Below are 72089 nucleotides of genomic sequence, written 5' to 3'. Positions count from 1 at the left end.
TTCAAGGGAGGGTACCAGCAGTTGGGATGATCATGAGAGGAATCATGCAGGAGGTAGCACTTGGACAATTTTGAAGGGAAAAAGGGAATTTCGAGAGGTAGAAGTGAGGAAGGCATGGGGGGAGCCAGTACAAAGGTATAGAGAGAGGAGATAGAGAACTGTGCGTGAAGAGTAACAAAAGGACCATTTCAGCTGGATAATAAAGCATAAGAAGAGGAATAATGTATAATGAGGTTGGAAAGGTAGGTTAGAGCCAAGTTGTGAATGGCATTAAATACCAAAGAGAGGAGTTTCTATGTGATCCTAGAGGCAATAGGATGGCGTTGAAGTGTACTGAGTAACGGAATGACATGGTCCAACACACTTCTATCAGAAAACCACTTTGGTATCTCTGTGGAAGATGGATTGCAAGAAAGAAACAGTTGAGGCAGGGAGACCCAATAAGAGGCTAGTTCCATAGCCTAGGTGAGAATGATGAAGACCTGAATAAGGATGGCAGCCATCAACAAGACGGATGCAGAAGATGTTGTGGAGGTAGCAATGACAAGATTAGACAGCTAATTAGATAAGTGGAGTAAGGAAGAGTGAGGAAGAAAGCTAAAGTTATGAGTCTGGGACACTTGGGAAAATAGTAGTGTCTTTTTTATTTAAAAGAAATAAGTAGGTTTAGAATAGGGGTGCATTTGGGGAATGGGAAAATAGATAAGACATGTTGAATTTAAGATGTCAGTAATGTAGAAATGAAGCTCAGGGGAGAGACTGGGTCTAGATAGAAAATGCTGTCAGTCATTAGCACAGAGATGATAATTAATCCTGTGTGGGAGCTGATGAGACCACCAAGTGAAAGAACATAGAGAAAAGAAGGCCCAAGTTAGAGCCTTAGGGAACGTGTGCAGTTGTTGGTCATAGGGTGATATGGATGATGAACCAGCAAAGGAGACTGGGAGGATGATGGTGTTCTTCCCAGTAATAGGGAACTTCAAAAGCAGAATGAGTTGGGCAAAACATAATGAGTGTCATTTTTAACATGTTTTGTTGGAAATGCTTGTGAGACATACTATTCAAAATGTCCAGTCCGTAGTGGATGATTCAGGACTAGAGCTCAGGAGAGAGACTAGGGCTGGATTTATATAAATCTGGGGGTCATCCACATAGAGATGATGACTAAACCCAAGGGAACCAAGGAGATCCCAGAGTGAAATAGTGTGGAGAAAGAAAAAGGAAGAGGGCCTAGGACAGAGACTTGGGGTCACCTACCTTTAGGGAAGTGAAGGAGACTGAGAAGGGGCAGACAAGAGGTAATCCAAGAGAAAGCAAAGTAAAAAAATAACCAGGAGAAGAGAGTTTTAGCACAAAAGTGATCCATAGTATCAGTTCTTGAGAGAAGCCAAGAAGTATAAGGCTTGAGAAAAGGCCATCAGATTTGTTTATTAAGTGGCCTTTGGTAACTGTGGAGAGAACAGTTTCAGTTGGGTACTGAAGTTGAAAGCCAGGTTTGCAAAGGGTTGAAAAGTTAGTAAGAGGAGGGGAAGTGAGGATGATGGGTTTAGATGAGTCTTTCTATGGGTTTGGCTGAAAAAAAAATTGTGCGTGTGTGCTATATGTATACATGAAAAATATAGAATAATTCGTGAGAATGGGAAGATCTACTGACAGTTTTCTCAGGTGAGGGGGACTTGAGTTTGTTTGTAAACAGCAACCGATCAGTAAACATTTAGTGAGTACCTACTATATGCCAGGCACTGTGATAAAAGGGAAAAAAAAAACACAGTCCTTGCCCTCAAAGAGTTTAAAATGAGGGAGACAACATGCAAACAAATATATGCAAAGTAAATGTATACGGGATAAATAGGAAATAATTAAAAGAGTGAAAGTTCTGGAATTAAGAGGGGTTCGGGAAGGCTTCCTATAGAAGGGAAGATTTTAGTTGGGACTTAAAGAAAGCCAGGGAGGTCAGGAGTCAGAGTGGAGGAAAGAAAGCATTCCATGTATGAAGGAAAACCAGAGGGAATGCAGGGAGCTAAGAGATGGAGCGTTTCATTTGTGGCACAGCCAGAAAGTCAGTGTCAATGGACAAAAGAATGTGTGTTGGGGAGTAAGGTATAAGAAGCTTGGCAAGGTAGGAGGGGGATAGGCTATGAAGGGCTTTGAATGCCAAATAGAGCATTCAGAACATTTTGCTTTTGCTTCTGGATGCAATAGGAAGCCTTTGGAGTTTATTGAATGGTCTGTGTGTGTGTGTGTGTGTGTGTGTGTGTGTGTGACAGACAGACAGACAGACAGACAGACAGACAGACAGACATGATTGGACCTTCATTTTAGGAAAATCACTTTAGGGACTGAATAGAGGCTGGATTGAAGTGGGGAGAGACTTAAGGCAGGCAGATTCACCAGCAGTGACTGCAATAATCAAGGTGGGAGGTGGGGCGGTCTTGGATTAGAGTGGTTCACAGTGTCAGAAGAGAGAAGGGGGTGTATTTGAGAGATGTAGCAAAGGTAAAGTCAACAAGCCTTGGCAATGGCTTCCCTATGGCGAAGTGAGAGATAGTGAGGAATCCAGGATGACTCCTAGATTGTGAACCTTGAGGGACCAGAGGATGGTGTTGTCTTCTACAGGAAAGAGGGACGGGGGATTTAGGGAGAAAGATAATGAGTTTTGTTTTAGTTATGTTGAGCTTAAGATGTTTACAGGGAAGTAGCCAGTAGAACGAAAAAGACTAAAGATTTTGGTAGGGGGTGAAAGGAGGCAACGATAGAATGAAGTGTCTGTTGAGGGGCTGAATGAGGATGGGAAGGAATGGGATCAAGTCTACAGGTAGAATAGCTTAGCCATGGAATCAAAGAATGAAGTGAAGGAAGAGGTAGTGGACTGTGTAAAGAGAGTAAAGGGAGAAGGAGCTTATAAAAATGATCTCTATTTTCTTCATCAGGTATGAGACAAGATCCTCAGCTAGGAGGGAAAGGGGAAGGGAAAGTGGGAAGCTTGAGGGTAGAGGAGCATAAGCCACAGATGTCACAAGAACCAAGCTGGATTGTTACCCCCTAGAGGTCCTTGTAATGAGTCATTTGGAACAATAGACAATGTAATTTTTAATCCTATAAAACATATTACAGTCATACCTTTTGCCCCTTTGTCCTCAGGGATGCTAATGGCCCTTGAAATGCTCACTTTACAGATATTTAAAAATAATGCTATTTCCTACAAAACAGAGCAAAGAGCTGACACAGCTTGGGCCTCAGGGACCATGGATTCCCATGTGTCCTGAAGGGCAGTCTGTGGGGAAGCTCAGTGCTTTAACTGAGTATAGAAGTGTTAATGGCTAAAATTCTAGCTAGTCTGTCTAAAATATCTAATGAGTGGTCGCCAATAAATTATAAGCTTTAGCAAGAGTTAGACTTTTAAGCATTTATTAAGGAGAATAAGAATTTGGTAAAGAGAGAGAGAAAGGCCTAGATTCCTATCTATTAAATGGAGAGCACATTTCTAGCTCCGCTCTCCGACAGAGTCCCAAGGAAAGAGAGTGAGACCAAGCGCCAGTCTCTTCCTTCCTCCTCCCACTAGCCCGCGTCACTTCCTGACGCCAAAGAAAAGACTCCTGGTCTTGCCCTCAAAGACCTTTGCTTCATGGGCGGAACTCTTCTACAGCAAGTCTCCAGCTGGTGGCGTCATTCCAATTGTTACAGAAGGGAAGTCCCCCTCTCCCTCTGAAACCCCTAAAAACACACATTCTCAGAGCCTGATTTGGGGAACTGTTCCTTCTGCCGATTACAGATCTTGGGAGAGCCAGTCATGCAGCCAAGGTCCCTGTCAATCAAGGGTTTTATGTTTATCATTTCAACACAGAGATGACCCTGCTGGCCCATCATCAGAAGTGGAGATGGCCGTGCTGACTCATTCGTGTTCTCTCATCTGACCGACTCCTCTTGTGATCCTTAGCCTGAATTTATTAGACATTTTAAAGAGAGAGAGGGCCATGGTCTGTGGCTGTAGGACAAATGTTTTATTCTCTGGGCAAAGCTAAGTAGGTCTTAGAGATTGAACTCAGCACCCATAAAGAAGCATAAGCTAATTGAGTTAACTAGCCAAGACCTGGTGTTTTGAATCTGGATCCAAGGAAGAAGCTCAGTTTTCCCTGGCCAATGTGGCTTGCATTTTCATGTTTTATCAACACCTTCTCACTAGTGGAGATTTCCCGAAGGTCTATATTATACAGCTCAGCTGTCTAAGCTGGAGAACCCCAAGCTATGACTTAATGACCTAAGCCTCCATTTGAGTAGAAAATTTGCTGCATCCACAGGGGTCTATATCTGTTACCCCATAAAAATTCCTCATTTGAACAATGTCCCTGGTAAAGTGTAAGGAACCTGATAGATTTTAAAACTGCACTGCCACTACTTTTTGTTTTTGTTTTTTAAATATAGGTATATATATATATATATATATATATATATATATATATATATCCTGTCCAGCCTGACCCATCTTGTGGACCAGGGTACCTGCATGGGGCAGTGGGATACTCTTGGATCAATACCGAGGATATGCTCTCAGTCTGGTGGGTAAAAGAGACTGGGGCTTGTCTGTCCAAAGCATTCAGCACAGAAGCAAAGGATAAGGATCTCTGTACATCCTAATTAAGCCATCACCATTAGGTTACAAACATAGCCCATTAAACAGGAAGCATGGAAGATCAAAGGAGAGAAAGATCTAAGGATGCAAAGAAACTTACTGGAATTATTATTTTGCCCTTAGAGTACTGGCAGGCTTTTATATGATCACAACTTTAGAGCTAAAAGAGACTGGCCTGGGAATCACAGAATTTGAGTATTCATAGCACTGACCTCAGGAGTAATCTCATCCAAAAGGATCCCTATTGAAATACCCCCTAACAAGTGGCCAACCTCTTCTTGCAGACCTCCAAGCTTGAGGAATTCATCATCTCTTGAGGCAACAGCCCATTCCTCCAGTTGTTAGGAAGTCTTTTTCAGACATTAAGCCTCAATTGGGAGCTTCACCCAATGATTCTGACTCTGCCTTCAGGGGACCAATAGGATAGTTCTACAGCCCTTAAAAAACTTGAAGATGGCTTTTATAATCCATGCATGCCAACCCCCCTCCCCTTAATTGCTCCAGGATTAACAACTATCCTTTATGTTATCAACTCAAGGTGCGCTCGCGCTCTCTCTCTCTCTCTCTCTCTCTCTCTCTCTCTCTCTCTCTCTCTCTCTCTCTCTCTCTCTGTGTCTCTCCATCTCTGTCTCTTCTGTCTCTCTCTATATACATGTACATTTATGTGTGTGCATATACACATATATGCACAGGCACATGCACACACACACACACACACACCCCATTGTGATTGTCCTCCTTGGGACGCAATATTCCAGATGAGCTCTGATGAAGCAGAGTACAGTGGTACCATCACCTCCCTATTCCTGGAAGCGTTTCCCTCTTCATGTAACTCAAAAATGCATTACCTTTTGGGGGCAGCCACAGCACTCTAATGACTCATATTGACCTTACTACAGCCCATCCAACCCCTCAGATCCTTTTCAGAAAAAAGTCCTGTTTCCATGCCTCTCCCATCCTTTGCTGATGAATTGTTTTAGACCTATGTGCAAGGCTTTACATTTATCCCTATTAAATTTCATCTTATTAGAATCAGCCAGGTTATTGGATTCCAATTCAGTCACCTATTTTGTTAGCCATTCCTCTCAACTTACTGCCACTGTAAATTTGATGAGAAAAATCATTTTTATCTTGGTCCAAGTCATTGTGAACATTTTAGACAACTCAGGGCTAAGTACAGATCCTTGGGAGCTTCACTGGAGACCTCTGGCCACATAGACATGGAACCATTAACATGTTTTCTTTGAGTCTAGTCATTCAAGCATTTTTAATCCATCTGATTCTATATAAACAATATTTCTCCATCTTCTCTGCAAGAATAGTTTGAAATACTTTATCGAACGCTGTCATAAAATCGAGAGAAATGATGTCCACAGTATCTCTGTCATCTACTATCCAAAAAGAAAATGTGGTGAGTCTGACATGGGCTCTTCTTGATGAAGGCACTCTGGTTCCTTGTAATCCCACAACGTCTTTAATGATTCTTCACCAGACTGCCAAAGGGGTCCACAGCACACAAAAAGCTTTAAGAACCTCCATTTTTAATTTGAGTCATGACCTCAGATGTTTAGTAGGTGTTTGACTGTAAGTCACTTAACTTTTCCAAACCTCATTTTCCTCTGCTGTACAATGAGAATGAGAATGATTACAGCACTTACTTCTATCTTGGTGGGAATCAAAAACGATTACATTTGGAAAGTGCTTTGCAGTTCTTAAATTGCAATATAAATCTTAATTGGTGTTTTTATTTTGGGTCATTTCCCTGAATGGGAGCCAGTTTGGGTTGGACTAGATGCCAGAAGAGAGGATAAAGTAAGAAGATATTACCCACTTGTAACACTGGTGGACATCTATGTGTATTGTGAAGTCAGCTTCCTAGTACTTGATACTTTCTGTTCCCACCTCCCTGCTGGATAAGGATAGAACTTTCTAGCTAGGTCTTACCCCCTCTGCCAGGGGGCTTGGTTTAGAGTATGATTATTTTTCTCCTTCTAACCCCTTTCTCTTAGTTAACCATACTTTCTTTCAACAATTAGTTTTTGAATACCCTAGGAATAAAACAATGGCCTGCAAGAAGTTCCTTTCTCTATTTTATAAATCTTTTGTAATCACCATATCTCAGAACCCTCATTTAGCAAAATTCCTAAAGTACAGGACACAACTAAAAGGACTTAGAGGAGTGGAAAAGGACTTTGTACTTGGAGGGAAGTGACATGGATTTAAATACAATCTCTGGTACTGATTATCTGTGCAGCTATAGGTAAGATATAGCCCATCACAGAAAGAACACTGTATTTGGAATCTGAGGATCTGGCTTTGAACCAGGACACTTGCCATACAACTAGAATGGTTTAGTGGTTAAGGTGCTGAATTTGGAGTCAGCAAGACCTGCATTCAGGTCCCATCTCAAATCCTTATTACCTGTTCGACCTTGGACAATTTAGTTAACCTCTCTGTTTCTCAGGATCCTCATCTACAAAATGAGATGATTGTTCTCCATGACTTCGAAGATCCCCTTTCACCCTAAATCTATGATACTCTTAATTTGTTTCCTCTCCTGTAAGATGAGGAGGGCGGGACCAAATCACCTCCAAAGGTCACTTTCAACTCTAAATCTATTAACCTTTGGCCTAGATTCACACCTCTATTGTGCTACCTTGTGCTCTCTGTGACCTTGGCCAAGGCACTGCATCTCATGGTGTACATATGACAGAAGGGTCTAATTGACAACACAGACTCTTGTCCTAAAGGGGAGGATACCTTGGCCTCTGCCAATACTTTGGTGTTCTCCCCCAGGTTCATTCCAAAGCAGCATCATAAGATGCACTGTGGTTGGGGGCATGGCAGACAGAAAATTGGCAATGGTGGCGATGCTGGCTGCACCACATTGGCAGAGCAAGGAGTATTTTACCTGTATCTCCTTTCAGTGTGAAGGCTTCTAGGGACAAATTGAAATGCAGCAAAATTTCAGACCAGTTGGGAAGCAGTATCAAAATGCAACTGAGTCACATCCTAGGGGTGGCTAGGTGGCGCAGTGAATAAAGCACTGGCCCTGGATTCAGGAGTACCTGATTTCAAATCCGGCCTCAGATGCTTGACACTTACTAGCTGTGTGACCCTGGGCAAGTCACTTAACCCCCATTGCCCTGCAAAAAAAATGCAACTGAGTCACATCCAGCTGAGTTGGTTGGAAGCCATGGCAGGATCCCTGTAGTCCTTCAAGCAATGAATGGAAAATCTAACTTTAGCTCCTTCAAACTCTAAATGGGGCCAAAAGGAAAAACAACGACAAGAACAAACTTTCTGTTTTCAGTTCCCAATGAAAGTTGATCTGTGCACTGAACTTCTCGATTTACTCTCATCCTCTGGCTTGGAGAGAATAATGAAGATGCACTGGAGAAAAGTTTCTACCTTTGGGAGAAACTGGGTCCCGGTATCAAATGTGAAGCCTATGTTTAGGTTATATGCTAAGTTATGCTTCTGATTTCATCACCTTTTATCTAATTCTATTAAATTCTTATTACAGTACTCTCTTGAAATAGAAGTAAATCAATGAGGTCTACATGATGAATGGGGGTGGCTATGAACTATTGATTTGATTGTATAATCTATAACAAGTTATTACTCTTGTTCTTATTTATTCACCTCTCCAAAAATAATCAGAAGATCCTTGCTAAATTGCATGCTCTCCCTTTGGCTCATTGGTCAATTCAGTGCATCTTACTAACTAATTGCATTTGGAAGCCAGGACCAAGACAATATCATTCATTTACTGACCTTCTGTCTGGCTACCATTGACTTCCATTCAGGAGGTACCATTAGCTGACATTCCCTTTCTCTATCTCCCTCCCCTGCTGCCAAATGGTTTGGTTCTTTGGGGTAGTAACTTCCTTCACTAAAAAAGAAAATTTTTCCCTAACTCAGATAAAAATGCCTTTTAGTCAAAAGGTATAGTTGTCAGAACATAGTTTAACAGGACTCTGAACTTTTGGTTCCAATGCTTAAGCCAGGGATCTGAGCTTGTCTGTTACCCGAGCTAAAGGATGATTGAAATCATACCCAATCACCTCATCACAGTTCAGCATCTCATATTTCAAGTAAACTAAAGACTGTCTCAAAGCACCGAGGAGGCAGTTAGCCCTTTTACGATTGTCTTCCTGACCTGCCATCTAGAAGAAGATAATATGGCATGACAACAGTTATTGAGCACTTGGGCTCTTTTTTTTCAAAGCTCATTTGGACTCCAGCACTGGGGGAATTTTAAGTCGAGATGTCCCTGTTTGGTTGGTGGGGATGTGAGGATGAAAATCTGAACACAAATAGTAGTGATTGACTCATCAAGTCTAAACATATCTCTCATTTGGAAACAGGGCTAAGGAGAAAAGCAAAGGTGTATAGTCACAACTGGGAAATTCCTGCTTGGAGAAGCCAGTAATAAGATATTTTTCTTGAGAGATTCTGTTTGAGGAGGAGAGGAGCAGTTGCAGAATGAGTAAGTTTTTGAACCCAAGAATGGTCATTCGATAAATGGAATCACACAAAGAGGGGTTTCTAACAGACAGCTGCTCAAGCCCCAATATCTTGGAGCAGCTCAAAAGCTTTGAATGGAGATGTTTGTAGTACTGGGCAGACCGCCTCAATGTGTTTGTATTTAGCTCAGAGGAATTAATCTCAGATGGCAGATGATGGGGCCATTCTTTAAACAAACTTCTTTCCATTTCAAAGCTGCTGTAAGGGAGGAAACAAGGCAGCTCATTCTTGACCTCCTTTGCCAGTCTACAGAATGTTGGTGGCTTAAAGAACCCAATGTGTCAGAACCCAGATGATCAGTGGTGCAATAACCCAAACCTGAAATTTAAAATCACTTGAGTGACAGATGCTTGATTCATTGTCTCCCTTAAACACATGCTGTCTGGCAGTGATGCCATTTTTCAGGATATGGGGAAGAAGCTGACTCGGGCAATGAATTTTGAGTGGGTCTTTCCATAAAATGTAACAAGGCTAAGCTTGGGGCTGAGATACATAAAGGTCTACTTCATTGGGGCAAGAACCAAATGTCATAACCGTTTAGCGTGTTATTCCTAGGATCTCAAAGAAATTCTTTAAACTGTAGAAGGGGGAGGGGATATGGAAGACAACTTTGACTTGCTCTACGGAAGGATTTGGGGGATTTCTTAGATACTGGAACTGGAAGAAGCTCTGTTGGGTTCTTTCCCTGGATATATTTAAATATAGGATTAGAGAATCTGGGATGATATAGGTATGTTGCCCCGGAGATCGCACAAACTGTAATTATTGTAATAGAAACTAGATAAATGCTTATTGAATTGGATATTTGAACATAAATATTCTATTTTTCATTGTGTGGAAATAAACTCGCAGACCCTATTATTCTAATAGGGTTAGGTAGCTAGGTAGCACAGTTGACCTAAAGTCAGGAAGACCTGAGTTCAAATCCAGCCTCAGACACTTATTAGCTATGTGACCCTGAGCAAGTCACTTAATCTCTTTCTTCCTCATTTTTCTCTTCTATAAAATGAGGATAATACAAGCACCTTCCTCTCAGAGTCGTCATGGGGATGAAATGAGATAATATTTATAAAACACTTTGCAAACCTTAAAGTGCTATATCAATGCTAGCTTATTATTATTATTATTACTAATATTATCTTCATCATATTGGAAGCTCATGATTTGTGAGGGACATCTCTGGATTTTTGAGATGATGTTACAGAGGGATGTGAGGGATAGTGAATGTAAAGGTACAGAAATGGGAAATACCAGAAAACTTGGAGATCTAGTGTTGTCCATCTGCTTAGGCCTTGGTCTGTACAAGCCCTAGCCCCATTTTTAAGTAGCTCTATGCTTTTGCTAACCACTTATGAGATGGAATGAAAAGGTCCTTTATCTGGACTATATGAGGCCACCAGAAAGGGGCAGTTGGTTGTAATTGTGTTTATGAGGCCAATTCCTGTTTCATGGCAAGAGGTGGTGGATGCGAGACCAACCTTGGAGTGAAGAGTGATGAACTAGTTGTATAAAACTTTGTAAAAGGATCTTAAATGAGGACTGACAGCTCCTGAGAGGCTGGGAGTGATGTCTACATCTTGCATTGGACCTTCTTTCCTTGTACCATGCCATATGGTAGTTTGCTTTCTACTGTTTATCTGGGTTGAGATTTGTGATTTGGTTGTTCACAACCAACATACAGTAGATGATGGTGTAGAGTAAGCAAGGATGAGAGCTCTAGGATTATGTTTTGCCTAGGATGGCATATCTGAATTTCAATCTAGCAAGCTATCTACTATGTTCTCCACACCATGCTAGGTGCTGGGATTGGGATCATAAAGACAATCTAGGTCAAGCCTCTGAGTTTACAAATGAGGAAACTGAGCCTCAGAAAAGTCATTTGCCCATGGTCACCCAGCCAATAAATGACAAAGACAAAATTTGAACTCAGGTTTCCCTACCTACAAAGCCAATACTTTGATCACTGCTTAGCCCATGCTGTTTCTGCTCTATTCCCTCCCTTCAAGAGCATATATTCCCCCTAGAGAGATGTAATGTTAGACGTAATCATATACACATGATAATTTTAGGAGATGGAAACAACTGTAATAAGTAGGGGAATTAAGAAAATCTTTGCATAAGAGGTGATGTCTGAAGCAAGCCTTGAAGGAAACTCGAGTTTCCAAAAGGTCAGGAAGAAATACATAAGGGACAATGTGTTCAGAAGCACAGAGGTAACACCATAACTAAGGTTGCCTCCCTTTCCTGTTCCCAAAAGAAAGTGCCTTGGAGGAAAGAGGAAGCCCAGAGTAGAGTCAGGCAACCTAACAGTACAGACCTGGCAAGATGAACAACCCAACAGGGGGAAAACCCACCTCATTCTTTTTTGTTGTTGTTGTTGTTCCCTCAGAGTAGCCAGGTGGTCTGTGAACTCTGTATTATTCAGGGAAATCCCATAGTTGTAAAACCTGTACCCATATGGTCAATTTCAATGAAACGAATTGCAGAAAGCATGCTTTTCCTGAAAATGGATATCTGCTGCCAATTTGTTTCACTATCAGGTAAATTGGGATGCACTTTTTTGCGTCCTAAATTTGGTCTAAATCAGTCACACCCTCAAAAGTCATTATTACACAGACCCACAATTGTGTGGAGATGTCATAGAGTCCTGGTGAAAGAGATCTCCTCATGGCTGCATTCAGTTGATAATGAAACTAATAGCTTTATTCAAATATTTTAACAAGGGGAGCTATTATTCCCTACAGCCTCCATTCAAGCTTTTTGGTCTGTTTCTCCCTCGATAGGGGCACATAATCCCATCGGTGCCAAAGGGAGTCATACACATGTATTAAGAGAAACAAAAGGCCCCAGACTGAGGGACTATTGTCCATAGCTATTGTCCCTGGCCACTGAGGGGGCAAACAGGATTTGCTATTTCCTTGCCACCATCTCTGTTGCTGTTTGGGAGTTCACACAGGGTAGCCTATGGTGGCTAATCACTGTTGTCTTAGATTTCCAGTGGCTATCAGGAAATGAGAGCCATCTCCCAGTCAGCATAAAGAATCATGGGGAAAAAGTCTCTTTCTTCCACTGTATAAATTCCTGTTTTATGCATACAAAAACGTAATATATGCTATACATACATGACAACACACACACGCATATATATATATATATAAATGACTCCCCTTGAGGGTCCCCCCCTACATATACCCACACATATATTACAACCAAATGCCCCCCTCCTCCCATGGCACCATATACATCTATTCTATGTGTAGAATATATGATTTTTGCAAATACAAACACATTTTAGCTGGCTTTTCATTGGTAGAGTAATTTATGAAGAAGCAAAAAGAGATAAATTGTGTTTGGAAATGAGGAAGGCCGGATAGAGGAGGAACCCATTGTGAGACTGCTGAGATCAAATTGAAATCCCTTCAACTTGTTTGGAATAAATCTGAAGACATTGTTTGGCGCGTTTTCTTTAGAGGAGCTAGAGGCAGGTAGAAGACATGATGGATAATGGACCAGGGAGCAGCCAGCACTGCCAAGCGGAAGCTGAAAAAGGCAAAGGGCATTCATTGCCACGATGCATATGTAGTGTGTTCTCAATACATATGATGTGAGTTCACAGCACAGCTGAGACACGTCATCTGTTTTCATGCCAGGATAAAGTGACAGGTCCAGGGTGATAGTAATAGCCAAGAGGCTCGGACTAGCATGGGACATGCCAGAAAGATGTGTCATTGGGATTTGTGGGGCTCATCGGAGTCATTTCCTCCAGGGTGTCATTTCATTTAGTTCCAATTGGATGCTGTTATAGATCTTTGCTAGGGGCCACCTGGTGTCTTCGTTTCACATGGTACTCAAAAGGAAGCTGCCATTTTCAAATTGAAATATGCTTTTATCTTACATGAGTAGGATACATAATTGACTCTAGTCGAATACATAATACATGGGGATACATAATTGACTTGGGGGTTTTTGTTTGTTTTCTTTTTGAATGAAAGAAATGGGCATATTTCTGATTTACTCAACTGAATGAGTTACTGGAATTCAGAGAATTTTAGAGTCAAAAGGGAGCTGTAAAGGGGAAGGGAAGGAAATAAACATTTATAGAGTGCCTATTATGGCCTACTAGCTGGTACAGTGTATTGAGCACTGGTTTTGGAATCAGAAAGGTGAGTCTTCCCGAGTTCAAATCTGGTCTCAGACACTTACTAGCTATCTGACCCTGAGCGAATCACTTAACCCTGCCTCAGTTTCTCATATGTAAAATGAGTTAGAGAAGGAAATGGCAAACCACTCCAGTATCTTTGCCAAGAAGATCCCAAAGTGGGGTCTCGAAGAATTGGACATGATTTAAATGACCCAACAACAGCAGTAAAAGTGTCTATTATGTTCTAGGTGCTGTGCTAAGCATTTCACAAATATTATCTCATGGGATCCTCACACCAACTCTGTGAGATAGGTACTGTTATTAATCCCATTTTACAATTGAGGAAACTGAGGAAAATAGAGGTTAAGTCACTTGCTCGAGGTCATAAAGCTAGTAAATGTCCAAGGCTGGATTTGAACTCAGGTCTTCCTGACTCCAGGAGAGACACCAACTCTAGAGTCAGCATACCTGCTTTCAGATCCCAACTCTGGCAGTTGCTAATGGTATGAGCAAATCATTTAACCTTCTCAGATTTCAGTTACCTTCGCTGTCAAATGAGGGAATTGAACTCGACGACCTCTGATGTCCCTTCATGCGCTAAGTATTGTACCTATAATATTACAGGACAAGCCCAGCTAGCCAGGACTAAAATGTCAGGAGGCAGCAGGAGCAAAGCTGCCTGTGTCAGTTCCTGATTTGAACTAGGCCACTGGTTCTCTGACAACATGATGCCAGTGTGGTACATGGCCATTGATCATCTTCTTTGCTCAAAGGATCTCTGAAAGCAACCTTTATGAAATTCCTTCCATAAAGAATTCTGGAGGCATGGTAAGAAACAGTTTCATAGAGGGGTAACATCATAATACTCAATGAGGTTGTCTTTTGGAATTTATATAGTTAACCATTGGAAATCTTTGAAAGTTGGACTGAAAGGAATTGGACACAGATTGAGTGAGTTTTGATGAAGTGAAGAGGATTAGGAGAGGCCCACAGTGTTGTATGCTTCTTTGGAAAGAAAGGGAAGACCCAAGTAGGAGGGTGCTGCAGAGGACTTATAATCAGTGGGCAGAGCTATATCTAGGAGTTCTGATACCAGGGAGGGGCTCTACAAACGAAACTGCAGAAAACATGCCCAAAAATTAACTTCTCAAACTGTGGGGCATTCTTTTATGAGTGGAGATCCTAGGATAGCACAAAACCACTGCAAATGGGAGGGAGTACCAAGGGAAGAGGAATTAGGTGGTGAGGAACACCTCTCCCTATCAGTGGGAAGAAGGGGGAGAAGAAGGCATTTAGTAGCTTCCTATTTTTATTAATTAGTCTTGCTAATTAGGTGCTAAGCTCTTTTGTTTCTACTCTACAGAAGGCCTGAAATTGCTTCCAGGGTCCTATATATCCAGTGCTTTGGGGCAGAGTCTCAATTTACCACTGTTACCCACCACCCAGCTTGGGATGAGAGTGGAGGGTCAGTGAAACGAATATGAAGAAGGACCAAAGATAAAGTTCACCCGTTTTACAATTTTGTTGTTATTCACATCAGCCCTACTGGGGACCAAGAAGCTCTAATATTGAGCCCCCAGGCTTTCAGCTTCCAGACTTGGACTATTAAGACACATGCTTCAGTCACAGTTGTGCATAAGGCAGAACAGCCTGAGTACTGTCCAATTCATTTAGCATTACATCTCCTCCTGGGTACAAGGTGCAGTTAGTTTTGCCTTAAAATGGCCCTTTTACTTCAAAAGATTTGTGATCTTATCAGTGTGACTTTCCCCTCTCCCTGACAGATTGTAACCCTTGTTGTTGTTTAGTCATTCACTGGTGTCTGACTCTTCATGACCCCATAGAAGATCATCGATGCCAGGCCATTCTATCCTCTACTATCCCCTGTAGTCTGTCCAAATTCGTGTTTGCGGCTTCCATGACACTATCCATCCATCTTATCCTCTTCCTCCTTGCCTTCAACCTTTCCCAGTATGAGTCCTGTCTTCTCATTATGTGGCCAAAGTATTTAAACTTCAGCTTCAGTGTTTGATCTTCTGGCCAATAACCTGAATTAAATTCTTTAAGTATTGACTGAGTTGATCTCCTTGCTGTCCAAGGGACTCTCAAAAGTCTTCTCCAGTGCCACTTCTTGAAAGCATTGATTTTGTGGCACTCAGCTTTCCTTATAGTCCAACTCTCAGAGCTACACATTTCTACCAGAAAAACCATACCTTTGATTACATGGACCTTTGTCAGCAACATGATGTCTCTGCCTTTTGGTATGTTGTCCAGATTGTCATAGCTTTCCTTCTAAGGAGCAATTGTCTTTTAATTTCATGGCAGCAATCACCATCTGCATTGATCTTTGAGCCCAAGAATAAAAAATCTGACACTGACTCCATTTCTTCTCCCTCTATTTGCCAGAAGTAACAGGACCAATTGCCAAGATCCTTAAGATTCAAGCCAGCTTTTACACTCTCCTTTTTCACCCTCATCAAGAAGCTTCTTAATACCTCTTCACTTTCTGCCATTAGAGTGGTGTTGTCTGCACATCTGAAATTGGTGTTTCTGTCAGCAACCTTAATTCCAGCTTTTAATTCATTCAGCCTGCCATTTTGCATGAGGTACTATGCATATAAGTTAAATAAGGTGACAATATACAGCCTTGTCATATTCCTTTTCCAATCTTAAACAATTCAGTCGTTCCCTCTTTGGTTCTAAGTGGTGTCCCTGGTTAGTTCTTGGCCTGCATACAGGTTCCTCAGGAGACAAATAAGATGATCTGGTACTCTCATCTGTTGGAGGATTTGCCACATTTTGTTGTGATCCATATAATCAAAGGCTTTATTGGGGTTTTTTTGTTTTATTTTGTTTTTGTGGAACTCCCTTGCTTTATCCATAATTCAGTGAATGTTGGCAATTTGGTTTCTAGTTCTTCTGCTTTTTTGAAAACCAACCGGCTCTTCTAGTAATTCTCAGTTCACATGTTGCTAAAAGCCTAGCTTGCAGTACCTCTTTTTTTTAAAGTGGGGCAATGAGGGTTAAGTGACTTGCCCAGGGTCACACAGCTAGTAAGTGTCAAGTGTCTGAGGCTGGATTTGAACTCGGGTCCTTCAGAATCCAGGGCCAGTGCTTTATCCACTGCACCACCTAGCTGCCCCGCTACCTTGCAGTATCTTAAGCATAATCTTGCTGTTGTGTGAAATGAGCATAATTGTTGGGTAATTTGAACATTCTTTGGCATTTTTATTCTCTAGCATTGAGTTGTAAACTGATTTTTTCCAATCCAGTGGCTACTGTTGTGTTTTCCAAATTTGTTGGCATATTGAGTGCAGCATTTTAACAGCATCATCTTTTAAGATTTTAAATAGCTCTGCTTGAAATCCATCACCTCCATTAGTTTTATTGTTAGCAGTGCTTCCTAATGCACACTTGACTTCATTCTCCAGGATGTCTGGCTCTAGATCAGTAACTACACCATTGTGGTTATCAGTGATGCTAAGGTCTTTCTTATGGAGTTCTTTTGTGTATTCTTGCCACCTCTTCTTAATCTCTTCTGGTTCTGTTAAATCTCTACCATTTTTGTCTTTTATCATGCCCATTTTTGCATGAAACTTTCCCTTGATATCTCTAATTGTTTTGAATAGATCTACTATCTTTTCCCATTCTTTTGTTTTCTTCTATTTATTTGTATTGCTCATTAAAGAAAACCTCATCTCTCTTTGCTATTCTCTGGAATTCTGTATTCAGTAGGGGTATATCTTTCCTTTTCTCCTTTACCTTTCACTTTCCTTCTTTCTTCAGCTATTTGTAAAGCCTAATCAGACATCCATTTTGCTTTCTTGCCCTTCTTTTTCTTTGCAGTGTTTTTTGTTGATGTTTTCTATACAGTATTGTGGACCTCTGTCCATAGTTCTTCAGGTACTCTAGAAGATCTAATCACTTAAATCCATTTATTACCTCCACTTCTTATTCATAAGGGATGCTATTTAGTTCATAACTATAAGGTCTAATGTTTTTCCCTGCTTTCTTCAATTTAAGTTTAAATTTTACAATAACAAGCTCATAATTTGAGCTCCAGGTCCCATTTTAGCTGACTGTATAGAGTGTCTTGACCTTTGGCTGCAAAATATATAATCAATCTGATTTCAGTATTGGCCATCTGGCGATATCCACCTGTAGAAGCACCTTTTGGTTTGTTGAAAAAGAGTGTTATGCCCAGTGAGTTATCTTGACAAAATTCTATTAGTTTATACTCTGCTCCATTTTGTACACCAAGACAAAATGCTTGTTATTACAATTATCTTCTGATTTCCTACTTTAGCATTCCAATCCTCTATGATGAATGCAATGTCTTTTTTGTTGTTATTTCTCGAAGATGTTTGTAAGTCTTCATAGAACTGATCAACATTGGCCTCTTCAGCATCAGTGGTTGGAACATAGACTTGTATTATTGTAATGCTGAATGGTTTGGCTTGGATTCCAACAGATATCATAATGTCATTTTTTAGATTATTCCCCATTACTGATTTTCTCACCCTCTTATGAAGGCTACTCCATTTCTTCAAAGAGATTCTTGCTCACAGTAGTATATGTAGTGGTCATCTGAATTAAACCCTTAGTAGATAGTTTTTCCTCAACAAGGAGAAGTGCTTAGAGATACCTTTAGTTAATGATGATGGTGATGATGATAAAACAGGGATAGAGATTAAACCCATAAATCCATTGTCATAAAGAACTCCTGAATGAAGACACTCCCCCCACAAATTCAGGTCATACTTCTGCAACTTATAGTATTGGAAAGTTGCCTAGAGCACTAGGATATTGCATGATTTGCTGAGGGTCACACAGCCAGTTGGGGTAAGAGGCAAGATTTGAACTCAGTTCTTGGCTTCAAGGCCACATCTCTCTCCAACAGGAAAATAATAGTGATAATGACTAATAATCATTGTGGTTGTAATGGAATATTATAAGACTGCAAGAAATGATAAACATGATGAATATAGAGGAACAGGGAAAGAGTTAGATGAACAAAGTGGTAGAAATAGAATTGCTCTACAAAATGACAACAATGTAAGTAGAACAATCAGCACAAAATAAGTAAAACAAAATATGTGTTGTGAATTTATAAAGAAAAGGTGTGGCTCCAAAGAAGTGAGATGATAAAAGAAAACCTCTACCCCCCATCTCCTTTGTAGAAGGAGGGGGCTCATGGGTATGGAACATTAAGTGTATTGTCAGTTTTTTTTCAATGAGTTGATTGACTTTGCTGATTTATTTTCTTTTCTTCCTTTTATTTCTTAAAAAAATTATAATTGAGAATCCTTTGTGATGGGTATGGGGATAGGGAAAGATACAGGGGAAAATTCATGCCATGTAGAAATAAAAGGTATTGACAAAATTTATTTTAAAAATAACAATTAACTGGTGGCCACCCATATGGTGACGAGTGCCTTCACACTTAGCTGAGCTGGTGCTGGGATAACACATAGTCTGTCAGCACCAAGTCATAATGCTAAGCACGTCAAGCCTGGCAGGATCTACCACAGTTTGTACTCATCTGAAGCTGTCTCTGAGAATACAGGGGGCCTTCCATGTACAATGATACACTGGAGGAGAACTTTAGCAGAGAAAGATTCATAACACATATATTCAATTAAAATCAGGCAGTTATTATGTAAACCTGTGCTTTGGTCTGACTCACTCATCTATGACTACATCTCAGGCTTAGGGAGATAATTAATTACCCAGTAGACCTATGGGTTTATTGTATAATTCCTAACTGCACTATACTCTCATTCTCCCACCTCCCCACTTTTGTGGTCTCTTCCTCCTCAAGAAGGTGGGGAAGAAGAATACATGTTGAGTGATTTTCCTCCCAGGATACCATTTCCCATGGCCCCATTGTGGGCCAATGCAAAATGGCATTAAAGGGAATTTGGGTTGAGTAGTTGCCATGCTCAATCTCCCCTTGCTCCCCCTGAGTTGCTTTTGGCAATGTAGTCCATTGGTATTTGCTGTTATGCTCTTCCAAGCAGACCAAGTGCCTTTTACTGTCTTAATTGGCAACTTATGAAATTGAAAGTTTCTTCCTGGAGGCAGATGTCACATGGAACAATGGTTTTAAAGGGGGCTTAAGTATCTTAGCCAGGGAACCATTTATTAGATCCCAACCCTCTCATACAGAGCTCTAACCTTTAAGGTTGGCATTTGTTTTGGATTAGTTGGGTAGGAGAGTGTCCAACTAAGGAAAGAACCAGCTCTCAGTGCTCCCTGAGCCTGATGCCATGGTGAAGAACATATGGTTCTTCTTACACTCAAATAGCATTGCCCAGTGGCATCTTGGAAAAAGGAACCATAAACCAGGACACATGGCACTAAACATTTTGATACTTTTATGTAGAATAGAGATAATACTACCCACCTCTTGACATTGTTTCAGGGATCTGTGATGTGATATGTAAAGCATGTTGTGAAATGTTAAAGTAATATATAAATACCAGCTACTAGCTATCATCAGCATTATTGGATGTAAGAAGGTGTGTGCCCCCATGATTTCTTTGGAAACTACATCTCCCAGAAACCTCTGTGGAACTCAGAAGCTTTCAGCACACCCAGTTTGAAAAGAAGAGGGGAGTCTCAATGTGGATGAGATGAATGTTGAAGTCTGGGTCACAGAGACAGGGAGAGAGAAGAGATGAAAATCTGCATCCCAAGTAGAAGTGTTAGCCAGAGGCTTTCCTCTCAGATGGGTCTAGCTCATGCATTATTATTATTAGTGCTTAGCAGCAGAACATATGCCTCTCTTAAGAAATCAGCATGGGTTGGTGTAGCCCAAAGCATGTAAGTACTCTTCCATAAAATTGTATCTTTCCTATGTGCCAAATTGTCTCAGGGTGATCACATAAGTATGGCTTTCCATGCACAGGCTGGGATTAAAGCAGAACACATTTCTTCCTGAGATGATTTTCATTCCAAATGGATCTTGGAAGGAAGACAAGACACAATCAATATCCAGTCACCAGCATAATCCAAGAAAAGAGGGAAGAGAAGGAAGAAAAAACAAAGTGACTCCCCCCCCAAAAAAAACAAAAACTAAAACAAATTAAAAAAAACCCTAGTGTTCCTGTTGCATCTCCTTTAAAGCTTGCTTGCTCTCTAACCTAGGAGGCCAACATCATAAAGGCCATGATTGGAAGGTCAAAGGCCTATTTTACCATGATGAAATAGTCTCATGGTGGTCCATTTGGAAAACATGAGTGTGGGGCTATAGATCCTGGGGAAAGAATCGTAATCAGAGCAACATAATGGGACAGCACCTCAGAAGCCATCTAGTTCAACCTTTGCCCTTATAAGAAGGAAGCCTTCTACAACATGTCAGAGTGGACAGCTAACCTTGGTTAATTGCAAGAGAACTATTACACTCCATTGGCCCACAATGGCATAAAAGGTGGGGAAAAAACAGTTAAGATACTGAGATATCAGGGATTTCACCTTTACTCAGAACCTCTGGCTCCTCAGCGCCATTTTGAGGGGAGAGAACCATTGAGGATGTTGGGAAGAGGCTTCATAGTAAAGAACAGGCTGATGACACTCAAATGGCACAGATAAGTCTTTGTTCCAAATTTCATATTAATCCCCCAATGCCTTCATTTTTAAGTTTCAATTTGAAGAACATAGCCTTCAGAGGCAGAAGACCTGTCACATGCCTTTACCTATGCAACCCTAGCTGGGACTCTCTATTTCTTTGTTTGTAAAATTAGGGGTACCTATAATTCCTTTCAGCTTTAACATCCTATGATTTTATGAATCATATAGCAAATGGTTGTTCCAAGTCTGTTTTTAAAATTCCATTTATTTATTTATTTTTGTGGGGCAATGGGGGTTAAGTGACTTGCCCAGGGTCACACTAGCTAGTAAGTGTCAAGTATCTGAGGCTGGATTTGAACTCGGGTCCTCCTGAATCCAGGACTAGTGCTTTATCTACTGCACCACCTAGCTGCCTGTTTCATGTCTATTGTGAGCAAGGCACAGCCTATACTGTGTACTGAGGGAGACACAAAACTCATTTGAACCCTCCTTAATCCTATGAAAACACAGCAGAGAATATCAAGTTTAAAGACCTTATCAAATTTCTTAAACTTCAGGTATTTTTCACTAAAAATCAATCTAACCTTTGTCTTTTTCCTTGTTTCTCTTTCCTTTTATAAATTCTCTCATCTTTTGCCCCCCTCTCTCCTCCCAGTTCTCTATCTTTGAAAAGGGATCTTTTATTCCTTGACATATTTAACCTCCTAACCAATCGCCTCCTTTTTTTATTCTACTGGAAAATGCTTGACTTGCTGGCAAAGATTTACAAGGTAGAAAGCTTTGATTTTTAGCATATTGGATGCAGTAAACGTTGATTGGGAAGTAAGGGGCTAGCCAAATATCTTGGAGATTGCCCCCCCCCATTCTCCAGACATTTCTACCTATCTCTTTAAAGCCAAAGCTCTTCTCATTTGAAGAAAAGAAAAGAAAGTAAGCATTATAAATACATCAGGAAACAATGGCTTTGCAAGTAGAGTTATAGGTTTCACTGCAAATGTTTGGGAAAGGGCAGAAAGCAAAGCTCAACACCTTGAGCCTCTTCTGATGCCTCTGTGACAATCCTCCCGGTACCCTCTTAGTCTTTCTACTCTTCCCTTTGTCCAGACTTGCTCTCCCTGAAGGATTTGAAATGAATCATGTCTACTTTAGTGTGCACTTTAAGCCAGTTAATTACCTCTCCTGGAGTGAAAGTGAGGAACACTATATTTTAAACCTCAAACCTCAGTCGATGGTTGTGCTTACCTATGGAGGTATGTTATTCAGAAGTGAGTAAACAGGGGAGAAAGAAGAGAGTTGGGAAATGGACCTTCTGGTGATAGCTGGAATCAGACTAAATAGGAGACTACTTATGGCATCCATTTTGTAAGATCAGCCCTGGACATATCAAAGAAAGTGTGTGCCCTCCCACGCTGCATTGAGCCTCTACCCTGTGGCAGTGATAACCTGGAACCTCTTTGGAAGACTGGCTCTTGGTGAATGCTGTCTGGCAGCTGGGCCTGCTGGGTTTCTGCCTCCTCTCAGAACCGTTAGCTCTTGAGACAGCTTGCTCTTATTTAGGCTCCTAGAACAGGAGCCAGAAGTGTTTGAAACTTTATAAGACCATGTGGGTTCTATTTCTACAGTGGCTTGTCATCTTCCCCATTTCATTGTCTTATTTGAATAAAGCACTTGACATGGTTTCCATTCTCACTCCTGGCATCCTGGACAAAGGTACGGCAGTTGCTTTCCTTTCAATGTCAAGGAAAAGGGAGCCCCAACACAGAACCTGGGGCGTGGCCACATCTGGAGTATTGTGTTCACTTCTGGGAAACACATTTTAGGAAAGACACTGACAAACTAGTTCGTCTACTAGAGGTCTAGGATGATGAAAGGCTCATATCATGTGAGGATCCAGGGAAAGGCCTGGAGATGTTTAGCCCAGAGAAGAGAAGACTCTGTTGGGATAAATTATAGTCAACTGCAAGTATTTAAAGGGCTTACATGTGGAAGAGGGATTGGATTTGTCCTGCATAGCCCTGAGGTCAGAATGAGAAGCAATGAGTGGAAAGTGCAGAAAGACTCAAGGTAAAACAAAACAAAACAAAACAAAACAGAAAACCAAACACATTTTCATTCAATTAGAGCTGCCTCAAGGTACAGTAGGCCACCTTTAAAGATGACAGGTTTTCTGTCCCTGAGAGCTTGTGAGCAAAGGCTGAATGATGACTTGTTGGAGAGGTTCTAAAGGGGATTATTGGTTAGGTCTGGGGGGGAAGTAGCTGACCTCTGAGGTCCTTTCCAATTCTCAGATTCTGTGATACTGGAACAGACATGGATAGGCTGAGAAAAGGGACCCAAGGACCCTGAATGTGGGAAACAGTCAGTCAATTGACATTTATTAAGCACCTACTATGTGTCAGGCACTGTGCTAAGCACTGAAAAAAGAAAGAAGATGGAAGATACAAAAGCCAAACATAGAGACTCCTGGAGTAAAATTGTGAAGTAGGAAGACTTTATCTTTTGTATTAATAGGTACCTTTTGAGGCAGCTAGTTGGTACAGTTGATGGGACATTTGCCTGGAATCTGAAAGACCTGAGGTCAAATCTGGTTTCAGACATTTAGTAGCTGTGTGACCCTGGACAAATCACTTAACCTCCATTTGCTTCAACTATAAATTGGGATTCATAATAGCACCAACCTCCCAGGATTACTGTGAGAATCAAATGAGATAATATTTGTAAAGTGCTTAGCACAATGCCTGACACATGATAGGTACTTAATAAATTCTTATTCCTTTCTCCTTTCCAACTCCAGATCTGTTGCCCCCAGATCACTCGTTTTTCCTTCCCTAAGGTACATCCCAGTCGGTTTTTTATCCCAATCTATATAGGCCTCCTCATCATAATTTCACTCAGGGATAATACACTGGACCTGAGCCATGTCCCATACCCTTTCAACCCTCCTAGACTGTGAGAAGTCAGTCCTAGAGTCACACGATCTCATAGTGGAAGGAAGGAAGGAAGGAAGGAAGGAAGGAAGGAAGGAAGGAAGGAAGGAAGGAAGGAAGGAAGGAAGGAAGGAAGGAAGGAAGGAAGGAAGGAAGGAAGGAAGGAAGGAAGGAAAGTGTTTATTAAGCACTGACCCTGTGCAAAAGCACTGAACTCAGCCCTGCTCTCAGGGAACAACTCACAATCTAGTGGGGGAGAAAATATCCATGGAAGGTTTCAGCTGCAGGCCAGATGGAAAGATCCTGTGGTCCTGAGGATTCAGTAGCAAAATCAATGATGTTTCCATTGTTTAATGTCATTTCCACTTATAAAATCATGTTAGGGCAGCTAGATGGCGCAGAGGTAAAGCATCGGCCCTGGATTCAGGAGTACCTGAGTTCAAGTCCGGCCTCAGACACTTGACACTTACTAGCTGTATGACCCTGGGCAAGTCACTTAACCCTCATTGCCCAGAAAAAAAAGAAAATCACATCAGTTTCCGATGTTGAACAATTTGCTGGTGCCAAGGACTCTTGTGGCCAGGATATTCTTTTCTTAGTCCTCAGTAGCTGTGGCTGTAGCAACTGTGGGAGAAGTCACCATGCTGCATCTACATAGGGGTTTGCTTCCCAGGACAATGGCTGACGGGACTGGAAATGTGGCTATTTCCAAGGTTTGGGGATCCCAAGTCCTAGTTGCCTCCATTAAGATCTGAGGAGAAACCCTACTATTTCTATTGTTTTTGTCGTTGTTGTTTTCCTTTTTTGAGGTTTTTCCCTTTTGCTCTGATTCTTCTTTCACAGCACAACTAATACAGAAATACGTTTAACATGATTGTACATATATAACCTATATCAGATTACTTGCCGCTTGGGGAAGGGAGAGGGAGGGGAAGGAGGGAGAAAAATTGGAAACTGGAAATCTTATAAAAACAAATATTGAAAACGATCTCTAAATATAACTGGAAAATAATAAAATATTTATATGGAAAAAAAAGATTTGAGGAGAGATGGTGGTCAAGGCGATGATGGGGAATTGACTTGCTTGATCTGTGCTACCTCCTGTCTCTCCCCCAAGTTGCCTTGCTACTTATTAAGATGCACGCTGCCTTAAGGAATAGAGAGCCAGGGGGCAGCTAGGTGGCACAGTGGATAAAGCACCGGCCCTGGAGTCAGGAGGACCTGAGTTCAAATCCAGCCTCAGACACTTAACACTTACTAGCTGTGTGACCCTAGGCAAGTCACTTAATCCCAATTGCCTCACCAAAAAAAAAAAAAAAAAAAAGAATAGAGAGCCAGCCTTTGAGACAGAAGGATCTGAGTCCAAGTCCCATCTCTCCCACATACTCACTTTATGGCCACAGGCAAATGAATTCATCTCACAGAACCCCCAGACAACTATCTAAAACATTACATTGCAAACTCCTTGCTGATATGCATTGGCAGAGGGAGTTTCCATGCTGGAAGTTTCCTATACCAATGAAATCACAGGACAGGAACTTCCTCACCACCAAAATATAAATCCACTGGAGAAGTGTTTACTATATTCACAAGGCTCAAAGGGCCTTGACTTAAAGCCCAGTTATTTTCTTTACTCATGTGAATGAGTGGGTTACTTTCCCTCTAGGCCTCAGTTTTCTTATTTGAAAAATAAGAATCAAATACTGGATCCAACTCAAAAAAAAATACAAAAGCCAATCGTTAAATTTTCAGTGCAAGCATTTGCATCTCAGAAATTGGCAAAATCTTCAAATCAGGGTTTATTTTATTGGTTTGTACATTGTCTAGGCTTAAAATTATGGGAAAAAAGTTAATGAAGATTAAACTTAAAAGTGTGTCTTGGGACAGCTAGGTGGCGCAGTGGATAAAGCACCAGCCCTGGAGTCAGGAAGATCTGAATTCAAATCTGACCTCAGACACTTGACACTTACTAGCTATGTGACCCTGGGCAAGTCACTTAACCCTCATTGCCCCCTCCCAAAGTGTGACTTGCCTAAATTGGTTTTCTTTGGACTGCTAGTTATTATATATTTGCCAGCACACCATTCATATCACTATGATAGTTAGTCAAGAAATAATATATTCTCTACCTTACAGGAGGCTGCATTGTTGTCAGTGAATTAAACAGGTACACGAATAAACATACAATTAACTAGAATGTGATAAGTGGGTAGGCGAGGTCATGCAGAGAGGGATGGGAGCTTGAGGAGAGGAAGACTGACTTCTACCTTTAAACATCACAGAAGCTTCTATTCTATCAGGAGGTGGCCCCCAAGCTGGATCTTGAAGGAAGGATGTCAAAAGATGGAGATGAGACTCTAAAAGGAGTTCACTCTCGGAGTTGTTATTCAGTTGTGTCCAAATCTTTGTGACTCTATATGGGGTTTTCTTGGCAAAGATACCAGAATGGTTTGCCATTTCCTAATCCAGAACATTTTACAGATGAGAAAACGGAGGCCAAGAGGATTAAATGATTTTCCCAGGGTCACACAGCAAGTAAGTGTCTGAGGCCAGATTTGAACTCAGGAGGGTGAATCTTCCTGATTCCAAGACCAGTGCTCTATCCACTGTGCCCCCTAGCTACCCCTCTACTCCCTAAAAGGGTTTTCAAATGTAAGGGGGTAAGGAGAGAATAAGGCAAGATTTAGGAATAGCTAGTAGTCCATTTTCACTAGATATAGCATATGGGAGGCAGAGGGATATAAATTAAAGCTTAATCATAGGTTCATTGATCCAGCACTGGAAGGGACTACAGAGACCATCTATACCAACCCCCTCATTAAACAAAAGGAGAAACTGAGCCCCAAATAAGTGAAATGACTTGTCTTTGATCACATGGTACGTAAGGAGAAGATTGGGGATTCCAATTCCCATGGTATATCTACTGTATTGTGCTACCTTTCTAATCTGGGGTGTGATTTTAGAGTCTTAAATGCTGAGATAAGCAATTTACATTGTATCATGTTGGTAATGGGGAGCCAGTAAAAGTGAGTAGGGTCCATGAGGAAGATTACTTTTTTTTTTGTAGGGCAATGAGGATTAAGTGACTTGCCCAAGGTCACACAGCTAGTCAGTGTCAAGTGTCTGCGGCCGGATTTGAACTCAGGTCCTCCTGAATTCAGGGCCTGTGCTTTATCCACTGCACCACCTAGCTGCTCCCAGGAAGATTACTTTTGCAGAATTGTGAATGGTCTATTGGAGAAGAGATCAACAGTAAGCTAACCAATGAGGAAGCTGTTATAATAATGTAGATATCAAGAGTTGTGAGCCTAACCCACAGTAATGAATGTTTGTGTAACTTTTAGTTACATAATGTGAGATACAAGATACAAAAGACGTTACAAGACACATACAAGAGATGGTACAGAGGCAGAATTGATAGCACCTCTGAGATGATTGAATATGTGAGAGTGAGAGAAAGGGAAAAGTTGAAAATAACTAGGATCTCAAGCCTAGGAAACTAAGAGATTCTGGTGGTTATAGTAGCATAGTGGTGGGAATGATGTGTTCACTTGGGACCTATTTGGTTTGAAGTGTGGGTAGAACATCGACTAGGAGATTGAATGTTCAGCAAACAACTGGACACATGGGAGGTTAAGGTACCAATCTGGGAGTGGTCCTCTTAATTGAAATCATGGAACTAGATAGCATCACCAGGTAAGGAAGCTTAATAAAGGAGGAGACACAGGAAGAAAAAGGAGGAAAAGAGGAAAGAGAGAGACAGAGAGATAGAGACAGAGAGATGATAGGTAGGCAGATTGATAGCTAGAGAGAGAGATTCAGAGAGATATGATAGGTAGACAGATTGATAGAGAGAGAGATTGAGAGAGAAAGATATGGATGGATAGACAGATAGAGATAGACAGTCAGACAAACTGACTGACTGACTGACTGACTTTGTGCCAGGCATTGTGCTAAGAGCTGGGAATTCAAATATAAATGATCAAAACAGTCCCTGCCTTCGAGGAGCTTACATTCATAAAGGGGTGCTGGAAAGTAAGAGTGAGGGAGAGGATACCCAGAGGAGAAAAAGTGCAGAGTGGGGAGGAAATAAGGTAAAATGTGGAAGAAAGCAAATGAAGAACTTCTTAAGGAGGTTTAGGAAAGAACCTTGAAGAGTGTATGAATTTAGGAAGTGGGAGGAAGAAGGATGGATGAAGGAGTCCAAAAAAGTGACATCAGAAAGGTAGGAGGAAAAGCAGAATAAAATTGGGTTTCTGAACCAATAGCTGGCAGAAGTGTGAAGCCCACCCCTAATACCTTGGTTGAGTATATCTACCTATCTCATAGGGATGTAGTAAGGAAAATACCTTTGTAAACCTCAAAGCTGGGGGCAGCTAGGTAGCACAGCGGATAAAGCATCAGCCCTGGATTCAGGAAGACCTGAGTTCAAATCTGGCCTCAGACACTTGACACTTACTAGCTGTGTGACCCTGGGGAAGTCACTTAACCCTGTTGCCCAGCAAAACAAAAACAAAACAAAACAAAACAAAATAATATACACAGTTAAACCTCAAAGCTTAAAGCACTCTATAAATAAATGTGTTGTTGTCATTAATATTATAGTATAGTATGGTACAGTATAGAATAGTATAGTATATTACGGTGATATTGAATAGCTTTATTATTGGATAGCTTTACCTCCTTTTAACTTCTATCCAGTTGTCTTAATCAGATAAACTAATTTGAACTCAGGTGCTAATATCTCTTCTTAGAAAACAGTTACATTTTATTAGGGGCCTTAAATGCTCCCACCTAAAGCAATGAGTAATTGGGGTGAAATTTCCCACCTTAATATAAGACCAATATTGAAGAAGCAGCCTAGAGTAGTGGAAAGGCTGCTGGATTTGGGATCAGGTGACAGAAAGTTCACATCTTGTCTCTAGCATGTGACCTTTATGGCCCTGATCAAGTTACTTAATGTGCTTGGACCTCAGTTTCCCAATATGTAAAATAAGGAGGTTGGGATAGAGACCCTCTACATCTCTGACAAGAGCTAATCATCATTACTTGCACTCTTGTTCTACAAAGTTGAAAAGTGCCCTAAAACAAATCTTCCTTAGTTTGTAACTAAAGTCACTGAAAAGCATTTAAATTAGTGCCTGCTGATTAGACCCTGTAGACTTGGGTCTACACAGAGAATATAGCATTAACACACCCAAATCACCTTTAAATGGCACATGCAAATTTCAGAATGGGAATCTACTGAATATTTAGCACACACTTTCCTTGAATATTTAGATGGTGAGCCCCCAGGGGAGTACCTGCAACTGACTTGACTTGGTCTCCTCAAATCACAAATGTGTTCCTGGTTTTTCTGTAACAATAATAATACTGTAATTTTTGAGATCTGTTCCCTAGGTGACACATAACAGTTTTTAATTACTGTGAAACAATCCATAGAGCCAGCTGGGATAGAAGGCTTAGGTTGCTTTCAAACACTGGCTCTGCCATCCCTTTTGGATTTCATGATTTGTCCCTTTAATTATCTTTATCGTGCCTTTTGACATTTGACCCCCAAAGAAAGAAGAGAAATATGAATGGGAAGGAGAAACAGGATCAGGACACCTCATTTTCTTTTACTCATAGACACTATGATTATTTGTTTCAAAATGCGCATTTATTCTCTTTAATTGATGGATTTCTTGTGCAATACAACTCAATTCAATTCAACCCCCATTCATTAATATCCCATGTTTATGTAGCACTTTTAACTTTTCCAAATGCTTAACCAACATCATCTCATTTGATCCTCACAATGAACATGTGAGGCAGGATTGGATATTACTATCTCCACTTTATTTTGCAAAAGAGGAAATAGTCCAGAGAATTTAAGTCACTTGCCCAAGGTTCACACCCTTACACATCAGATGTCCAATTTGAACCTAGGTATTCCTGACTCCAAGCTCAGACCACGCTAACTCTTGTTGTCTCTCTGTTTGTTAAACAACTGCTATGGTGCAGAAGTGGGAAATAAAGTAGCAGTAAAACTGACAAGTTTTAAGAAGAGTTTGTCTATGGGTATTTAAGGGAGAAGGGAAGAGACAAGGACAAGTTCTGAGGTTATGAACTGAATGACTAGAAGAATAATGGGCTTCTCAATAGAAATTAGAGAGTTTGTATGAGGAATGGGTTAGCAGTGGACTTGTGGGGAGAAGGTAATGAATTTCCCTTTGGACACACTGAGTTTGGTGTGCCAGTGAAATCTTCGGTGTAGATGACAATTAGGAGGACTGCCGGTCCTCTAAGATGTTAATGAGTTGTCCCCATACAATATAACCTCTCTGCTCATTGTGGCGAGTCTGCACAACTTTTTAAAGTTTTTAACATACAATTTTGAAATTCTTTTCTACCAGTCAAACTCATATATACAAAAGAGACAAGGAAGTGCCAGAGTGCCGAGTGGACTGAAAAATGTTGGCGATTTGAATAATGATTATCTCGAGATGATTCTCTTATATTCATGACTTTATTTTTCGATGAATTCTTTTCAAAGGCCATGGACTGTCACTTCATGACAACCCTGACAAATGGGAGCATGTCCAAAAGGCAATTAGGAGATCGAGGTGACCCATAAGTACTGCTTGAAGGAAGTATGTGTGTTTAGTCTGGGTGAGACTTGGGGTGCCATGATAGTTATCTTCAAATGTCTGAAGGCTTGTCATGTGAACCAGGCATTATTAGACTTATTCGGCTTGCTTCTAAAGGGGAGAACAGGGAGTAATGGATGGAAATGAGACAGAGAGACATGGTTCAGCTCAACTGAAGGAAGAATTTTCTAATAGCTAAAGCAGTCTAAAAATGAAATGGAAGACTTTTACAGGTAATGAGTTCTTTGTTATTAGAAGGGTTCAAGGGGCAGCTAGGTGGTGCAGTAGATAGAGCACTGGCCCTGGAATCAGGAGTACCTGAGTTCAAATCCGGCCTCAGACACATAACATGTACTAGCTGTGTGACCCTGGACAAGTCACTTAACCCCAATTGCCTCACTTAAAAAAATTTTTTTTTTAAAAAAGAAAGGTTCAAGAAGATATATGACTACTTGCCAGAGAATACACCTATTGGACAGTTGTGAACTGTCTAATTTTCAGCTTCTAGAATTCCTTTCACCCAAATTTTGTTTTCCTCCTACAACTTCTGGTTTTCACCGATCCCAGTGCTCTCTATCTCCTGAGGTATATGGCCTTTTCAAACTTGAAATGGCAACATTAAAAAGCAAAATAAAAACAAAAGCTTTTAAAAATTAGAGTTGAGAATAAAATGGAGACAGTGCAATATGGAGGCAAACACAACTGAAATTGGAATAGAGAGACCTGTGTTCTAGTACTACCATTAACTTGCTCAGCGACCTTGAACAACTTCCTTTACCCTTCCTTCTCTTCTGTAAAGTGAAGAGGTTGGATGAGATGACCTGCAAAGTCCCTTCCTGCTCTACCCATCTGTAAGTCTAGGCACTCTCAACTGAGCAAGTAACATTTAAACTCAGTATGTGCTTAGTCTATCCTCTGACTAAAATCATACAATCCATTATTCATTCTAATCTTTAAAACAGCATATAGTCCGTGTTTAAACATTTAAGCACTTGAAGAATAGGATGATGTCTGTATAAAATCAAAATGATGGATTGTCAAAGGGGCACATTTTGACTTGGTATAAAGAAAACTCCTTAAGAATTAGAACTATGTGGAAATGGTATTCCTTCACAGGAAAGGAGTTTGCCCCATGAGAACAGTTCCAAAAAAGGTTAGATGACTATTTGCTGGGATTCTCCTAACAGAGATTCCTGTTTATGTCTGGATCTGACTGCATGATCTATCAGGTTCCTTCCAATCCTTGGATTTAGTGACTGGGAGGTATGATAATATGGTTGGGGGAGGGTGGGAACACTGGATTTGAAAAAGGACCTGAGTATGATTCCTAGTTTAGCTATTTACTGCCAGGGTGACCTTGGGTAAGTCACTTTGGACAAATCATTTTACCTCTTTGGGCCTCAGTTTCTTTATCTGTAAAAAGGGGAAGTTAGGTTATAAGACCTACAGGCTCCCTTTCACCTCTAAATACAATGTACTTTTTCCCCCCAAAGCTTCCAAGACAGGAAAATAATTTCACACACTCAAAACTCAGTGTAAAACTTACCCTTCCAAAAAGCCATTTGCAATTAAAGTAGCTTATCCCATTGCTCTTTGGACCCCAGGGCTTGAATTACACTATCCTTTTCTTGTTTGCACAAGACTCAGTACCTGATCTTCAGTCTTACTTCTTGCCAGCTACACCATGGACTCCTCAAGGGCAGGAATGCTCCCTTCTACCTTGACTTCTTTATCACATTACACACACACACACACACACACACACACACACACACACACACACACACACACACAGCCCATGTGCTTATTGAGTGAATAAAAGAGCATCCAACTTTTTAAATGTTATCCCCAGTTAATCCCTTAGAAACAAGGAAAGAGATCTTTCTTTTTATAGAGTATATAACATAACGTTATATTACAATATATCATATTAATGTGTTATATAATTAATACATAATATTAATGTATCATATATTATAATATATTTATACTATATTACATTATGGTATAAGATATAATAATAACAGCTAGCATTTATTTGGCACTTTAAGGTTTGTAAAGTAAATTACAAATATTATCTCACTTTATCCTCACAACAACCCTGGGAGGTAGATGCTACTATTATCCCCATTTTACAAAGGAAGACAGAGATGAAATGACTTGCTTGAGGATAGGGTCACACAGCTAAAAAGTATCTGAGGCAGAATTTGAACTCATGTCTTTCTGACTCCAGGTAGAGAGCCCTATCCATCTACATTACCTCACTGACCATCATAAAGATCAGGTGTCAGAACCAAAGTTTCCCACTGTGTCATCCAATGGAGAACCCAGGTGGCCTGGCTTAGAATCCATTTCTCTGCCCCCCAAACTGCTTGTTCCCTTCCCTGTTGCTTTCCATGACCCCATCCTCCATGGATCATTTGTCTCATTCATTGTCTGTTTCCTCTGTGCCGATTTACCAAATTTGGGCTTTCAAGACACATGATGTGGTTAAAAAGCAGATGTGTTGTCAAAACAGAATTAGAAACTGTGAAGAAATACAGTATGGGAGTCTCGTTCCACTTTTGCCTTCTCAAATGTCTTTCCTTATCGAGCACTCAAGATGCTATTCTTAGTTCCATGAGAATATTTATTTCATCTGACACAGGTCAGTCCATATTTCTGGGATCCAGCCTTGACTGATTATCTTTTACTGCCTTGAACATGATTTAAGGGACTGGCCCTGAAATTTTTCAACATTAGCCATTTGGATTTCCTTGGTGGCTCCTAGGGCCTGTAATCCAGGGGATTTCCTTTGCTTCCAGCCAATGCCTCGAGTTTTATTTTATCAGCTCATCCCAGACCCTCTCCTTTGTCTGCAGAGTGAGTGGGAGGCCCCTCAATTATTAATGAAGTATTCCTGCATGAATCACATGGTTACCTAGGGGGAGGGTGGGGCCAGGAGGGATACTGAGGTCTATTCCACACAGGCCAGGAGTCTTGCAGGGAAGCCTTGAGCAAAGGCTACTTGGGTTACAGATGGCAGGGAGATACCATGAGGGGACTTCTACTGGGCCTGTTTGGGCTTCTCAGCCTGAGGGTGAAGGAGAGAACAAGTGCTGGAAATCCGACAGATGGATCCAACAGAGGGGAGGTGTGCTCGGGTCTCCTGGGAATTCACAGTTTGCAGTCATGGAGAGCCCCGCTCCCCCAGTCCTTCCTTTTCTGATTCAGTTCCCAGAAAACCAGTCAGCCATTCTGGCAGTGTGGGTACCCTGCTGGAGCAAAGTGCAGGCACCCGTGTTTACAGAGCAGTAATCATCTGCCTGGCAAGTGGCACTTGCACAGCCTTCATTTCTTCTCAAAGAACCCTTATGCCAGCCAGGGCAATGCGACTCTCAGTTTCTATCTCACTCCAAAGAGGAGAAAGGATTCTTAAAGGAAATCCTCTCTGTTTGATTATCTGGAGGCAAACCCGGGAGACAAAGCCCCCATCTGTATCACGTGTATTCTACAACAAAAATGTTTCCCCCCTCTTTGGGGGCTTGCTGAACCCAAATCACTTAATTATTTCAATTTACAACAATATTGGCAATTTGGAGAAACAAACAAACAAAGGCAAAACAAAATGTGATTTTCCTCCATAGTACAAAAAAGCACGCAATGTATTCATTTTCCAGGGTGCCTAGAGAATTTTCTGCCACAAAGCTGGTTTCATTAAGGGATTGTATCCTGGGGAGCACTCATCTCAAAAGAGGAATTCTCTTACTTATTAGGAGTAACACAGCATTGCTCATTGTATGCATATTAGAGGCAAAGAAGGGAGGATAGGAAGACAGGGAGAGAGAGAAAGGGGGAACAGGGAGGAGGAGGAGAGAAGCTGAAATACAGGGAAAAACGGGAAAGAAAAAGACTGGGGGAGGAACAGAAGGATGGAGGGAGGGAGGAGAGAGAGAGAGAGAGAGAGAGAGAGAGAGAGAGAGAGAGAGAGAGAGAGAGAGAGAGAATTCATTGAGAGTATCAAATTCAATGCATTAGCAGAAAATTCTACAGTTTTATAGGAAAAAATAGGTTTCTATACACCTTATCTCTTTTAAAATATATTTAACTTGTTGAGATTTTTGTACATTATAAGCAAAAAAATCATATTAATTTGAAAATTCTTTGCTCCCTGCCCCACAACCTCCTTTCCTCAATGCAGCTATTGTAGCTCTAGAAATGTATTGCATTCTTTGGTGATTCTAAAATGAGACAGACTTGTATTTTGTACATAAGATGCCTAGAATATCATAGACACTCAATAAATATTTGGTGAATGAGCAAATGGGTGAATCAGTAACTTTGTTTAGGGGTCCAAAGGCCCTTAAACATTCATACCAATGCCCTACACCCCACGCCCTTCTTCTATATTTCTCTGGAGCAGTCAGGATTTGATTATTATTATTATTATAGGGGATAAAATGTAGCCTTCCATTTAAAGATCCAGTTGGTCCATAATCACTAACCAGTAGATCTCTAAGCCTCAACTGATAGATTGCTGGCAACATACTGTCTTCCATGCAGAGAGGCATGGGGAAAGGATTGTCTCAACATTGGGTCACCCTGATCTTCTCTTCTTTGGGATTCTCCTGTCATTATTCTTTAGTCCCCTTCCCTGTCTCCCCATGACAGTTATCTCAAGACTTAAGAAAAATTAAAAATAGTACCTCACCCCCACACAAATGTTGGAGACCTTTGCCTTAAAAAAAAAAAAAGCAGAATGGGGCGGAATTATACAAACATATGGTTACAGATTGGAAGTAAAGGGATCTGGATTCAAATCCAGTCTCTGCATGCTATGTGTATGAGTTTAGGCAAATCCCTTAATCTCCCCATGCCTCAGTTTTCTGATCTGCAAAACAAAGGTGGTCAGATCAAATGGCCTCTGAGGTACCTTCAGACTTTAGATTTATGATCTTATGGCTACTTCTTTTGACTCCAGATATGGAAGGTCATAGAAGGCAGGAGGTTGTTGCTGTGTATGGTCTCTCCATACAGTGCCTGCCTAACATACTGGTAAGAAAATAATGAATAAATCACTTATTATGTAGTTTTGATGGTGTTGCTCATGATGGTGAGGATTTTTTTTTTCTCCCTTGATGAAACCACTGGCTTCATACTCAGATTGAATGTACTTCTATTTGTGTTTTTTTCCTTTTTTTTTTTTCAGGGCAATGAGGATTAAGTGACTTGCCCAGGGTCACACAGCTAGTGTCAAGTGTCTGAGGTCATATTTGAACTCAGGTCCTCCTGAATCCAGGTTTGGCTTTATCCACTGTGCCACCTAGCTGCCCCCTGTATTTGTTTTTTAAACTAAAGTTTATAACATCTATTTACTCACTTGCTTCCACTAGGACTCTCCACATTTTTGTTTCCCTGCGCAAAGACTTGTACTAGTAGATTTTTTTCTTAATAAAGACAAAAAGATTGCATAATATAACTCTGACATGCTGGGAAGATGGGGAGGGAAGTAGAGTCAGAGAATGAGCTTGGTCAGTATTAGGGATCTTTGGTCATTGGTGACTTGATTGCCAGAAAAAGGGAGAGGTTTTGGAAGATGGCATGTTACAAAACAAAATCATTTTTTTCAAATTAAAGATGGTACCCATGTGGTCATGGGCTAATCTAATCTCTCTGGCCCTCAGTTCCTCATTGAAAAAATGATAGGGTTGAGGGGTAGCTAGGTGGTACAGTGTATAGAGCACCGGCCCTGGATTCAGGAGGATCTGAGTTCAAATCTGGCCTTAGACACTTAATAATTACTAGCTGTGTGACTCTGGGCAAGTCATTTAACCCCAATTGCCTCACCAAAAAAAAAAAAAAGATAGGGTTGGATTAGATAGCCTTCAAAGCTTTTCTAACTCTACATCTATGATCTTATGATAATACAGGAATAAATTTGGATATTTGATATATTATTTTGTTGCAAAACTGAAATCATGATTTTGTTCATTGAGAAACTCAGACCATCGACTTAGAGTGTCTGCTTCCCATGAGGAGATGTTTAAAGGTTTATTTTGATGGTCTCTCTGGCAGGGGCACTTTCTCTTTGAGATAACAGGACAGGAACTGAAAACTAGGGATGACAGTCTTTCCTCACACCTGACAAGTCTCTTTAGAAGGGCTTTCACTGCCCTCTGCTGGTTGGTCCAGGCAAAGTCTCTCTGTAAGAAGATAAGGGATGGAAGGCTCTGCACTCTGGGATGAAGCCTTTTCCAAAGACCTTTGGTCAACAAATTCCCTGGTCTTCTATTGATTCATGGAGTAAAAGAAAGAAATCAGCATTTGGAGCCATTAGACCAGGGTTAGAGTGGAGGCTCTTTTTACTGGTTTGTATGACCTTGGCTAAGTCATTTCATAGACTCAACTGGGGGTGGGGGTGGGGAATGTATTTGAGGTCAGAGGGCTTGGCTTCAAATTCTGATTCCCCTTCTATTATCTGTGTGACCTCATCAAGCCTCTTAACCCTTTCCAGACCTTGGTTATCTCATCTGTCCAACTAGATATTGTCATCCTTCTGCCTCTCTGAGGCTGATTCCCCATCTGTAAAATGAAGATGAGAATTATTTGCTCTACCTACCCACAGGGTATTGTGGGAATCCAATGAGACGGCATGTACTGAACATTTTGTAAGCATAAAGCATCCTATAAATGTCATCATTACTACTTGTAAAAACTGATGCCTTTTTTCTTTTGATTGAATTCTCTAATTATTAAAATAACATTTCCACTTTACTGTGGGCCATTAGCAGGTCACCATTTGACTCCAGTAGAATTACTCTGTAGCTTCAGCATTTTGTCTTAAAATTGAGTGGGAAGCAGAGGTGGGGAGACAATTAATATCCTCTTTAGAGAAATTATTAGAACAGAAATCCATGATCCTCCTTTACTTTACTATGAAATGTGTTTTTGTTTATGCAAGACATAACCCCAGATCAATCAACCTATCAGTCAGTCAGTCTGTAAACATTTACTAAATCTCTACTGTTCCAGACTCTGTGTTTCGCGTTGGAGAATGAAATGGTTTCTGCCTTCAAGAATCTTACATTTCTATTGGAGGAAATGGCACATACACCTAAGGTCCGAAGTTGTGTTGTTCTCACATTCTAGACACTGAGCAATAAATTAGGATGGGGAAAAAATAGGGAAAGAATTCATTTATTTGGCAAGCATTCCTCACTTTTTAGGCACCTATGTATCAGGGCTAGGTCTGGAGATAGAAAGACAAAATAAACAAAATCTGCCCTTATCTTTAAGTAGCTTATATTCTATTGGGAGAAACAACATGTAAATCGAAGGTCCAAAGTTGTGCTGCTGTCACGTCCTAGGGATGAGGAGATGTTATATTGGACAAAAATATTAGGGAAGGAGCTCACTAATCACATCAGCGTCATTTGGCAATCACAACTTCATGAAACTAATGTGAAAAACTAGGCTTATAACCAACAATCAGCTGGCATTTATTTATACTCTACTACATTCCAGTCACTGGGTTAGGTGCTGAGAATACAAAGACAAAAAAAATTAGTCGTTGTTTCCAAGGCTCATAAATTCTATTGAGGAGACAAAATGAGCATGCATACATCTTTACAAAATATACACCTCTCCTTTAGAAAGAGGATAAACCTATGGCTGGTCAAGACACCATTTTTATGATGAGATGAATTAAATGGGCATTATGTGCACTTGCATAGTAAGTAGGGACTCAATAAATGTTCCAGAACTAAATTGAATCAAACTAATCTTTTTAGAAATGACCAAATAGCCTTCAGGAAAATCCTTTCTGAGGAGAGTTTTATCTCCTGAAAGTAGATTTCAACCTGTGTAATGTTATCCCACATTGTATGTTAGACACAAGGGGACAGAACTATAGCTCATTGTTCTTACACCTGGGACAGACATTACAAAAGGCTTTGGGGGGTGAGCATCGTTCGACAATCAACATTTTAAGACAGAATCACTTGTAGGGGATAAAGACCTTGGATCTTTTGACTTCAGAGCTTCTTAGGGATGGGGGGGACGTCCTTGGGCCTCCCACTGAGAGCCCAACAGAGACGCCTCAAGAATATATTCAATCCCAAGAAGATGCCCCCTTCAGACACATCTCTGTCCAAGTTGCACTCTCTGAACAGATCAATTTGGGATTGAGCTGGGATTGGACTATGGCACCCCAACAATGAACTTGGCTGGACAGACTCTGAAGTTTGAAAATGGCAACTCAAAGGGAGATTGACCCAAGGACAACTAGGAGCCACTACCATGGCAGAGAGCAGGGTGAGGTCAGGATGGGGGAAACTCATCAGAAAGACCTGTATTGATTATTACTATTATAGAAGCCTCCTATTTGAACTTTTCTATCAAATTATGTATTACTTTCAGTTTCTAGAAGCTGAAGGAATGCAAGTTTGATTAACACCCAATAAATTTAGGAACTCTACATCTGTTGTCCCACCCTGGTTATAGCTCTGCAAGATAATAAGGCCCTTCTTTATCTACTCCTGCGATTTGGGGATGCAATTATGTAATCACTACTACAGGTAGATTCCACAGAGTAAACTACGAACAGCACAGACAACCAGAAAACAGACATCGTCCTTGAGAGGATACTACCCAATATCCTGGGGTTTTTCTGAGGAGGGTTACTTGGATTATATTTCCTCAAAACTGTCCACAATAATTCAATTCTATTAGATTAAATTCAGAAAACATTTATTAAGCATCTACCCTCATATAAGATGTTGTGCTAGGTCTGAGAATACACATATGACAAATGACACAGTCTCTGGCCTCAGAGTTTATAGTCTATTTAGCAGTGATCTATATTTCAGGGAAGAGGTGGGGTTGAAGATGTAAATGTCTCAGTCATCTGCATAGCAGAGATCACCGAAGCCAGAAGGACAGATGGGATTGCCAAGGAAGAGACCAAATAGAGAGAAGAGGAAAAGTGTCAAAACAGACCAAAATGTGAAGACTCTTTGGAGTCTCTTTCTACCTTTTTACTGCCCCCTTCTCTTCTAGTTTCTCTCCTCTCTTTCTCCAGGGCATTAGGGCTTTCTGCCTACCGAGGACATTGTAGAACCTTCCAGTTAGGAGGAAATCAGATATAATCAGTCACTGATACCTTAGGTGAAGTAGGTTAATATGTGTGTCCACTACCACCACCACCACCTCCAATCAGGGTCATTTGATTTCTAAGTGAGAACCTCAGGAAGAAGAATCTAGATGAATGAATTAGTTTCTAACAGTAAAATTTCAATCACTGTGGGACCTGGCGAGGGGAGTTGTGGTGTATTTTGGGAGGGAGGGAGGGAAGTGTATGGAAGGGAGCTAATTCTGTTTATTCATAAAGCAGATCCTGACAACAAATAATACTCATCAGTTCCTAAAGAAAAGACCTACTAGTGAATTTCATAGCAACTATTCCCCCAACTTGCCTATGTTTGTCAGTGTGAAGGACAGATAGATGATACAGTGGATAGAACACTGGGCTTGGAATCAGAAAGACTCATCTTCATGAGTTCAAATACAGCCTCAGACATTTGCCAGCTATGTGACCCTGGGCAAGTAACTCTACCCTGTATGCCTCAGTTCCTCATCTGTAAAATGGGCTGGAGAAGGAAATATCAAACACTCAAGTATCTTTGCCAAGAAAACCCCAAAATCAGGTTATGAAAAGTCAGACACGACTGAAAAACAACCTCAAGTACTTCATTTCCTATTCTACCTATGACATAAGTATAGGTAAACTCAAGACTCACTGTAAATCATTGATGGCACCTGAAAGCCAACCCAATCACCTTCTGCTTTACTAGAGGGAGTTGGGCAAGTGGCCCAGTCCCACTGTACTCTGCCCTGATGAGGCTACATCTGCATTGCTGAGTCCATTTCTGGGTGCCATACTTCAAAGAAGGCTGGAATATGCCAAGAGGAGAGAGGCCAATCTGGTGAGGGGACATGAGGACTGGTTGAATGACCCAAGGAGGTTTAACCTTGAGAGGCAAAGACCCAGTGTGGGGGTGGGGAAGCGGACACAGTGATTGAAATGTATAAAGTGGTATCATGTGGATGTGGGTTACACATGTTTTGCTTGGATGCAGTGGATAGAATTAGGGGCAATGAGTGGAAGTGGTGGGGAGCAGATATGGGCTTGATCTTAGGAAAAACTTTCTTACCCTTGGAGCTAGGACTCTAACCCATCAGGAATGGGCTACTTTGGGAGGCAGAGCACTCTTCTTCTGTAGAGATCATCAAGAAAATTTTTGATGACCTCTTGGCTGTGATGTTGTAGAGGGGATCCCTATTTAATAAAAATAATAATTATTATTATAAACAATGTATTATATATCATTATTATAATCATACCACTCTGAAAACTTCCAAGTGCTATATAAATGCTAATGTTACATATTAATGCCATATCATTATATATCTAATGTTAATTTGTCATTCCTATGAGTATTAGTATTATTACAATTATTAGCATTTATATATTATATCATACTATAATATAGTATATATGTGTTTATAGTATAATATAATTTATTAGCATTTTAAGATTTGCAAAGATTTTTACATGTGACTTCATCTGAGTGAGATTAGATGACCTCTGAGGTTTTCTTTTCCAGCTTTGAGATTCTGTGAACCCCTCTGTCATAGGGGTCAACATCCATTAATCTTCTGGGTGAACAGCCGACCTGTTTCCATTCTACCGCCATTTCCAGTCAGGTCAAGAACTCTTCTGATCAGGTGGATCCTTTCTTTCTACCCTTAACATACTTTTCAACTATAGGCTGAGTTAAATGGGATTTGGGGTTGGGAGGAAGGGATCTTCCATTAGTCCCCATATGTGTACCCGACCAGGTTCACTACTTATCCTTTTTGTGCCTCCAACCTCATTCTTAAAGAGTGATAGTAGACAGTGACAAACATGCTGTTAAAATTTAAAGGTCATTTTGAGTTTTAAATAACCAAGTCTACAAAGAGGATTGTAAGTGAAATGCTCAACTCATTTGTTTTTTTAAGCATATATTAAATTTAAACACAGCTATAACAAAATTACTTTGTCCTCTTCTAAACTTTTGTTTTCTGTATAATTGTAAAATGTTTTGATACTTTTATTCTTCCTTTTTTCCCTTCCTTCTCTTTATCTTCTCTTTTCTTTCTTTCTTTCTTTCTTTCTTTCTTTTTTTTTTGGTGAGGCAACTGGGGTTAAGTGACTTGCCCAGGGTCACACAGCTGGTAAGTGTCAAGTGTCTGAGGCCAGATTTGAACTCAGGTACTCCTGTCTCCAGGGCCGGTGCTCTATCCACTGTACCACCTAGCTGCCCCTCTTTTCTTTCTTTCTCACTATCTTTCTTCCTTGCTTTCTTCCTTTCTTCCACCCTCCTTCCCTTCCTCCTTCCTTCCTTCCTTCCTTCCTTCCTTCTTCCATCTTTCCTTCCTTCTTTCCCTCCTTTCCTCCTTCATTCCTTCCCTCTCTTTATATTTATTTTCTGTTATTACTCAATAACTCAGCCACATACCTTCCTTTGAAATGTTCAGGGCATTTTCACACAAAGTATCTCACATGGCCTCATTTCACAGAGAAGCTTGGGCAGTGCAGGAAGACCAGGTGTCTGTCCATTGGCTGAGTTCTACTTGGTGTATACAATCCAGTGACTGTAGAGAAAGGCTTTCCCCTACTTTCCATATTACCACTGAATAATAATAACTCACTGATATGTATACTGTACTTTATGGTTTACAAAGTAGGTTCAAAGAAATAATAGGACCTTTGCTAGGAGTGGACTGGATAATGATAACTGCCAACAGAAAGAATGCTGAGATACTCATTTCCTATTTTCTTCTGCAAAGGAGATTGACCTTTATGCTGGAAAAGCAGATCAAAAATGACTAAAAGGAATGTGATACTCTAAATAAGTCAGGAGGTAGTAAGAAAGCACCCAGCTGACTTTGATCAATCCCCCCTGACCCAGATGAACTACATCCTCAAGGCCTGAAATAGCAGATATGATTGCCAAGCCTCTCTCAGTGATATTTGAAAAGTCATAGAAAAATGGGAAATATGCTATAATATTGGGGAAATACGAATGTCTTGGTTTTCAAAACAGGGAAGACAATAGAATCTGCATACCATAGACTTTGAGATTGACTTTGATTCCTGGGAAAATGTTTGAAAAAATCCTTAAAAACTTACATGAACTGATGTATAACGAAGTGAACAGAACCAGGACATCATTGTACACAGTAACAGTTATACTGTTCATTGAAGAACTTTGAATGACTTTGCTATTCTCAGCAATACAATGATCTAAGACAATCCTCAAGGACAAATGATGAAGCATACTATCCAGCTCCAAAGAAAGAACTGATATTGATTAAACACAGACTGAAGCATGATATTTTTCTTGTTCTTTCTTTGATTTTTTTTAGTCTTCTTATACAAAATGACTGATATGGAAATGTTTTACATAATTGTACATATATAACCTATATCTGATTGCTTAGCACCTCAAGGAGGGGGAAGGGGAAGGAAGGAAGGAAGGAGGGAACTCAAGATTTTAAAGAAAAATATTTAAGATTTTTAAAAAGAATAATCAGCAGCTTCCACACCTCCCCACCCCATCTACCCCTGCACTTTGGGGCCTTCCCCAGCACCAGTTCCAGCCCAAACATCTCATTGGCTTTAAGAGGATACAGGTTCAGGTAGCATCCCAGTTATCAGTAAGACCCTGCATGGATTCCCAGACCTGGAAGAATCTCTTTTGCTTTTGACAATCTCCCTCTGAGTTCTCCCTGGGTGCCATCTCTGTTTGAATGTGCTTCTATATTCAGTTTTTCTCAGCAGCAAGGGGAGAGAATGCATTAGACTCCTTTTATCCTAGCCAAGTTCTCATAATTAGGATTTTAAGCCTTTCCTTGCACACCCAAGTCTCCTGTTAGTCAAAACATTGTTAACTTTGATGTAAACTTAAACAGCTCTAAACCAACATCTAATTGGGCTCATGTCGGCAATTATTCTGCCTCTGGGACATCCCAGCTCCTAATCACCCTCACTTGGACCCAGAGTGCCCCTGGCTTTTGTGACTGAAGCAGGAAGCTGAGTGAGCTTCTCATCATGGTCCCTGGCCTCATGGGAAAGGGACACATCAGCTGAATTGCAGAATAGGACTCAGTAATGAGTCCAAGGACTTGGGTTCCATCACTACTGAGGCCCTGTAGCTCAAAACTGTTTTAAGGCCTCAGACTGAATCTATGAGATTTCTCAGATACCTGGACCCCTTCCTCTCTTTTATCAGAGTCTCCTCTCCTTTGTATTAAAGTTTTTTGTGGAGATGTCTGATTTCTCTCTGTCTGTCTCTGTGTCTCTATCTCCGTCTCCCTGTCTCTCTCTGTCTTTGTCTCTCTGTCTCTGTCTTTCTCTGTCTCTGTCTGTCTGTCTGTCTGTGTCTCTCTCCCTTTCTCTGTCTCTCTGTCTCTCCCTCCCTCCCTCTGTGTGTATGTGTGTTTGTATCTGCTATCAGGGAACACGTCTTAGCCCTCTCTATGTCCCCTCTGGTGGCCAGTAGTACCCACTAGGAGCTCAGTAAGCAGTTGTTGAATGTAAATGTAAGAGAGTAGAAATTATTATTCTTTCTCTTTGTCTCCTCAGCATCTAGCACAATGCCTAGCAATAAAGTATAGGTGCTTAATAAATGTTTATTCATTGATTCACTCACTTTGGCCAGTTGTCTCATAGATTCATGCCACTGGGCATTGAGTTGGGGGATTGGATGAAGAACTCCATGTAGATCAGTATAAATTCAGTCCTGCTCAGGTCGTCCTGACTCTAGACCCAGAACTCTATGCACTGTACCACCTAGATGCCCTACCACGCCTATCTTAACAGACCAAAAGACAGAGTTTCTTGTGTCATAACCATCATAAACATAAGGTCCCATGGCCAAACAAGTCGTTACTGAACTGAGCTAGAATTTGAATCTAGGTGTTTTCCAACTCTGTCGAGCATCCCTGCTGCCTGCCTATCTGCTTCTCAGCTTATTGTCCTGCTTGTGCCACCTCTATGGTTATTATAGATGAGTAGTGTCAACAAAGGGTCAACAACCTTCATAGTATATGTGTGTGTTTGTGGGTGTATACAAACCCATATATATGCACACACATATAAACTTTATGTTATCATCTTATATATTATCATATAACAGAGATGCATATATTTCTACACATATATACATATCTATACATGCATGTATATACACGTATGCATATATGTATATAATATATCCCCCATATGCAGCCAGTTTTGAGCTTTAATGGTTTAAAAGTACACCAAGACTTTTGGAATAGTGTGTGTGTGTGTGTGTGTGTGTGTGTAAATGAGGGGTCATACTAGATGACTTCTGAGAGATTCCTTCCTCTGATTAATAGACTTACTGCAATCCTTGCCAAATCCTCTTTATCCCTGAGTATACACAATTTCATCACAGACTTGTCTTTTTCCCCCATTCTGTGGATACATAGCCATTAGTCTTTGCCATGACAGGCTCACATTGATCCTGAATTCTTGTCCTATATATGTATATGTATTTTTGTTGTTTAGTCATTTCAGTCATGTCTTCTCATGACCCCATCTGTCAAGAAAACCCCAAATGTGATCAGGAAGAGTAGGACGTGACTGAAAAATGACTGAACAAATAGCAGTGATTCCAGAGTGGCTTGCCATTTCCTTCTCCAGCTTGTTTTACGGATGAGGAAACTGAGGCAAACAGGGTGAAGTGACTTGCCCAGGGTTACATAGCTAGTAAGTGAGGCCAGATTTGAAGTTGGGTCTTCCTGCTGGTACCATATCCACTTTGCCACAAGGATGGACTAAGAGTTTTAGTGCAGTATAAAAGCTTTAATAACAGAAAACTTCACTAAGACTTTTGGGAATATAAGTGTGTGTATATGTATATGTGTATGTAAATGCATGTATGTATACACACATACTGTTCCATGTATAGATATATGTATGAATGTATAAGTATGTGTATATATGTATATGTTTGTGTATCTATGTATACATATATAAAAGAAGGAAGGAAACAAAGATTTATTAAGTGTCTTCCATGTGTCAGGAACTGTTCTAAGTGCTTTACAAATATTATCCCATTTGTTCCTCACAATAGCTGGGGTGCAATGGCAGGAAATTTTCCTTGAATTCTTTTCCCTGTTTACTTTTCTTGTTATCATAGATTTAGAGCTAGAAGAGCTCTAGTTCAATCTCCCCGCCTCCCCAATTTACATATGGGGAAACTGAGACCAAAGGAGCGGAATTTACTTAACCTTCGCTTCCAAGAGGTGAGAAGTTGCTGAACAAAGATTTGGCACTTCGACTCCAAATACCGCCTACTTTTCTGAGCCACCCTCCTATCCATTTGATGTGAGCCCTGAGGGCTTTCTCAATCTCTTCAAAGCCCATGGGGGGTCAAAAGTGCTGACTCAAACATGTGGTGTAAAACCCTGTTCTGTATATTTAAAGCATAGCACCCCTTGAACCTCTGGGACTTCTTCTGTAAGACTCACCTTCATGTTGAAAATGAGAGAGTTACAATAAATGTCCATAAGATCTCTGATATTTTCAGAGTCTATGAGCCAGCTCCCAGTATGACAAAGCTCAGCCACTGTGCTTTTCATTATCCCTCCTCTTAGTGTATCCCATTCATTAAGCCGAGGACATTAGCTTTAGAGCACAGTGCTAGAAATATTTATGGTTGTTTTTGGCGTCCTCCACCAAAGTCTAATCCCAATGAGCTTAGTTAGATGGCTTGGCCATATCTGTAAAATGGGGATAATTAATAGCACCAGCCTCTCAGGATTGTTTACCTACCTCAACAGGTTGTTGTAAGGATCAAATGAGATGATGAATGTAAAATGCTTTAGAAACTGTAAAGAATTTTATCATTCATTATTATTATTATCTATAGTATAACTATTAATACAATGACTATATTATATTACGTATATTATAATTATATTGGCATATCAATATAACTATGTTATATCATAATTCTTATAACTGGATTTTATATGTATTATAACTCTATATCATAATATGTATTATAATTATTATATTATCTGTATTATAACTATTATTAAGTAGTAGAGTCAGGATTCAAATCCAGATCTGGGAACTCTGATTTCATTTTTCTTTCCACTGTACCACAATATAATAACTTATAGCAGAGTCAGAGATGGCTATAAGAAATCTGCTCTCTTTACTCTTGGAAGGTATGAACATTAAAAGATCCCAGTCCCTATAAAGTCTGGGAATAGTGGCATTGACACTGAGTAATAAAATATCAAGCATATTTTACAGTGATAAATTGTTCAATTGTTTTTAGTTGTATCCAGCTCTCCACGAACCCATTTGGGCTTTTCTTGGCAAAGACACTGGAGTGGTTTGCCATTTTCTTCTCCAGCTCATTTTATAGATGAGGAAACTGAAGCAAATAGGGTGAAGTGATGTACCCAACATCACACAGCTATTAAGTATCTGAGGCCAGATTTGAACACACAAAGATAAGTCTTCCTTACTCCAGGCCCAGTGCTCTGTCGTTTGCAGTGCCACCTAGCTGCCCAATGTGATGATTTTGACACGCTTATTTCTTGATGTTTTGATCTAAATGGACCATGTCATCTTAGAGCTAGAAAAGGTGTTAGAGGTGATGTAGCCCAACCTCTCTCATTTTTATACAAGAGGAAACTGTGCATGGTCACATGGTAAGTTAGTGGAAGAGCCAGGATTAAAATCCAGATCTCCTGACTCCTGGTTCAGGTCTCTTTTCAGTGCCCTATGTCCTTGAGAAATAGTCTGATCCAGTGAAATGAATCCTATCTGCACTTGGTGTCTGAAGACCTGGGTGTGAGTCATGATTTTTATTACTTATGAGCTGCTTCTCATTGATGAGCTTCAATTTCCTCATCTGTAAAATGGTGGTAATTATTATCTCTGCTGTTCAGCACTTTGTTCAGCTAACATAGAGATAGTACTTTGTAACTATATATGTATATATATATGTATATATATATGTATATGTGTGTATGTATACATACACATATACATATATATACAAATATATGTATATACATACACACATTTTTTATTTATAATATACATTTATATGTACACACACATACAGACTATTAAGATATGGTCAGTAGAAGACTGTGTTTTTTCTTACATGCAACTTTCCTTGGTTGTATTTTCCTAAAAGTAGAACACTCAGTATTTAACTTAATTTGTGCTTTTCATGGGATGAATAATGGAAGGAAGTTTAATTCAACTCAATGTTTTTAAAACACTTTCCATGGGCAAGGTACCATGAAAGGGACTAAAGATATACCAATTAGTTAAGAATAGATGATTTCCTCACTCTGCCAACCCATCTAGAACTTATTTGATAAGGCTTAGGGAAACTGCCCAAGGTTCAAAGATTAGGTGATTTGCTCATAATCACACAGCTCAGGTCATTGAGAGATTACCATACATGATGACTTTTCTATAAGAATTTTACATTTCCTTGCTAAATCATTATGGTGAGGAATCAAAGGGCAATAGGCTGGGACCTTTGGACAGCCTGGGCATCTTGGGCAATACAGCAGTAGGCATCAGCATCCTGGCCGTGGTGATGCCAGGGAGCTGGAGGACATGAGTGGACCCTTCCTGGAGCCAGCAGCCCTTGGAATAACAGATGTAGATGGTGGATGGATTGGCAGCAGGGTCTTCACACATAAAGATGGCAGGTGTGCCCTCAGGCACCTCGATGGATGGTGCAATGGACACTTGGTTGACTGTAGGACAAGGAGGGTGGGACTAGAGGGAAGAGACAGCCTTTGTGCCAGGGTACCCGGAGACAACTGCCATACAATAATCAATTGAAGAGCATGACTGAGCATGTTGCCCTGGAGAAGACTTAGGAAAGACATGTCCTTTATTATTGGAAGGGCTGTCACGATGAATCTTATTCTGCTTGACCCTAGGGGACAGAACTGGAACCAGTGGCTAGAAGATGCAGGGAGGGAGATTTAAGATCAGAGATTCACAGCTCTAAGGGATCTTAGAGGTCACCTAGTCTAGCCTCTCATTTCACAGATGAACAAACTGAGTCTCAGAGATTAAAGAACTGATCTAAGGTCACACAGGTAGAAAGTGGCAAAGTGGCCGTTTAAATCCAGGACTCCAGGTCTAGTGGTCATTCCATTCTCATAAAACAATCACATATAAGGAAAAACTTCCTAACGATGGCACTGTCCTAGGTCAAAGGTCTTAAGGCTGAGCTTCAAGGGGAAGATGTGGAAAGAAAAAGCATCTATATAGTCCCTGTTATGGGCTAGGCACTATGCTAAGCACTTTACAAATATCTCATTTGATCTTTTTTTTTGCAGGGCAATGAGGGTTAAGTGACTTGCCCAGGGTCACACAGCTAGTGTCAAGTGTCTGAGGTTGGATTTGAACTCAGGTCCTCCTGAATCCAGGGCTGGTGCTTTATCCACTGTGCTACCTAGCTGCTCCCATCTCATTTGATCTTAAAGGAACAGGGATGTCATAAAGAAGATTCGTTTTTCGTTCTCTTTTTGTCACAGGTGATCTGGAAATTCCATTCTTTTTTTTAAAATTCTGTAATTCTGCTCAGTACCTTGGACCTCAATGTTGGTGATTCTCTTCATTTGACCTTTATTTTTATTTTTAAACAAGGATTGGACTGCTTGCTTTTATTTCATCTTCATAAAGAAGAAATATTTTACTTTCTAAGCTGTGATTTTCTAATGATTCTTTCTTCAAGCAAATTTTATTTCTCATCCTCAAGCTAATATATTCATTTAGCCTCAGGCAGGCTCCTTGCAGCTCTGACCCTCCTTTTGGGTATTTCCTTGCAAAGAAAGAATGGGTAACCTGATATTCAATATTCAGTAATAAGCCTAGCAAGAATACTGAGTAATCCAGGGAAGTTGCTCATTCGAATTTAGTTTAATTCAGTTGTATTCAGTTTAATTAAATCAATATTTCTCAATTATGTACCTAGAAGCAATCTGGAAGCCTGTTCTAGAAACCTAGAACAATCCACCTTCATTAGGCTGGGGCAGTTCTTAAGGTCAGAAAATCCTTAGAAGCAGCAAAAGTGTGAACTTTTAAAATTGCTGATGTTCACAATAATTGTCCCTAATTATATTCACACTGATAAGAGAGCTCAGCATAGGCAGCTGTCAGTAAAACAGATGTCACCATGCATATGCCCTGAAATGGAACTGTATTATAATTAGGGATGGTAATGGTAACCTTAGGGCAGTCTTAGAGTCACATCTGTTACATATGGGGACCTTTGTAATGATCCCATACTAATGTTTTTCTCTTCTTAGACTTTGGCTCAGACTGTGCAGTGGGAGTGAAGTTGAAGTCTATGACAAGGGAGATTTCAGGGCTTTTGCTGTCATGGGTCAAAGTACAATAAGGTGGATTCCACCTCCAGTTGGACAATGGGCTTCTGGAGACTTGTACTGAGTGCCAAAGCACAGCCAGGTTGGGTTTCTTTAGAAAATAGTGAGGAAGGGGAAGCTAGGTGGCGCAGTGGATAAAGCACTGGCCCTGCATTCAGGAGTACCTGAGTTCAAATCCGGCCTCAGACACTTGACACTTACTAGCTATGTGACCCTGGGCAAGTCACTTAACCCCCATTGCACTGCAAAAAAAAAAATAGTGAGGAAAGGGAGGCTGTACCCCTCGGAGAGGTTGTCCAAGTTATTTAGCATGTAGGGCTTGCCTGGACAGTGTATTACCCACTTAACACTGGACAGTGGGTTTTACAGCAAGCTATAATGAAAAGAACATTAAATTCGGAATCTTAGTGTTCCCACTTACCTCCTATGCTCCTTGGGCATGCATGATGAAGGGAGTGGATTTACTAGTGTTTGGGTGGGTTGTTTTTTTTTAAGCACTGAATTTTGTGACTTTGATATTCTTGGCTCTCATCTCCAAATCCAAAAGAAAGGCTTTTGGCTGCAACCAGCTGCCTGACCCTTATCCCAACACATAGCCCAGAGTAGGGCACAATGTTCTAGTCTGACCACTTGTTCCGAGGTGGTTCATAGAGTATGGAAATAGTGGGAAAAGAATAATGGATCTGGAAGCAGAGTTCAAATCTTGCCTCAGACACTTAAGAAAAGTCATTCAACTTTTCAGACTTGTTTTCCTCATATATAAAATGGGGATGATAATGGCAACTACTTTAGAGCTGTTAATGATCTAATAAAATAAACTATCTCCTTGGGAAAGTTTGTAAGACCTGTATAAGGCGTCTGTAGCTCTCTGCTGCCCTCATGTGGTCCCCAACAGCTACAGCAAGCCACCATCAGTTCCCAAGGCCCCTTACCCACTTAAATCTTGGCCTGCTTTTTTTGCCTGCTCCTGGGATCCCTGCTGCACATTTCTCCAGGAAGAGTAAACTATTTCCCTCCCACAATCTCTCACTCCCCGCAAGTATAGAAGCTGTGATTCCAAAGAGATAGAATACTGAACTTCAACTCAAGAAGACCTGAATTCAAATCCTGCCTCTGACTTTTAATAGCTTTATGCCCATGGATGCCTTTCTGAGCCTCAGTTTCCTCATCTGTAAAATGTGTATAATAGTACACATAGTAGAACCATCCTCAGAGGGTTGTATGATGCTTAAGTCAGATAATATATGTCTTAATATAGTTTGAATGAGGTTTTGATTTCAAGGTACAGTTGAAGAAGGGACTCAGTCTCCCTCATGTTCCCACTCGTTGCCAATGAGAGTAATACTTAAGGCATTTGGTTTGGGGCAGGCTCCTCCTAGTCATAGCCCTGAGGTTGGAGAGAAGAGGGGGAGGTCCTGTTTCAGGTATGAAGTTTCTGGTGTCCCCCTTGCATTCTACATTCCTGATGCTACTGATTGGGAAATAGAGGCAGCTGCAAAGACCTATAGTCTCTGCCTCCATCAATGGCTGATGCTTCAGAAGGAGAAAACTGGTATGGCCAGAAGGCTCAGTGGCACAAGACAGGACAAGATAGGAACACGTATGGAGGAAGGAAAATAAGCAAGCAGCATTGAGAGGCAATCAGGGAGGATGGAAACAGATTCACGGGGCTCCCTAATGAAATCCTGTGCCAGATCAATGAGGTCCAGTGGTTTTCATAGGGTTCTTGTTGGGGCCAAACACTGAAGGAAGTGGGGATCCAAGACCTCATGTGTAAGTCAAGCTGATTCATGCTAAGGGGGAACTCCTGGGGAAGTGGTGAGCTAATTGATATTCAGACTCCTGACTGATGGGGCCATTACCACAGACCTTACTTTGACCTAATGAATCAGGGGATGTGGGTTTCCCTGTTATCTTCATTCAGCAGGGTGGAAAGGCTACCAAGGTCCTTATAGCATGTAAAGTATTTTGCAAAACTTAAAGCCTTATATAACTGGCAGCTGTCATCACCATCATCGCCATCATCATCATATTTGGTTACTGCTGTTCATCCATTAGGTTCTCAAAGAGGATCAATGACTTCATAATGTCAAGGTCAAGGTACACACTTTCCACTCTGGCTGATTAGCCCAATACAAGCTCAGAAGACTTTACCAAAGGTGGACACAAATTTGAACACTTGGGATGGAAATGTCTCTAGATTCGCACATCTCACATTTCCTTTGTGCTATTGCAATTCTGCTTTGTCCATACTATATTTGGTTAGTGTCCTTGTGTAGAGACCAATTGAATATAATCTAAGGGGACTTCCTCCTGGGCACTGGCATTCATTATTAGAGACAATTCAAGGCCTCAGAAGCTGATCCTCACATTTGAGCCAAGCCAGATTCTGCTAGGGGCAGTTCTCATTAGCAGCTGCTACCTCCCCTCACCTGACCAGCTTGAATCAGCCACTTGTAGACACACAAGGGTGGGAAAGGCTGATGTTCAGGGGACCACATTCTTCTCTGTGCACAGAAAATAAGGCACTTTGCTCTGGGCTGGTGCCCAAGGTGCCTCTCCGAAGGGGAATACACACAATACAAGGGTGGAATTGAGTCAACCATGGATACTGAAAGAACAAAAGTTCCTGAAAGTACTAGATCTTACAAAAGTTTCCAGTCTCTGGAACATTCATTCTGTAACTTACTCTAAAATTATAGATTCTGGGTTCAAATCCTACTTTTGATACTATCTGTGTGACCCTGTATAAATTACTTAACCTACTTAATGCTCAGTTTTCTCATCTAGAAAATGAGAGGGTGGACTTCTAGCTCTAAATCTATGGTTCTATAACCTATGGTGACATAATAACATTGGGGGAGGGGGAGGGGGGAACGGACTGGTCAATGGAAATCCCACTCTTCAGTCATTCATGAGTAGTGTTTTTCTTTCTGTAATCCCTCATGTGGAGGTCAGGGAAGACTAATTCTAAGTTTGTGTCATGATGGGCCATGCTCTCCACTTAAAAGCATGCCTAGAAGTAGATATATACCTAGTCCATATCTGGGGGATTGCAGCCAGAAACAAACAGTTTGTATCTTTTTTTTTTTAGTTTTTCTAAGTGAGGTAATTGGGGTTAAGTGACTTGCCCAAGGTCACACAGCTAGTAAGTGTTAAGTGTCTGAGGCTGGATTTGAACTCAGGTACTCCTGACTCCAGGGCCAGTGCTCTATCCACTGCGCCACCTAGATGCCCCTAACAGTTTGTATCTTAAAGAACATGTATTAACCATTAACCATTCACCAACCCCTTCCACCCCCCTTATAATTACTATCCCACAAAGTTAGAAAGAGGCCAATCAGAATCACCAGCAACAGGAACAAACTCCTCCCTAGTGTTCAGCTACACTGTATTATCTGTGCTGTTTCCAGGAGAAAGAGGCAGCCAATTGTGGGTATGACTAAAGTCATCACATGTACTTTCCTGGTTTCCTCCAACCAAAATGATCAGACCCTACCTATCTAAACTAACATACTTACCCATGCCCACTTATACCATTTTCATGCTATACCTTGTAGTCAAGGGTGTGCTGGTAAATATTTAACAACCAGATGCGGGGCAGTATATGCAGGATGGACTTTTAAGTTTAACCAGTATTATCATTTTTTTAAACTAAAAACAACAACAAATATGAAAATAGTATGCTTCAATCTGAATTCAGACTCCATAGTTCTTTTTCTGGATGTGGAGAGAATTTTCTATCATGAGTCTTTTGACATTGTTTTGGATAATTGTATTGCTGAGAAGAGCACAGTTGATCATCCATCACACAATGTTGTTGATACCATGTACAATGTTCTCTTGGTTCTGCTCATTTCACTCAGCATCAAATCATATAAGCTTTTCCAAGTTTTTCTGAAATCCATCTGCTTATCATTTCTTACAGCATAATAGTATTCCATTATGTTCATATGCCACAACCTGTTTAGCCATTCTCCAATTGATGGACATCTCCTCAATTTCTTGGCAAAAATACTGGAGTGGTTTGCTATTTCCTTCTCTAGCTCATTTTACAGATGAGGAACTGAGGCAAATAGGGTTAAATGACTTGCCCAGGGTCACACAGCTATTAAGTGTCTCAATTTGAATGCAGGTCTTCCTGACTCAAGGCCCTGTACTCTATCCACTACGCCACCTATCTGCCCAAGCATTTGTTAATCATTTATTATGTACCAGGCACTGTGCTAACCTCTGGGCATACAGGTGTGAAGGCTAAGATGATCCTTACTTGCAAGGAGCTCAGATTCTAAGGAGGGGCACAGAAAGTACACATAAGCACAGACAGCATAAATTTAAAAAGTGAATAAAAACAATGTAGTGTGGGAGAGATAGAGCTAGATATTGAAGGCTATCATGAAAAGCTTTGTATAAAAGATATGCTTGAGTGGCATCTTAAAAGAAGAAAAGGTGTCTGCAAGGTGGAGGTATGGAAGGAGGACATTCCAGGGATGGGGGGCGGCAAATACAAAGACACTGAAATGGGAAATGGGGTGTCTGAAGGGTCAAAGAGAGATAGCCGATTTGACTGGATCACAGAGTGTGGGAGAAAGTTTAATGTCCTATGAGGCGGGAAGCATAGACAATGTAGGGCTTTAAAAGCTTGACAGAGAAGTTTATATCTTATCCCAGAGGCAACAGAAAGCTACTGAACTTGATGGAGTCGGGGAATCAAATCACTTTGACATCAGTGTGTCAGATGACATCACTGTATCAGACTGAGTGGCATAAGACTCGAGGCAGGATCACACATGAATAGATGGCTATTGGAATCATCTAGGTGAGAGGCAAAGACTTTGAACAAAGATGGTAACTGTGAGGAGAAGGATGTGAGACATGAAGGAGAGGCAGAAACCACAAGATTTAGCAATGGGTTAAATCCATGAGGTAGGTGAGGAAGAGTGAGGCAGTTAAGGATAATGCTGAAGGCTCCAAACCTGGGGAACTGGAAGACTAGCAGGACCTTAAACAGAAAGAGGGACTTGGGGGAAAGATACTGAGCTCAGCTTTGGACATGTTAAGTATGAGACGCCTATGGGACATCCAGTTTTAAATCAGCCTATAGGCAATTGGTGATTCAAGACTGAAGCTAAAGAGAAAGAGATGCATTTTCTATATATGTGTATTACATATACATATTTTGTCTACATATATGTTTGTAGATATACATGTGTTTATATATGTGCATATTATATATACACACATATATGTGTGTACATACACACACAGGGCAGCTAGATGTGAAGAACTCTAATTGTCCTTCCAGTCCCTGGTTTTTAGGGAAGCCAGATCAAGAGCTGGGTGGTAGACCTGGGTCAGAGCTGGGATTTGAAGCCCAATGTTCTGACTCCACATGTAGCACTCCTTCCACTGCTGCACAGTCTTTATGAACTGATATAGTCAAAAAAAAGTCACTACCTGGTTTACCTTCTGGTGTTAGAATGATCGTTGTATAACAGGCATAATTAATTCATCACCAGGCTGTGCCTCCAGCCTTTCCAGTCTGGTGGTGCCTGCCAGAGCTTGAGCTTCATCTGCACATCTGATCCATATTGGGACAAGACACGGGAATGAGGCCATTACAGTATTATTGTGATTTCTGACCCCGGCTGGATCTGGAGTAATTTTCTGTAGGGAAGGCATCCTGTCCTACTGGGGAGCATGATGAGATAGACAACCCAGGGTTGCAGGGGTCTTGGTGATTGGGGATATTTTGTTATTTTACCTATTTTACCAAAAGATAAAGTGGATTTCACTATGATGAATTTGCTTATAAACTCAGTGAAGCAAAGGCCTTGGAGAGAGAGGACAGCCACTGTGTTCAGACCCAAAGCTAATATTGAAAAAGGAATAGGCTGTCTTGTTGGACTTCAGGACTGGAAGGAGGCCAACTTTTGGAGGAATGAAGCCAAGTGTTCTGCCCAATTCTATCCAATACTGCTCTGTTCCCTTAGCCTGACCTTTCCTCTCATGGAGTCATCAACCTCTTCTGAACAGTGGAAAGAGGGACCAGATCCCTGTGTGTGTGTGTGGGGGTGTTTGTACAATTTTATGTCTGAGATACATGGAAGAAGAACATGTGGTGATGTTTAAGCTAGGGTATCCTCCTCACCTTACTCTGAGAGGACAACTGGGCACCAGAACCTCTTGAGGACAGGAAGGTTATATTGGGTAGCCACAGCCCTAACAACTTCCAGCTCACCCAGCTCAGGGAATTCACAAATTTCTAAATGTGTCATAACACTGCACAGGCCTTAGGAAATGTTCTTCTAGTTCTTTTTTATTTGGACATCTTACCCAGGCTGACCTGCCTTTTTTGGGCACCAGCACTGAAGGCGCTGTACCAGCTAAACAACTTTAACACATGCTGTCAATTTTGCAAAACCCTGGCATGCCGTGGAACTTTGGCCGGTGTTTTTATGCTAACAGAGAAGTAGGCCACAAAGCAGAGCTAAAACAGAGAGTTCTTGGGTCGCCTTACCTGAATACCCAGCCAGAGTTGGAGTCATCTTGGAAAGTCTGAAGCCCTGAGCCATCCATCTTGTCAGACTAGGATAGGATGCCTTTTCTAAAGAAGATTACTCAGGAATCAGTCAGGATAACGATAATAACAGCAATGATTCTTCATGATAACAACTATTATTATTAATAATAATAGCTAGCATTTATATAGTGTTTTATGTTTACAAAGCACTTTACACATATTATCTTGTTTTATCCCTGGGAGGTAGGTACAATTATTATCCCCATTTTTCAGATGAGGAAACTGAGGCATCTAGGGGTCAAATGACTTGCCCACTGTCACATATCTAGTATTTGTACTCAATATCTTCCCGACTCCAAATCTTGTACTCTACCCACTGCTCAAGAGATACATTATAGGAAGAGTGCTGGACTTGAGTCAGGAGAGACACAGGTTCAGATACTGCCTCTGACAATTAATAGTTCTGTGACTAGGTAAACTGATACAGTGGATAAGGTGTTGGACTTGGAGGCAGGGACACCTGACACTTAAACTCTGTGGGTCTCAATTTCCTTATCTGTAAAATAATGATAATGAGATTGTGGTAAGGACTAAATGAGATACAATGTATAAAGCACTTTATAAATCTTACAGTGTAATATATACATGAGAGCTAATATGATTGTCTTCTTTAAATTTCAGTTTCTTTAACTTCAGAGTTAAGTACCTGCCTCACAGGGTTATTGGGAAGATTCGAATATGAGCTTCAAATAAGCAACAGGCATTGATTAAGCACCTACTGAATGCCAGGGACTATGGGAAGTGCTCAGAATACAAAAGTGAAAATGAAACAATCCCCAGACTTCAAGAACCTTACAAAAGGGGGAAACAATATGTGCAGTGTGGCTATGAACATATACCAAATGAATATGAGTTAATTTGGGGGAGGGAATGCACTAACAGCTGGGAAATGCTTCATGAAGAAGGTGGCACTTAAACTACATTTGAAAGAAGACTAAGAATTCTAAGGTGGTGCAGTGGATCAAGCACTGAGCTTGCAATCAGGAAGACTCATCCTCCTGACTTCAAATCCAACTTCAGGCACTTATTAGCTGTGTGAGCCTGGGCAAGTCACTTAACCCTGTTTGCCTCAGTTTCCTCATCTGTAAAATGAGTTGGGGAAGGAAGTGGCAAACCACTCAAGTATCTTTGTCTAGGAAACTCCAAATGGGGTTGAAAAGAATCAGACAGGACTGAACAACAGCAACAACATGAAGGATTCTAAGAAGTGGAAGTGATCAAGGGGAGTATGCCAGCCAAGGGGGACAGCCATTATTGATAATGATGAGGCTGATGATATGAGGGAGTGCTCAACTCTTCCCCGCTCGGGTCCATCTGGCCAACCAAGAACCTGACTTTTCCAGCATCTCCTTTGGGACTTAAGACCCCTATTAAAGGCAATTATGTTACCCTAGGAAGGGAAACCATTCTATGGAATGGTACCACCTCGGCATAACTTAGTCCAGCAGATTAGCAGGGAGCAGAATGCAGAACAGGTCAATTCTGACCGTAGTCCAGATGTAGCAATGAAGGGAGAGCAGCAGGTTCCACTGTGTTCCACAGTTATAGAGTGGGAGCCTAGAAGCCCTTAGGGAAACAAGAAAGCAGGAAATATAGGTTTCCCACACAACCTGCATGGAGATGAAGCCTCAGAACCAGGAAGACCTGGATTCGATTCCTGCCCTGACACATGGTGGCGCTTTGACCCTGGACAGCTCATTTAAACCTCCCCTTGCCCTGAGAATCTCTCTGATACTCTTCTAACTTGCAGAGAAAATGCCAGTCTGGGCTGGCAGAGGGAGTTGCCTTAGTAGGGGCTCCCTAGACCAATGACATCACAGGTCTAGTCCCAAGCTCCGCTTCCTTTCCTGATTCTTATAAAGTCTATACCCATTAGCTCAGCCCTTCCTTGCCAGAGGCATCTGGAACACATGATGTATACATTTGCTGACGACAGGGGGCAGAGTGAGTTTACCTTTTGAGAATGGTGTGTTCCTTTAGCTCGACTGTTCTGTATTAAGCACAGTTGCCTGCTTGGTTAAAGAGATCATTGAAAATGTTGTTTTTTTCTCTTCTACCTCTTCCAATGCCTTGTAATTAAAAGTGCCCTAAATGTAGGAGAGAAGGGAGCCCAGGGCAAGGGAGATGGGGTAGCCTCTTACCTTGATTCCCGGTGTGAAAGGTCCACTAAGTCTAGAAGTTTGGACGCACTTGGTTTGACTCAAAAAAAAAATCTTTTTATTAACTGTTTATTTAATTTTATCCACCCAGTATGGCTCTGGCATGCTCTCAACATACTTCTGGCTGCCTTGACTGTCTACAGAGACTGCTGGCAGGGCCCTGGGTCTGGGCCTGGGTGTGCTTTTTTTCCATCCTCCCAAGCACAGTTCACAGTTCAAGGCACCTCACCATACTTAGCAGACGTCAAAAGGAGAAAAACTGGGTTTTGCCAAGAAAGGAGTAGGAAGGAAAACTGGCAACTCTCATTCTTACTGGGGTGAGCCCTCATCTCATTTAGACTTGGGTCTTAGGAAATGGTTAGTTCCCTTTTTGCCTGCCTATTCAAACCAAGGCACGAAAGGGCCCTCAGACATGTGCTTAAATCAGTGATTTTTCTTCCCCTTCCCTTTCCCAGGCTTCCAAATCATTGAAACCTGCCTTTATACCAAAACTAAAAGGCAGAAAAGGGTTTGGGTTTATTTTTTAGTTGTCAATCCAAGAGCAAAGTTAAAGTATATTTCCTGTTTAGGTTTTTTGGTAAATTAATCAGCAAGCATTTATTAAGCACCTACTATGTGAGAAGCACTATGTTGGGCACCAGGAATGTAAATGTAAAAGTGAAACAAACAAAAGACATATGTGCTTTATAGGTCAAAAACACTATGCAACATATTTTATAGTTATAAACATAATAGAGGCACTGGAAGTTGGAAGGGGTTCAGGAAAGTCTTGGGGTTCTTACCCTTTCTGTGTCATAGATTCAGATGGTGCTCTGGTAAAGCCTATGAACCCCACTAACAATAATCTTTTTTTAAAAAAATAAACATTTTTACTTAAAATGTTGAGTTCCAAATTCTATCCCTCCCTTTTTCCCCTTCCCCCTCCCTGAGGCAGTAAGCAATCAGATATACATTATACATGTGGAATTATGTAAAACATTTCCATATTAGTCATTTTGTATAAGAAGACTCAAATAAAAGAAAAAAATAAATTGAAAAACAGCTTCAGTCTGTGTTCAATCACTACCAGTTCTTTCTTTGGCGGTGGAAAGTATGCTTCATCATTAGTCCTTTGGGATTGCTTTGGATCATTGTATTGCTGAGAATAGCTAAGTCATTCATAGTTCTTCATTGAACAATTTTGCTGTTATTGTGTACAACGGTCTCCTGGTTCGGTTCACTTCACTATACATCAGTTCGTGTAAGTCTTTTTAGGTTTTTCTGAATACGATAATCTTTTAAATTAATTAGTTTTGTTGTTCAATTGGTTTTACTCATATCTGACTCTTTGCAACCCCATTTGGGGTTTTCTTGGCAGAGATACTGGAGTGGTTTACCATTTCCTTCTCCAATTCATTTTACAGATGAGGAAACTGAGGCAGAGATGAATCTTTAAGGAAACTAGGGCTTCTAAGAAATCAGGTGAGGAGAGAGTGCAATAGAGGCATGTGGAACAGCCAGTGCTAAGTCACAGATGGGAAGGCAATGGAATGTAAGAAGGCTAGTTTGACTAGACTTTGGAGTGTGGGAAGGGGAATAATGTGTAATAATGTTGAAAAGATAGTTTGGGACAAGGTTGGGAAAGGCTTTAAATGCCCTAGAGAGGAGTTTGATTCTAGAATTAATGGGGCTATTGGAAGGAGCAACTTACACGGTCAGATCTGCACTTTGGGAAAATCACCTTGGCAAATGAGTCAAGGATGGAATGGAGTGTTGACAGACTTGAGGCAGGGACACCTGACAGGCAGCTAATTCAGTGCCCCAAGCAAGAGATGATGAGGGTCTGAATCTGATGATGGTTGTGTGCATGGAGAGAAACACCCATGCTTTCTGTAGTAAACTAGTACCAGTGCACTAATCAAAATGTCCTAAAAGCAGTGCTGAAATTATCTCACCTATTGACATTTTAATCAATGTTCTCACAAGTTGACTAGTTCTGTAAATAACTGTACAATTCAGAATCATAAAATCATAGATTGAAAGGATCCTTAGAGGTCATGTTTTTGTTGTTCAGTTGTGTCTGACTCTTCACAATTCCATTTGGGGTTTTCTTGGCAAAGATACTGGAATACTTTGTCATTTCCTCCAGCTCATTTTACAGATGAGGAAAATGAGGCAAACAGGGTGGAGTGACTTGCCCAGGGTCACACAGCTAGTAAGTGTCTGAGGCCAGATTGGAACTCTGGAAACTGAGTCTTCTCGATTTAAGGCCTAATATTTTGAAGGGGCACAATCCCATATCATCTTCCACATTGGCAACAAGAAAATAGGGTATATGAATTGTTGCAAAGACCCAAATTTTAGAATCCAAGCAACCATTCGCTCTGGCAAGTTTCCTGGGAACCATTAAAGGATCTCAGAAGTCATTGAGTTCCACCCCTCATTTCCCAATTGGGGTTACTGAGGTACAGAGAAGTTGAATTACTTGCCCAATGGATCACGCGGCAATTAAACATGGAAGGCAGGATTTGAACCCAGATTTTCTCAGTTTTCTCATCCATCAAAGGAAGTTCTGAATTTAACAAACTCTAAGAAGTCTTCCATTTCTAAATGTATGACCTATAAATTCTGCCACTATTCAACTTCAATTAGACCCACTAGTCCTCATTTGTTCTCAGTAGCATGGGATGCCTGTGCTCAAGCCCAGCTGCCCATCCTTCAGATAGAGTGTGTCAGTATACAAGGGTCAGTTAGTCTCCCATGGATTCCTGAAGCTCTGTCCCTGCCCATATAACCTTCCTGCCAAAGACCCAAAGCTAAGATGGTGTTTGTTATCTTTCATTTGGAATTTGGGCCTTTTTTTTCCCTCCACTAAGATAAATGCCAGAAAAGAAGAAGAAGAAGAAGAAGGAGGAGGAGGAGGAGGAGAAGGAGAAGGAGGAGTAGGAAGAAGATTTAAATTTAGAATGGCATTCCTTTTCAACTTCAGAAGGCTGAGTTTTATCACTTTAATAAGTCTTGGGCAAGTCACAACCTTTCTGAGCCTTAGTTTCTTTGTCTATAAAGTGGAGATAATGCTAGCACCTACCTCACAGTGGTGTTTTGAGGACCAAATGAGATAATCTATGCCAAGTAATTCATAAGCCTTAAAGCATTGTGTAAATATGAACTATTATTATTATGAGTGTTTTCAAATGAAATGTTTATGTACCATCAAACAGACCTTGGCAAAAGCAGATGTTTTGCATTTAGCCGCTCTCCTGATAAAAACTGAAGGCACCCCAAGGCCAGATATTGGTTTTAAGTAGTGTTTGGATCGAAATGACTTGAATTCATCATTTCCTTTTGTGGAGACCTGATATTACAGAAGCAATATGGAGGTGAGGTGGGAGATGGAAGAGAAAGGAGCTTTTGTCATCTAGCCACCCACATTTACCAAGGCTTTGTACCAACCAATCAGCAATACCTAGTGACAGCTGAGCTCCTACACAGGTCCCCATAAAACAACCCATTTGTATCTTAATTCAAATGGACCGATGCTGCTAAGTATAAGGGAATGGACTTTGTGTGTAAATATGTCTGTTGAAGAAGGGAGCATCTCAATGTACTCTCCATGTTATTAATCAATCAATCAATATTTATTAAGTGCTATAAGAGCCTGGCCTCAAAGACCTTACATTCCAATGGGTAAACATCTCATACGTATATAAATCTGTACAAAGCCTAAAGAAAATAAGGACACTATGGTCTTGGTGAGAGAGGGCACTAGCACCCAGAGAGCGCAGGAAAGATTTCATGTAGAAGATGGTATTTTGAAGGAAACCAGGGTTTCCAAGAAGCAGAGGTGAAGAGAGAGGACATGCCAGGGATGCGGGACAGAGCCAGTGCAGAGGTCCAGAGATGGGAGATTGAGTGTCATGTTCAAGGAACTGCAAATGGGACAATGTAACTGTATTGTAGAGTGAATGGAAGGGAATGAGGAGTAAACCATTAGACTTTATTGAATGGGGATGACATAGTCAGAAGTACACTAAAGAAAAAAATCACTTTGGTGACTGTACAGAGGATGGATAAGTGTGTGGAAGAGGGAGACAAGGCAACCAACTAGGAAACTTTTGCAATAGTACAGGTGATTGGCAATGAGGGCCCAACCTACTGTAGTCAACATGCAAGTGGAGAGGAGACCTACAGGAGAGATATTGTAGAGATAGAAACAAAATTTGGCAACTGACTGGACATGTGGGGTGAGGATGACTGGTCATGGATGACAATGAGGTTGTGAACCTGGAAGACTAGAAGGATGGTGGCATCCTTGAGAATAGTAGGGAAATTATTCAGAAGAAGAATGGATTTAGGGGAAAAGAGATAGATGGAAAAGTTATATTTTGGAGATACTGAGTTTGAGATACCTATAGGACATCCAATTTGGAGTACCGAGGAAGCATTTGAAATTCCCAAGGGGTATTTGATGATGTGGAACTAGAACTCTTGAGTTTTTAAATTTTTTTTTTAATTTTTAGTGAGGCAATTGGGGTTAAGTGACTTGCCCAGGGTCACACAACTAGTAAGTGTTGAATGTCTGAGGCCAGATTTGAACTCAGGTACTCCTGACTCCAGGGCCGGTGCTCTATCCACTGCGCCACCTAGCTGCCCCAAAATAGAACTCCTGAGAGAGATATAAGGCTGAATATACAGATCTAGGAAAAAATGTAGCGGGCATTTTCCACAGTGCCAAAATTTTCTAATTCCTATATAGTGTCAGTCATCACTTTTGGGATGGAAATAAAAGATTAAGATCTGGAAGATGTCTTAGAGTCCATCAAGTCTGATGACTTGACTTTACAGTTGAGGAAACTGAGGACAAAGAGGGCACATGACTTGTCCAAAATGACCCATCTAGGTGCCAAGGCAGGATTTGAACTTGGGTCCCTGGGCTCCAAATCTAGGACTTTTTCCACTGTAAATCTCCTCTACATTCCATCCTTTGCTATTTCTGCTGCAGGATGGATTTTCCATCCACACGGGCATTGGAAATGCTTCTACAATAGCTTTGGTGAATATGTCACAGTTCATCTTTTGAGACTGTACAATGGAATGCTGTTTCTGTAATATTTATCATTATAGTGTAAATATTTTTGTCTAGATAATATTCTAGTATTCCCCCCTGTAGATAGTCAAAGAGACTTCTTTTTTCTCTCTTTAATATTCAACAGTTGCCTAGGACAGGATGTTAAGGCATGGATTGGCTTTTTTAATTTAATTATAATTAAGTTATAATTCTAAGAGTCCGGAATACCAGCACTTTGTAGAGAAAAGAAGAGTTTCTTCCTGAAAGGTGATGAATGCTCTAAATTAGTCCTTTAGAATGATCTGGGATCTATTATTTAAAAGAATAAGAAGGTATCTATTATACACCAAGCACTATACCCACATGCTGGAGACTCAGATACAGGAAGAAGCTGGTTCTTACTCTGAAGCTCAATTCTAATTGAGGAAATTCACAGAATAGGTTCAGCTACAGGGTATATGACCCATCTTAGAAGTCCTTAGGATGCAAGCAGGTATTTTTTTTTCCAAAAGGGGAGGAAGAACAACCTTTGGGAAGTAGAGTGTAGGCCTTAGAGTCAGAGTAGAAGAGTAATTCTGGATTTGCTCCAGCAGTGGAAAGGAAGTGGGGCAGTAAAGAAGCATTTGTTAAGCACCTACTGTATGCTGGTCACTTTACCAAGTCATTGTAACAACCTTAGGGGGTAGGTACTATTATCATCTCCATTTTACAATTGAGAAAACTAGGAGGATGGTTCATTATCTGAAGGTGAGGGAAGTGGGCTAGTGGTTATTGTAGAAAGGTAAAAGATGGGCTGGGGTGGCCTGTCATAGGGAAGGGGGAAGGTCCTGCTTGACCCTAGCTCTGGATAGAGTCTAATGAGACCTGGGGGTATGGGAGGCAGAGAAAATATGGACCTGAGGGGAAGAGAATGGGGGAAAGTATGACATTCTGCCAACCATTCTACTGCATCTCACCATGTGCTCTCTGAATAACCATGTATAGCCACCACCAAGGAAAGGAACTTGGAAGCCATTGCAGACTATTCTCTGAAGATAGTTGGCCCATTATTCTATTCTGACTATTGTTTTTTTGGTGAGGCAATTGGGGTTAAGTGACTTGCCCAGGATCACACAGCTAGTAAGTGTCAAGTGTCTGAGGCTGGATTTGAACTCAGGTCCTCCTGACTCCAGGGCCAGTGCTCTATCCACTGTGCCCCCTAGCTGCCCCGTGACTATTTTTTAAAAGGCCAGCAAAGCACCAAGTAGATGGAATTAGGAAGAGCTTTGGTCAGAAAAAAAAAATCACGAAACCCTTTTAGAACCAGAGACTCTTTGAGATGGAAAATACTTTAGTAATCATCTTGATTAGCCCTGACCTGGTGCATGTGTGCCCTCTCCAGCATTACCAACAAGGAGTCATGTAGCCTCTACTAGAAAGGAGAAGGGAAAATACTTGTGGCTTATGACATGGAGCAATCTGGAAGTGGCCTGGCCCTGGTGAGATAAAGCAAACACTGGCCTATCATAGCCTTGGGCTTCAGGGAGTGGAGTCTGAGTTTCTGGTGGGGAAGAGATTAAGGGGATGGCCCGACAGAGGCAGCATGGTGTGGAGTAGTATAAGATAAGTTTGTTTGGATCACTCTGTGTGTGTGTGTGTGTGTGTGTGTGTGTGTGTGTGTGTGTGTGTGTGTGTGAGAGAGACAGACAGACAGACAGACAGACAGACAGACAGACAGAGAGAGAGAGAGACAGAGACAGAGAGAATAATGTAAAATAAAGATAAAAAACAAAGGAGGGAGTTAGATTTCAAAAGGTTTTAAATGGCAAGCTAAGAAGTTTGTCTTTTATCCTAGGAGAAATAGGGAGTCATTAAAGGTTCTTAAGAATTGAAGCGACATGTTTGGACTTTTGCTTTAGGGAGATAACTTTGGTAGCTTGTGGAAGAATGGATTAGACAAGGGAGAGATTGGCAGCTCTGGGTCCAATTGGGAGAATCTCCCAGTCGTCTGGATGAGAGGTGAATAGGACCTGAAGTAAGGCAATGGTCATGAGTGGAAGCAGAATGGGCAAGACTTGGCAACGGGCTAGATATTGAGGAATGAGTAGGGAGAAGATGGAATTAAGGATGACTCTAAGGTTGTGAACCTGAATGATCAGAAGGAAAGTAAGCATGATGATGCTATTGATAAAAAGAGGGAAGGTTGGGGGAGAGAGCTTAGGGGTGAAGATAACTAATTCCATTATGGATATATCAAGCTTAAAATGCCTCTAAGACATCCAGGTAGAACTATCCATTAGGCATGACTGAATCTCAAGAAGGTGAATGGGTGGGTATTTATTGATCTGAGAATCATCTATGTAGGACAAGTAATTGAATCCTTGGGAGTGGATGAAATCCAGGAGTGGATAGAAATCCAGGGAGGACACTGACTGTCTAGAAGAAAGGGGTGATCAGTAATGCCAAATTCCTTGTTGTTGTTGTTTTGTCCTTCGTTCTTTTTTGTTTTGTCTTTGGTGAGGCAATTGGGGCTAAGTGATTTGCCCAAGGTCACACAGCTAGTAAGTGTCAAGTGTCTGAGGCCGGATTTGAACTCAGGTCCTCCTGACTCCAGGGCTGATGCTCTATCCACTGTGCCACCTAGCTGCCCCTGTCCTTCATTCTTGAAGAGGATTATGATATCTGGGTGATATCATGACTTGCACTGAATTGGATTTAAGTGAGGGAGGGCTGTGCAAAGTCACCAACCTCATTCACTCTTCCAGAGCCATCTGGGTCCAGTGGCAAGATAGATATCAGAACAACTAGAGATTAAGTAACTTACCCAGGGTCACACAGCTCGTAAGTGTCTGAGGTCAGATTTGAATATAGGTCCTCTGGACTTCAGGTCTAGTGCTCTATCCACTGCACCATCTAGCTGTCCCATAATGCCAAATGCTTACAGAGAGGTCAAGAATATTCCCCCCATCACTGTCTTCTCTTTTCTAGGCTGAGCATCACTAGCTACTTTATATAGGAGGTATCACAATGCAGTGGAAAGAGTCCTTGTGGACTATGGAGACAGAGGATGCCCATTCAGTATCACCTCTGACATCATCTGTGTGACCATGAACATGTCAGTTAATTTCTGTTGGCTCTCAGTTTCTTGATCTGTAAAATGAGAGAAATGGACTAAATGACTTCTGAACTCCCCTTTAGCTCTATGATCTAAATTATGTTTTATGTGGCAAGAGTTTTGAGGTGGACCTAATTTTGATGTACGACATCTTTTTTCACTTTTATCCTCTAAAATGTGATATCTAGAACTAAATCTAACCTCCCTTATTCTGGAACTTTTGTAGCATCTGTTTATACAACCTAAGATTGCATTAGCTTTTGAGGAAACCAATGGTCCCATTCCAGGAACATTAAGGAAGGTTCAGTGAAGGTTTATTAAATTGATTAAAGGATTAGATGGGCTTCCATTTAAGGATGTTTTGTTTTGGTTTTATTGGGGGGGGGCAAGAAGGGTTAAATGACTTGCCCAGGGTCACACATCTAGTAAGTGTTAAGTGTCTGAGGCCGGATTTGAACTCATCCTCCTGAATCCAGGGCTGGTGCTTTATCCACTGAGCCACCTAGTTGCCCCCTAAAGATGTTTTTTAAAAAGATAAGGACTAGGGGCAGCTAGGTGGCGCAGTGGATAGAGCACCGGCCCTGGAGTCAGGAGGATGAGTTCAAATCCGGCCTCAGACACTTAACACTTACTAGCTGTGTGACCCTGAGCAAGTCACTTAACCCCAAATGCCTCAAAAAAAAAAAAAGATAAGGACTAGAAGAAAAGAGGGAATTTGGTGAAGGACATGGAGCAGTGAATGGAGTAGCATCTTCAACCAGATATTCTTTCACTGAATTCAATGGTGTTAGAATTAGAACAACATATCAGTTGAGGTTTTAGCCTTTCATCTGATAAGTCAGGCACACAAACATCAAAAAACACAAATGAGAAAGTTAAAAAAAAAAACCTACACTTTGATCTAAATGGAATTTGCTAGAAGGAGGTAAGTTGAGCCAAAGTCATTTGCTTGCATTTCAGATGTGCTGCTTCTGGTCCCCTCAGTTTTGTTCTCTTTTTTAGGCAATAGTTTCATGAAAATAAGACCCTCTCTAACACCAAAGAAGGTCTCCTTTGCCCAGTTTGGTGACCCCGGTGTTTTGGAGTTTGGTTAGATGTTTTCATTGCCTAAGCAGGTATGCATAATGTTAAGGGGGTGTGTGTGAAAAAAGTCCTGCTGTACTCAGTGACACCCAGCACTTCATTCCACATCATTCCTCTTAGCAAATTATCAAGAGCTGTCAGGAACTGATTAGGTTGTGGGGTTTCCAGTGGTGAGAGAATTGTCTCTTAGCTGTTCCGGGCTGATGTGTTGTGAAATGAGTTTGTTAAAAGAGGAGGCCACCCTGGTGGTTCTTTCATGACGGGCAAGAAAAAGATCCCAAATATAAAATGTGAGGTTAAAGATGTGAAAAAGATGAATTATCCCCGGTTTCAATCTAGTAACAGCTAATTACATGCATCTGCTCTCCCGGGCACTAATGTCGCCTTACCACTTACAGATGCCAGGTGGAAGAATAATATCCATTTTCCTCCCTTTAAACTTTTGGTACAGTAAACCAATTAGGTGGCAAGTTGTTGAAGCTGATGGTATGTTGAAAATTAAACATAGTTTTATATCATTTGAAAATCCATTTTCCCGGTAGGTCCAAAGGGATGGTAAGAAAAGCCATGAAATCATTAACTCCCCCCAAAAAATACCAAGAAGCAATTGAATGAACTATTGGTTTAATTGTATTTTGAGAAAAGAAGGAAGGACCATTAAAACCTGAATCTATTGTCTGATCAGTCAATGATAGGAATTATTGGATGTGTTTTGTGCATTGTGCTAGGTGCTAGAGGAGATGAGAAATAATCAAGATTCCTACTTTCATGGAGATTATTGTCTAATAGGTATCCAGGGCACCCATATAGGTAGGTAATAATAGAAAGGGTTAATCCTTGCTACATTAGAGAGATAGAAAGTAAAATTTGAGACTCAATTCATTCTGGAGCAGGATTCTGTCACTGAAGTGTCATTAAGTATGTTACCTGACCTCAAGGCCAAAAGTCATAGGATTTAAGTTAGAACAGATCTTAGGGATCAACTAACTAGCTGTACCCTACTAATTTTACAGATAATAAAGTTCAAGTATAAAGAGTTTAAATGATTTACTCAAGGTCAAAGAGGTATTAAATCTCAGAGGTGGGATTTGTTTTTTGTTTGGTTGGTTTTTATAAACAGTCAGAATTAAGTGACTTGCCAAGGGTCACACAGCTAGTGTCTGAGACCAGATTTGAACTCAGGCCCTTCTGACTCCAGGGCCAGTACTCTATCTACTGTGCCAACCAGCTGCCCCCAGAGGTAGGATTTTTTTTTTTGGTCCCAGGCTCTGTATTCATTGGGAAGATAAAGACACACAAATAAAACATGACAATAGTAGGTTCCAAACTATTAAGTGGCAAATGCTATTCAAATTATCTTCCTAAATTAGAGATGTGACACATATATTTTCTTTGGGGGGGGGCAGAGCGATGAGGGTTAAGTGACTTGCCCAAAGTCACACATCTAGTACATGTCAAGTGTCTGAGGCTGGATTTGAACTCAGGTCCTCCTGAATCCAGGGCCAGTGCTTTATCCACTGTGCCACCTAGGTGCCCCCAACCCATATATTTTCAGGGGCTTTCTACCACCCTTTTAAAGTTCATTTCATATTATTGCTTTTCTTTCTTTTTTTTGTAAAAGTATTTTATTATTTTCCAGTTATATGTAGAGATAGTTTTCAACATTTGTTTTTATAAGGTTTCTAGTTTCAAATTTTTCTCTCTCCCTCCTCTCCCTCCCCCCTCCCCAAGACAGCAAGCAATCTGATATAGGTTATAGATGTACAATCACGTTAAACATATTTCTGTATTAGTCATGCTGTGAAAGAAGAATCAGAGCAAAAAGGAAAAACCTCAAAAAAGAAAAAAAACATAGAAATAGTATGGTCCAATCTGCATCTAGATTCCATAGTTCTTTTTTCTGAATTTGGAGACCATTTTCCATAATGAGTCCTTTGGGACTATCTTGGACCAATGTATTGCTGAGAAGAATCAAGTCTATCACATCAACAGTACCATTCTTCTTCTTTTTTTTTTTTTTTAGTGAGGCAATTGGGGTTAAGTGATTTGCCCAGGGTCACACAGCTAGTAAGTGTTAAGTGTCTGAGGTCGGATTTGAAATCAGGTACTCCTGACTCTAGGGCCGGTGCTCTATCCACAACTGTACCATTCTTAATGACCCTCTTCATGACTTGCAATGAGTCTATTATGTATGAATTCCTCTAAAACTTTCTTGAACTGTTAGATTTTTCTGCCCATTTAACCTTTCTGGGAAGGGGATAATTAGATTCAAATCACTGAGTGAGGTGGCACAGTGGATAGAACACAAGGCCTAATCAGGAAAACCTGAGTTCAAATCTGGTCTCAGACACTCACTAGCTGTGCAGGGTGGGGCAAGTCATTTAACCTCTGTCTGCCTCAATTTCCTCATCTGTAAAATAGGGATCATGCTGGTATCTACCTCCTAGAGTTGTTTTGAGGATAAAATGAGATGATATTGGTAAAACACCTGGCACATAAATGTCTATGTATTAGTCCCTTATTTGGGTTCTCTTCCCACTTAGAAGATTAAAATTCTGAGGGCATATACTACCTTCCTTTTTTATTTGTATGCCCAACTCTTAGAACAGTGTTTGGATTGACAGAAAAGGGAATACTTGTTTCCTTCACCCTACTATAGAAAATAAATTCCAAAATGGCCCTAGAATGAGTTCTTGCAAGCTTCCAAGCATCATGTTGTAGAAAGAGGTCACTAGTTTTGGAGTTAGGATTTGGAATGTTCAGGACTGTTATTAGACAAGTCATCCTCATCTCTAGCATAAGGAGGTTGGATTGCACGATCTTATTATTTATCCCCTTTCATTGCAAAATTCTATGACTTTGACTTAAAAACTGACTTGTAGATTGCAGGTCATTGACTGTTTGGGAATATATTTACACTTAAGATCATAGGGTCATACATTGAGAGTTGGAAGGGCCCTATAGTCCATTGAATCCAATCTCCTTATACACATAGGGACTTCAGACCAAAGAGTTCTTTTTTTTTTTTTTGGTGAGGCAATTGGGGTTAAGTGACTTGCCCAGGGTCACACAGCTAGTAAGTGTCAAATGTCTGAGTCCAGATTTGAACTCAGGTACTCCTGACTCCAGGGCCAGTGCTGTATCCATGCACCACCTAGCTGCCCCGAGACCAAAGAGTTCTTAAAAGATTTTGCTTATGGCTCTCTAAAGTTCCTGTCTCCAGTTACACATACATTTCCTGCTTATTTCTTTTTTACCTGACACATCCATAATCGAGACGATCAATTATATTCCTGAGTTAATAGATCAATTACTTCATAACTAGACCATAAAGTTCTTAGTTCTGTTTCTGACATTATTTTCTTCCTCATAATGGCAATACCTAAGGAGGCAATCCTTTCTTATTCTTTAAGTTCTATGTTCCTTTCTGATTTTCTATCATTGATTTACTTGCTTTTCTGATTTGTTTGCTTTTATAGCTCTTTTAACTTTCTTCTTTTTTGTCCTCAGAGTTTGTTTTCAACATAGTAACACATGACCTAGAAAAAAGGGAAGTTTTAAATAGGAGGTTCTGAAAGCATCACCTACAAAGAAAAGGTCATATGTTGAAGCTTAACCAGGCCTGAGTCCTAGACAGAGAAAACATAGTCAGAATATTACCCCACTTGTGTACAGATATATCTCACTTCCTGAAAACTTGTCTACAAATAGATTTTTATAACTCAAATCCTATGTCTCAATGACATCTAATTTTGCGATGCTATATTTCTGTTTCTAAATTAAGTATAAAATAGTATTTAGCCACAGGGAACTTGTAGTCTACCTCTAAGTTTGGACAGAGTACAGACAAAAGGTTGTGAAGCTAAGGATTTCACTGGATATTTAACAATATGGGCAATGGATCAGAGTGGAGGAGAGATTCGAAGCAGGGACCTCAATTAGGAACCTATGGCAGTAGTCCAAGTAGTAGGTAATTAGGCCTGAACTAAAGAGTTGACCCTGGGAGTAGAGAGAAGGGGGTAGATGCGAGAGGTGTTATATTAAGGTGCAATCAACATACCTTGGCAGGTGATTAAATATATGGGATAAGGAAGTCTGAGGAATCAAAGATGATATCATAGTTATGAATTTTTAAGAGGTCAACAGGAGGGGCAGCTAAGTGGTGCAGTGGATAGAGCACCGGCCCTGGAGTCAGGAGTA

The 72089-nt window shown here is 40.8% G+C and overlaps 1 pseudogene; it reads right to left on the bottom strand.

The window, feature by feature from the left end:
- Positions 1 to 17252: 17252 nt before the first annotated feature.
- Positions 17253 to 49155, bottom strand: LOC122731977 (annotated as a pseudogene).
- Between the last annotated feature and the right edge of the window lie 22934 nt (positions 49156 to 72089).

The sequence above is a fragment of the Dromiciops gliroides genome, chromosome 6 (genome assembly GCF_019393635.1).
Source record: "Dromiciops gliroides isolate mDroGli1 chromosome 6, mDroGli1.pri, whole genome shotgun sequence".
Taxonomy (NCBI): domain Eukaryota; kingdom Metazoa; phylum Chordata; class Mammalia; order Microbiotheria; family Microbiotheriidae; genus Dromiciops; species Dromiciops gliroides.
The sequence above is the reverse complement of the archived record's forward strand: the minus strand, read 5'-3'. Positions and strand labels throughout refer to the sequence as shown.